The sequence below is a fragment of the Myxocyprinus asiaticus genome, chromosome 39 (genome assembly GCF_019703515.2).
Source record: "Myxocyprinus asiaticus isolate MX2 ecotype Aquarium Trade chromosome 39, UBuf_Myxa_2, whole genome shotgun sequence".
NCBI classification, from domain to species: Eukaryota; Metazoa; Chordata; class Actinopteri; order Cypriniformes; family Catostomidae; genus Myxocyprinus; species Myxocyprinus asiaticus.
In genome coordinates this window covers 23869982-23942070 of record NC_059382.1, presented here as the reverse complement: position 1 = coordinate 23942070, position 72089 = coordinate 23869982, and the positions used below count along the sequence as shown (strand labels likewise).

At 37.0% G+C, this 72089-nt stretch overlaps 2 protein-coding genes across 2 annotated transcripts; one reads left to right on the top strand and one right to left on the bottom strand.

Annotated features, from left to right (window-relative positions):
• Positions 1-36248: 36248 nt before the first annotated feature.
• Positions 36249-49935, bottom strand: LOC127430215 (A disintegrin and metalloproteinase with thrombospondin motifs 15). The gene is made up of 8 exons (XM_051679810.1): positions 48747-49935; positions 46469-46601; positions 45541-45708; positions 44970-45253; positions 43213-43390; positions 42944-43119; positions 40450-40625; positions 36249-38921 (listed from the first exon to the last, which is right to left on the bottom strand). The coding sequence occupies exons 1-8, from the start codon at positions 49701-49703 to the stop codon at positions 38150-38152; spliced, it is 2844 nt and encodes a 947-aa protein (XP_051535770.1). The 5' UTR covers positions 49704-49935; the 3' UTR covers positions 36249-38149.
• A 6783-nt stretch (positions 49936-56718) lies between these two features.
• On the top strand, positions 56719-70953 carry LOC127430220 (A disintegrin and metalloproteinase with thrombospondin motifs 8). The gene is made up of 9 exons (XM_051679819.1): positions 56719-57716; positions 59449-59688; positions 60385-60517; positions 60591-60758; positions 62874-63166; positions 63870-64056; positions 64149-64321; positions 67349-67524; positions 67632-70953. The coding sequence occupies exons 1-9, from the start codon at positions 57051-57053 to the stop codon at positions 68362-68364; spliced, it is 2769 nt and encodes a 922-aa protein (XP_051535779.1). The 5' UTR covers positions 56719-57050; the 3' UTR covers positions 68365-70953.
• The last annotated feature ends 1136 nt before the right edge of the window (positions 70954-72089 follow it).

Sequence of the window (72089 nt, the reverse complement as noted above, 5' to 3'; positions counted from 1 at the left end):
CGGCCTGAACTACGAGTCAGTAGTAAAGCAATAAGGCTTCACTAGTTTAGGCTGTACTCTTTATTGTATTGAATAACATATTGCAGGTATTCAGCTGTTATACATTACTACCTTTAAGTAGATTGTGCAAATCTGTTTTCAATTTTTTCCAAGGGGAGAATATATATTTTCCCTCAACACATGTTCTCATGACCATGCAGATGAAGCTAGTGTTCTGTATGCATAATCCAGGACAGTGGCTTTCTACTTTCAAAGTAATTACATTTTTTAAAAGTTTTTTTTTCACTCTTAACCATTGAAATGCTGAGGGTCCAAGTGTAATGCATGCTTTTTCAAAATTTTCAAGAAATTCAACCAGCACCATGTTCAGTCTAAATCAAAGTGTTAACATTTAAATGAGAAACGATGGTGACGTAAGAAAAAGGTCAAGGGAAAATTGAGAGTTGACCTGCGTGATGTCTCAAGAACATTGCTGTTCCACCATCTAAAGGCTTTTGTAATTATTGACCTTGGGGAGTCACGTGACTGTATTAGCATAGTTGTTTTGACAGCTTTTAAAACATCTGTGGTCACAGCATTTTTTGTGTGTGAGCCATGCTTACATTTCAAAAAAGGGAAAATCTTGTTGTACCAGTGCTAAATCTCTTACAGATGTTTAAAGATATGATCTTTGTGTGTACTAGCTGAGTACTAAAATAATTACTAGTTATTAGTTTGACATTTTATCTTTAGTATGTGATGTAAACAGTATTTTTGCATCTTCTTCAAGGAGTAACTCTTTACAATTTGTAACAACTTGGAAGATTTAATGGAAATGTATTTAATGGCAGCTCATTTAATGGCACAAACACAACCAAAAATGTATTGCTGAACACAATTTGCATGCTGCAATTCTCAATCTTGTGGATCAGTTCTGAGTGCTAGATTCTGGACCAGACTGATCTCACTGTAAATTCAGCAACAGTGGGTTGAAAGTTCTTCAACTAAAATCAGTCTGTGATTACTGAAATTCAAGCCACTGCCCCCAGTGGCCAATACTGGAAGTGTTGTTGAATTTATGGGAATTTGAGCTCCAGTTTCCATGTTAAATATCCACAGAGTGGCGCCAAAAGCAAGTAGCAAAGCAAAGTGTATTTGTAGTTTTTAAATGTTGTAATACAGTTAACAAGAATGCCGAACCCAAACCCCAACTCTAAACCTAACCGTCAGAGGAGGAAAAATTCAACCACCAAATTACACTCATCATTAATTATGAGAACACAATTACTTCCTGATTTTCATGGGACCAGATCCCTAGCTGCTGAGACTTTTTGCACAACAGGAAAAGGTAAACGTATTTTAATTGATGGAAGAATGTCTGATGGGAGATGCTGCATGTCAGTAACTTGGCAGAATGGGGTCGATTTCAGGGTACCTGCACGTTTGTTAGTAACATGTTGATTTTCAGTGTGATCATGTTGCCTGGAGGGAGCAGCAGACTATGTTGATCTGGCATACTTTAGTGGGGCAGCTCAACATCGGTTCACCACTACGATCCAAGTACCTGCATTGGCTCTTTAAAATGGCAAAGGTTTGCTCAACAACAGAGCATGTCTAGATATATGGTCAGTTATAACGCTCTTCTCCATCATTTGATCATCATTTTATAAATTACTTCTGAATAATAGAAAATCAATGCAAAATCTCTTTTTTGCACAGCACAAAGCTTTTCAACACATTTAATATTTGGTTAAACTGGATTGCAGGTTGTTAGGGAATTACACAAAAGCTTAAATGCAGCAAGCAGAAGTATGTACAGCTCTTTAGTAAATTTGCCTCTCAGAGCTAGTAACTTTGAGTTTTTGATCTGTTTAATTTATTCTGTTGTTATAATCATTTAAACTAACCAAAATCTCTTTGGCTTTATTCAGTAGGCTAAGTAAAAGATGACTGGACTGAGTTTAATTGAAGATTTCTTTTTTTTTTTTTGTTTCTCAGGATTGAGTCTGCACATGCAGAAAAGCTAGATGTTAAATGCTGTTGAATGCAGCAAAGGCGTGTAGCACCTCAACGTCATGAATAGCTAACAGCACTTCATTATGTCAAGAAAGGACATTGTGAGCAGTGAATGAATGAGTGCTTTCCAAGAAAGTTTAAAACATAGTTAAAGGAGTTTGCAAAATCACTCCCATGAGTGCCCAATGATGGATGAAAGACCTAAATGAAAACAGCAACCCTATTATTTTCAGCATTGCATGGACTGGTATGTCACTGGTCAATATGGGTCTTATAGCAACTTCAGTGCAGTTCTGAACTTGATTAATGAGTCAATCCTGTCATGTTGAGAAAGGTTTTGAAATACCACTTCAATATACAGTACGTGTATGTAAAAAACAGTCTTCCAAGCTCTCCCAGGAATCATTGGGAAACACCTGAGCACTACAGTGACCACATTTCCAACTGCAGCTGGTGTGGGAGTGTGGTGGTACAATGGTAATTGTTTATCGGGTATTTTATTTGTACCATTGCGATATTCTTTGCAAAACCAGTGTGAACTGTTTACTAAGTCACTTGGAAACAGAAACCAGATGAGGATGATAAATTTACTTAGTGTTTAGTTTTAGTTGTGTAGTATGTTATATGCTTCTGAGTTTAAACGTGCCTGTGCTGGTCTAAAGTGCAAGACTGATGTCAGTGATATGTTGCTCTTTATGGAATGTTTAGACTTTGAAGTTTGGTTCCACTTCACTAAACGTTTTGCCATTTAACATTAAAATTGAAGGCTCTGATGACAGTCTGTGTAATGAGCTATTATTCTACATGATGAGGACATCAAAACTGGAGCATTTCTCATGTCTTAAGATGATGTTTATGTATTAAATGAGACAATGGAACAATCAGTCCACAAATTGGTTATCTCAACACACTTCATTCTTCAACTCCATGCAGTGACTCGAATTGATAATGAGAATGATATCAAAGTGACCTTTAGGATTTTCAAAGTGGATGGGTTTCAAATTATTTACTCTTTCATCGGTTGGTGGTCCAGTATGCTCTAAACTCAATTAACCAGAGATTCAAAAAGAGAAAGCTAGGTTTGCAATTGTGGTGGAATAATAGATAATACAGTACATAGTACCATATATAACTACTACTACTACTACTAATAATAATAATAATAACTGAATGATCAGTACAGAATATTGGTAACATTCTTGTGTCACATTTCTGAACAGTGCCCATGTGCTTGCTGATGATGCAGAATCACATTTATATGCACGTTGGGAGTAATGACAGCATTACTATGATTTAATTCATATACAACATCATACATGATTCACTTTCATAGAACGGTTATGTAATGGATGTTCCATTGAGTCACTGCGCTGGCAGTAGAATGCATTAGTGACTTTTGTAATGGAAATCCCCATTTCAATCCAGAAGAAAATTTTCATATACAGTTCTTCATTCTGCTTAGCCATATACTCAGAATTATATAGGTCTATAATCCTATAACACTCTGCTTTGTGTAACCATAATTTAAAAATATATTAACTGCTTGGCTGAGTAATCTTTACATTTAATCATGTTACAATTTAAAAGCAGCAATTAAAAAGTGGGGTATGAATAGTGATTTCTGAAACCTTATAAAACCTTAAAACCTTGTGAAAAATCAGTGTGGATGTGTGGGGTCTGGGGTCATATGGACGTTAAAGTTCAGTTAACAACTTCAAAGACTTAAAAAAAGACTTAAACAGACCGCTTTACCTGGACAAATCATAAGTAGAAAAAACATTTGTGATAGCATCAGTGGGTCATCATTGCAGGAGCACTAGAGAATTGGCATGGTCTCTGTTATATATGAAAGTCATATACAGTGCCTGAACAACTGGTGCAAAATCTTAACGGCACATCCCCCAATTCGCTCAGTGCATACATTTGAGCTTAATCTAAGTTCACAGAATATGAGACTGAGCATTAGTAAAACTAAAGCCATTACAAAAAGAATAGAAAAGCAATGAACCTACAAGGTATAGTATATGATTTAGAAACTCGATAGCAAAAGAACATGCATAGTGCAACTGACCCTTCGCTAAGCTCCGCCCCCCTTGGTTACAGTTGCTCGCTCTGACAAGCTCTGCAGAACTCCCCATAAACTCCTCACAAACGGAATAGATAATATTTTTAGGTGGGCTGGTATAAAGAGTGACATTGTAATTCAGATTTATCTGAAGTTTTGTGTAAAAGAAATTGGTAAATTACTCCATAATTTGATTAAAAACTGTGGAGACTGTGACTCAGAATCAAGGCAAATGATTATTAGTCACTTGAAAAGAGGAAAAACACTGCGTGTATCCCCTCTGGGTAACTTGAGTCATTATTTCAAATGAACTGGCAACAACGGGTTTAAAAATCTTTTGATTATTTTGATAAAATCCTGCTTAAAAGTACTCAAACACACATTTGTCAGGATTTGTGAAGGGAAGAGGTGAGAGAGAGGATCCAAATGCAGAATTTAATAATAAACAAAGGAAGAGAGTACAACTATGAAGGTAGATATTCAAGGAAGAGGGAAACACAAACACTACATCAATATGCTGGCTAATAACGCACTAACATACAAACAAGAACTGACATGCGAGCAAAGAACAAGAGGGTATATATTGTATACACATGGGATAAAAACAAGGAGAGAAAGAACACCTGGGATACAATTAGGGCAAAGTACAGGAAGACAGACATAAGAGGAAGATACGAAACCTCAAACTAAGAGTTTTTTCAAAATAAGAGTCCTTGGGGAAAACATAAGAATAATGTGTCAACATTACTCCTATAGGCTGCTATTGGAAAATAGCAAACACATGTAGGAAACAGTATGTGTGAGCTAGGAATTAAATTAAACTGTCCTTATTCTACATCATTATTATGTAAGGAAATTTATTATGGAATTAGTCGCGTTCGACAACCATTATCAGAAAGATAAATGACAAATAACTAGATTATTTGTCTGAATAAAATTCTCCACCATTAAAATCGTAATACAACATCTCGTTGTATCTGCTCAAAATTTCTATTGTAAGGAATTAGCTTTAATAAGGGAATTATAATTAATTCACATTATTTTTTCATATTATTCTCATGGTTTATTGAAAATAATATTACACATATTTTAGGTAGAGCTTTGAAGTGAAATCTTTTAAAAACAGGGATGAGATTATTTATCAAAATATACCACAGTCAAATTATCTTTGAATACAGACAAACTTTATTGCTATTCTAAACATAAAACTAATCTAACAACATGAAACAGGTTGGTGAGTAGTGACAGAATGTGAAATAAATGATCAATACAGAGAAAATGAACTTTACGGAGTCTGTTGACAATGCCTTAAGAACCATTTATCCTTCTTTGAGTCTAAATCGATTTGCAGTCGGATTTCCCAAAGTATTCAACTAATACACCAGCACTTTGAGCAGAAGTCTGGAGATGTTCTTGCGTGTCATTGCGTTTCCTTGTGTTGCGTTTCCTTGTGTTGCTTGGTTCTTTGGTGTTTGAAGAAAGTTTGTTCCGTCGATGTCTTGGACTCTGTTATGATCACGGATAGTTATTGTCTGGATGGCTGATAAAGTGGGCCTTGAAATGAGGCCTTCTGCAAGGACAACTCGTGACTCCCGTTGAGTGTGTGAACCGTAGAGCAGAGAGTGAGAGGCTTCCTCGGGACTTTGTGTCCCGAGTTTTCCTTGGACTCTACATGGCACGGAGGATCTAGAAGAAGCAAGAGAGCTGAAGAGAGGTGACCAGGAGACCGTTGAGCTAGTTCCAAGAGGATTCCTAAGAGAGAAGTTCTAAGAGAAAGTTTTTCCTTGGTAGGAAAGTTTTGAACTGAAATTGGCCGCACCCCAAAGGTGTCCTGAGCCAATCAGAAGTGGCTTTTCAGAGTCACATGGTCGACTGATCTGTCCTTTTCAAAGTTGATTTACGATCCTTTGTGTGGAGGATTCTTACATATTCCCGCTCAAAATAATCATGAATCATTTAATCATTAACTTTTATATCTTGTAAACGGTGCAAGAGACACAACGTTAGTTGTCATCAACATTCTCTAAGTAAACATGTAAGCATTTACATACTAAATATGACATTCTTTCATGAATATTATATGTGTAAGTAACAAAACCTGAAAATCCCTGATTACAAATCATACCGGTTAATTCATTGGTTTTACAACATGGATAAAACATTACACGTTATGAGAAACCTGATTGTCAGGGTATATTATCAGGTTAAGCTTTGACTAGTTATCATTCTTAGTAGAATGAGATGAATAATACAAGATTAACGATTATACTTATTGATTTGTTAGTTAGAAATGATTACAAATCACTACACATATTTTAAAAGGTACATCAGGCTATAATCATTGATTTGTCAGTTATAAAAGTAATCACAGGTTATATAAAACATACATGATACATAAGATATATCTAAGGCAAATACTGGCGATTAATACAACTTATTGGCAGCAATTTTGAGACCATTGCCTATAAAACCATGAGAGTGGGATCCATGCAGTCTCTGCTGAGCTAAGAGAGAATGTCTTTGGAATGCGCAGATGGGGAGAAGAGGTGTTCCGGGGGAGAAACGAAATGTCACTGCTTTAGGTCTATGTTGATTTTGGGCCTTGGGACTGTCTTCACGAGTCTCCATTTCCTGATATGGCCACGGATTTATGCATTAAGGTCACAAGGTGTTACTTGGCCATTTGGTGTTACGGAGGGTTTAAGTTTGTGGAATAAAGAAGGGTCTTCTTTATTGGTCAGCTCTGTCATTACAAACCCTAGTTTGAGATTAAGCAGGCATGGGAGAGATGGTCTCCTTCAGCAATTTAGATGTGGTGTTGTGTTCATTTGATGGCTTCATTCATGGATAATCCTACATGAATGTTAGAGTAATGGCGGCATGGCAACAGTTGCTAAGACAGGATTGGTCAGAAGGTGGGGCTTGGCGAACAAATAATTTTCTTAATCTGTATTTTTTGTCTTGTTTTCTTACCCCATTTGTAAATATTTTTTCTTCTTTAAAAGTACACTCGGTGAGTACTGATGCTGACTACCACCCTGGAGTCACGAGTTCGAATCCAGGGAGTGCTGAGTGACTCCAGCCAGGTCTCCTAAGCAACCAAATTAGCCCGGTTGCTAGGGAGGGTAGAGTTACATGGGGTAACCTCCTCGTGGTTGCGATTAGAGGTTCTCGCTCTCATTGGGGCGCGTGGTAAGTTGTGCATGGATTGTGGAGAGTAGCCTCCACATGCTGGGAATCTCCGCGGTGTCATGCACAGCGAGCCACGTGATAAGATGCGTAGATTGACTGTCTCAGAATTGGAGGCAACTGGGACTTGTCCTCCGCCACCCGGATTGAGGTGTACCACGTCACTGCGCCAACACGAGGACCTACTAAGTAGTGGGAATTGGGCATTCCAAATTGGGAGAAAAGGGATTTAAAAAAAAGAAAGAAAAAAGTGCACTCATAGATTTTTTACATTTATTAACTTGGACTTATCCTGACACCAAGGGGCCTGGATACAGCATCATTTAAATGCAACAGTTTTCAGTTTCTGGCGCTATTGTAGAAATTCACTGTTCACATTCAGCCATGATTAATTTAATCCATGAGTGAAAGTATCCAGTAACAGAGCAGTTACTGAGATTAAGCAAGTGGTATACAGCTGGTCATGTGATCCAAACATGGCACCCCACATTAGGGGATCCTCCCCATGTAAAACAGCTTTTTAAAGGTTACTGATATGACCGGAGTCTTCTGATGCATTCCATTCAAGTCGGATGTGGGATATTCCTACTTGATATCTCCGATCTCTGACCATAAAGGCATTCCACTGCCTGATGCTTGGAAGATAATGTTTAAGGAAACAAAACTGCAATGCTTCTGTTAGCTTAGCAGGTGTTTTACTGTCAGCAGAGACGTCTCCTAGCAACCCAATTGCAAAACAATGTTGCAATGCTAGCATCTGTGAGACAGGTGTACGATTTTCAAAGAAATTGTGTAATTTACCATATTTTATACACCTGCTTCTGCAGGCATTTATTAAACAAACTTCAGTATCATGCAATTTAGTAACTTTGACTCATTGATCGATATTTAAAAAAAAAAAGTTAATGTTCATCACTTACTTTGTACATTTCCCTGGGTGCTGACATGTTTGTGTGATGTCACACACCTGCATCACTGTGAAATCGGAGTTGAAATTTTCTGCGTGAGTTTCAAAGTTGGAATTCCAACTTCAAGTGGCTTTACATTGCACTTTTCCTAGTAGGAAGTTGGACAATCTGACTTTCCGAGTTGAATGGAATGCAGCATTCATCTCATGTGAGTGCTCATGATTTTATACTAAGATTTCAAAATTACAATTCACTTTTAGTAGTAACACTTTTTTATTATTGCTAACGGGCAAAGGTGGAAACTACTCTCGTTACAGTACTTGAGTGCATTTTTCAAATTTTTCTACTTTTTTTTTTTTAAGTATAAATAAATAATAGTACTTTTACTTGAGTTGATTAATTGAGTTGTATAAGTATTCAACTTCGCTACAGATATTTTCCACCACAATTACGAAGTATAAAAAAATACATAATATTTCTGAATTTTTGGGAAGAAGAAAGTTATAAGCGCTAAATCTGTTTATAAACTAAAACACGCAGTGCGTGGCACGACGGAAGCCCGCAGGGCACAGCATCATGAGCACAGCAGCTTGCATAAACTGCCGCTGGTGTCCTCTCTTCTCTAGCTTCTTCAAGACTTTCTGCCCTGTCACTATGTAAGAACTGTAATACTGTGATTTTCTGCATATTTCATTTTATTCTGGAAAGGAACCATTCATCCAGGTACGAGGGAACTGTCTGAACACGTTTAACCACTGATTAAACTTAACATGTTTTTAAGGTAGGCAATGTTTTAACTGTGTCAAACATTAACACAGTGTAGTTTGACATATACTGTATGTGGGAATATCTTGCTTACTTGCTACTATATGTCTAAAACAAACTTTTAAATACCTTAGAAAGATACAATGCCAATAGTGTCAGAAATTAATGGGGACTCGGAGAAAAATGCCACCGAAATTTACAAAGATATCCCAGAAAATCAAAATATGGAAGCAAAAAAATGGCCATACAATGACCTCCTGTGTTTTATTAATAATATCTGATATAGTTACAATTACATACATCACAATATTCTTTTGACTTTTCACTGAACATTATTTTTTTCCCCGCCGTCCGGTTCCTTGCACCATCGCGCGCACAGAAGGGCTCTCTGCTTCTATCAATCCGCATCAGTTCGGTATTTTACTCCAGCGTTAAATTCCGTAAACATTCGCCCCTCTTGTTCAAAATAAACTGTCTTAGCGGGTAACACTCTCGCTCATAGTGCTGTACTGTACTTCCCTGCCCTGTGCTGCTGTTTATCTGTCTGAAAAGCCTCACCCGCTAGAGGCCAAAAGTGCGAAAGGGATGGATGTTACAGCATATAAAGAAGGTATGAGAAATCACAAAACATGTAACCAAATGCTACAATTTACTTAATAATATCTCAGTATGTTAAATAACCACAATGTTAATTAAGACTTTATTATTACAACTATAATACAATAATACATATACAGAACAAGCATTTTTAGTGTTTGAATCAATCATATCTCTCACTAAAGACTGTGTGAAATGTTTACTTTTGCCTTATTTTATTCAGCTGGCATGCAGAAGTTGATAACAGTTTGCTTAGTGTAGGGCTTTACTGGTTGTTTAGATCAGTGTTACTATCAGAAATAATTAATAATTATTTCTTTAGTTATTAATTAATATTTAAATTAATTAATTGAATCTAACTCATTAAAACCTCATATGGGGCTACAGTAAATGTAGTACGCTACGTTTAGGAGCGGGTTTGGTTATTAGCAATAATTAATAATTATCAAAGATAATTATTAATTATTAAAATCAATAGAACATTGATGAGAATCAATGCTAGCCTTTTCTAATCTTTAAATCAACAATTATCAAAGATAATCGTTAATTGTTAACATCAATGAAACATTAATTAAAATTAACACTAGCTTAATGATCATTCAAATTCAACAATCGTCAAAGATAATTATCAATTATCAAAAATCAATAGAATATTAATAAGGATTAACCTTGATGGGGCACCACCCTGGAATCAGGGACTAATAACCAGATAGTATAACAGTCTCAATATTAGATTGTTTTCTTAGGAAAATCGACATCCGAAGAATATTGATTTTCGGGAGAAAAACAATGAATGAAGGCTTGAATCCGAGCACTGACATCCCGTCAGCATGACACAGGTGTATGCAATAATGTCAATTAATAATTAATACAATGCAGTCAATAAATTTCCGACTTACAACTACAAACTAAACAGTGATATGATTAGATATGGAAACTAAAATAATCCTATAACACATAAGGTATGTGTGTGAGTGTGTGTGTAAGGAGGGACGCGCACAAAATGGTGGACGTGACTCTTGTGGAGAGTATGTCACGCGAGACTTCCAGCCAGGGAATATGGCCGCAAATGTGGGCGGATAGAAACCAGTCAGTGGTAGCTTAGGGACAAAGCTGAGCTTTATCACAAAGCTATCTACTAGCCAAAAATGTGCGCCAGAATGTTTGTGAGGGGTCACGTGTGTGTGTGGTTAGAACGAGAGAGAGAGAGAGAGAGAGAGAGAATAAAGTGACAGCCCCAAAGCCAGTTTCGCGATCGTGGGAGAGGAAGCAGCTGTTAGTTTATCACTCAGAGATGCGGTCTTTGATTCTTTAATGGATAAACTCAGTTTGCCGGTCTCACCCGCGATGGCGGAAATGCACAACAGTCCAATGTGGTTGGACCACAATACAGCAAATCAAATTTGTGATAATTAATACCCTGAGTATTAATAATGAGCGGACATGGCGGTCCGTAAACTGTACAAGCAAAAACCTTGGTACACAAGAATAACACACTATAATATTCTATCTCTGCCCAGACGTAAACCTCTTACTTGAATCGCATGCGGATGCAGGTGGAATGTGTGTTCATCTGTCCTTTAACTCAGACTCGGTTCCTCGAGGCTTGGGTGATGACGGGAGGCCGTTTCCTCGCTCTGTCGGCGAGCGGTACGGCTGCTGATTCTCGGCGGGCTGGCGGAGAAATCAGCAACGTCGACTTGATTGAAGATGGAAGAGAAATCTTTCATCTCTTCACTTCTGCAGCCAAACGGATGAAGATCCAGATTGCTCGGCGGTCTCCTTCGGATCCGTTAGAGTGTTCGGTTGAACACAGAGTAATCTCAACTCGTCCAGTGAGATAGAGATTGTATGGCCACGGTTTCAAGTCGGACGTTACTTCCTTGTGCAACGAGAATGCACCTGAGAGCAGCGATGAGCTGCGTCTACCCACGGCGAGCAAAGTTGCTGGAAGCAAAAAAAAAAGTTCTGTCGTGTGCCTCATCCAATAGGAGTTGAGAGTTCGATCCTTTAGTGAGCAAGGCTTCATAGGATTTGTAGTCAGTTTTGGACTCCAAAACAGTTAATGATTTTGGCAGTATTTTTCATCAATTTAATGCATCCTTGGTGAAAGGAAGCATCAATTTCTTTCAAGATTAAAAATGTCTTTGTGTTCTAAAAATGGAAGCATATATACTATATATAATATAATTTTCATAAATTAACTTGTAACGTAATTACTTGTTTACTCTTACTTGAGTCATAATATATCTTCATAATATATCTACTTGTACTCAAATGAATTATTTCTTCAGTAGCAGTACATTTACTTAAATAAAAAAAAATCAGTACTCTTTCCACCACTGCTAATAGGCGTAAAAAAGTAAACCTAATTCATGATATATTCTCTGAAAACAACTCAATTACACAGCGAAACTTGGTTTCTCAAGTGAATTTATCTTGTTTTAAGAATGTTTAGAGATTTTAATGGACAGTAGCATAAAAACAGTGTAATAAGCCTGAGAGAGGAAAAGTTTCACTAATCTCTAGTGAAAGTGTTAAAAAAGAATGATCTTACACTCTGTAAAATTAAACAATTTTGTTCCTGCTTAATAACGCAATTTAAGTTTCCTCACATGTTGCTGCAGTCTTCTGGAATGTATGTCACCAAGATGGATTACAGCAAGTCATGCATGAATATGTCATGTATGCCATTTCATTTCAGGACTTGTGAAAATAATATGGTCAGAGAACTGGAATTTCCATAACAAGCCAGTTAAAAGCACATCAAACAAAAATCAAAGGAACTTTTTGGCAATGAAGTCTAAAAGGCAATGAAGCCTAACCAGACAGTTGTTGTTGCAGAATTATATCTATTTAAGTCATTTAATGTTTTCTTCCATAATTGTTTTTTTTTTTTTTTTTTTGGTGATGTTTGAACATGAACATCTCTTTATGTTTATAGATAGACACATACTATATTTTCTATGTATAAATTAATGTATTTGTTTGAAATTATATTATCAGCAAATTTAAGGCACTGTTTGAACAATATGTTCAGTGCAAAAAATGTGTATTGTTTATGTGCATTATAAATGCTTAGAAATTAAAATATGTCAGATATGTGAGCAGTTTTTTTATTGCTTAAATGTTAATAATTTTTACACCATACTATGAGATCTACACATCCATATGGTAGGCAAAGTAAGGATTTGTATGTAAAAGTAAGACTCTGTGCTTTTGTAGTTTGCTGTTGTGACTACATGAATTTGACAACATTTGCATTTCTAGTTGCATCAACTTGATTTTATGTGATATAGACAAATATTAAATATTTTACTAGTTATCCATAATCCCTCCTACTGTGCTGCTTGTGCACATGGGAATGAGAGGGAGTTCTGTCTAGTGCTGTACGACTTCACCCATTCTGTATGATTACTATCAGAGAGAAAGTGAAAAGTGCTCTCATGTCAGAATTGAATAAAGGAATATTTAGTTGTTGTTTAGCCTATAGTTTAAGAGATTTTTTTAAAGTCAGAAATAAATCTAACAGATTAGACTGAACATATGGACCATTGAAGGAATAGAAAATTTGCTCATCATTTATACTCACCCTCATGCCATCCCAGATGTGTATGACTTTCTTTCTTCTGCTGAACACAAATGAAGATTAAAAAATATATACCTCAGTGAAAATATCACTAATGGTCCATTCAATGCAAGTGAATGGTGACCAGAACTCAGAAGGTCCAAAAAGCACATAAAGGCAGCATAAAAGTTATCCATATGATTCTAGTAGTTAAATCCATGTGGTGATAATCCATAATAGGTTTGGTTGAGAAACAGATCAATATTGAAGTCCCCATTTTTTTTTTTTTTTTTTACTATAAATTGTCCTCCCTGCCCATTAAGTGGTGATATGCATGAAGAATGTGAATAACCAAAACCAAAAGATGAAGAACTCATAGAAGAGAAGAGAGTGCTTAGGAGGACTTGTGAAAGTGACATCTATAGTAGCCTGAAAATGGAATTACATTTTGATCTGTCTCCCACCCACACTTATCATATTGCTTCTGAAGACATGGATTTAACCAATGGAGTCTTGAATTACATTTATGTTGCCTTTATGTGCTTTTTGGAGATTCAAAGGTCTGGTCACCATTCACTGGGCATTAAATGGATCAACAGAGCTGAAATAATTTCTAAAAAACAAAGTGATCAGCAGAAGAAAATCATATCTGGAATGTATAAATGGGGTGAGTAAATTATTTGTGAGATAATTTAGTGAGTAATTTTTTTTACGTTGGTGTTCAGCAGAAGAAAGAAACACATCTGGGATGGCATGAGGGTGAGTATAAATGATGAGCGAATTTTCATTTTTGAGTGAACTATTCCTTTAACAAAGCTTTTAATTTCATCATGCACAACAATTGCCTATTATCATTTCATATTGTTGGAATACAATTACTGGCGAATAATGGTAGTTTTCTAACAGCAGATATGTCGTTTCCAAAGAAATGAATCCACATAATCATGTAAATGTATAGATGTGACTTCAGCTTCTTCAATTTCAAATTTTTTTATGGTCACTTTGTCACATCTATCTATCCTAAGCCTGATAACTTATATAACTTGAATTACTCTTACATGAGATCAAATTAAAGTTGACTAAGTTGTCACAGCATTATCTAAAGGGCTGTTTAAATGTTGGAATAAGTGTTGACTTTTCTTTTTTGTTACTCATAGAAACCACACAAAGATGCACACTACCTGAGGGCAGTCAAATAATACCTTCGTAAATATTGCTTGAGACTTAAAAGATTATGGCCTGACAGAGATTGTCAGTCATATAGACAAATTGTCCTCAGGTCTCATGGTGGACAGATCAGAATGCTGTCTTGATTTTTCAGGCTTTCAAAGTTCTGTTGTCACTGAGTTCTTCCGAGTGCTGTGTTGAAGTCAAAGTTTGGCCTTCCTAGCCTGTTGGGCCTTGCTTCAGTTGAGTTCAGGGTCCTTTGTGTTTACTGAACACAGAGGTATTCTGAGCATGGGCTGGCAAAAGAATCAATCTCTCAGTCAGGAAATCAGCAGCTCTTTGACTGTTTAGAATTACTTGAGACTCAAAAAATGCTTTCCTCCTTTCTTTACCTAGACGAGAATGGCAGAAAATGCCAGATTCTGTGGAACAAAGAACAGCAGGTTGAAATAATATGATAGCTTAGAGAAATAGCCCTCTCTAAACTGCACAAAGACACTGTGTGGCACTTATGAATGAGTCTCAGTTTTTTGGAATGCAGAATTGTGGTTCTATCATAAAATTAGCCCAAACGAACTGTAAAGTTGTCGCAATCAGGCTTGCATTCTCCAATTTGATAGTGTAGTTGTAGCTAGCAGCTGTTAACCATAAATGTTAATACTTTCACTCTCCCATGGGGGTCATGATCTTAACAGTCAGTATTTGGTAGTGAGGTAATTGAGAATCAATGTTTTGGCTTTCACAGTCTAATCAGCTCCATGTGGTGTTAAAGACATGTCATATGTTGGATTAAATCCAAACATAAAGGCACATTTTCTTGTCCTTTCAGTCGTGGTCATATATAATGTGTGCAAGCAAGTAAATGTGTGAGGAATGACCACTGAAATCTCGAATTCCCTAAATAGTTGCGCCATTTTAGTGCATGATATATCAGAGCAAAGCTCTGCGTCTTTTTCATGAAAAATATATTTTAAATCACATTTTATTCTCAAATGTTTTCTAGCACAATTATTGCACTATATCAACCTGAGGAAATGTAACTGAATTTTATTAAGTAGTGATGTTTGTATACATTGTCTATTGATCCATGGCAGCAGTATTTGATCAAACAATGATCAAATGATGGACAAGATCTTTATAACCATGGCGTATATCCAGATGTGCAGTGTAATCAAGTGCACTTTCAGCTTTTAAAGAGTTGATTCAGGTGTCTGGGTCACAGTGGTGGAACAATGCTGTACAGATCGTGGTAGTCGAGTGCATCCATTACAATAAAGCACTCAGAACTGTCAGGCAAGATTGGGAATTGTGCTGTGCAAACTGTGTTCAGCACAGATGTTTTGTCCGTGTTTGTGCCGTTACCTGATTTGCATAATTACTTTACTGAATTGCATGTTTAAACAACGCAGACAGCATGTGCAATTAAACAATGCTATCACTGGGTGCAGTTAATTCCTAGTAAATTACCCCCTCAGAAATATTTATTCAATCTTTTAGTAAATGTTAGGATGTTTTGAACCTGTGTGTCACAGACCTAAGCTAGTCACATGCTCTTCTGCACTTTTGGCTTTTACTCAACATCTTGTATATATTAAATACTTAAGTAGATCTGGTCCCCAGTGCGATTTGTTTAGTCCTTTTATCCAAATGTAATTTATTTGTTACTCTGCACAGGAAGACAGCTGCGTAAGATAGCAAGTCTAGGCGCTAGTTTAATCAATAACGTTGCTAAATACAGGACAGAATATGAGGCCTGCGACTACTTTAAACTCAAAAGGTCTGGTGAACCTGATCATTTAGGGCATTTAAGGGGACTTGTATGAACTATGCTTTATGAAAAGTATAGCGGTATAACTAACAGTTGTTAACATGTAACAAGTTCCAGTCCATACTGCCAAGGTTAATTACAATAACATTAGCGAAACAGAACTTTTTTTTTTGTTTTTTGCAGTATTTATATTTTTTTAGTATTTCATAATAATCAATTATTCTGCATGCACTACTACTGTATATCTTGTCACACTATTAGTAGAAACTAACATGCCTTTTAAAGGAATAGTTAATCCAATAATGACAATTCTGTCATCATTTACTCACCATCGACTTTTGAAGTCCATTTCAGAGCTATTGTATGGCTTTTGTGTGGCTTAAGAAGACTTGGAATATAGTGCACAAAAAAAGAAATAAATCATACTGGATATCATATATCAGTGGTCATATAATCTGATATCATCACTTTTATCCTGTCTTTATGGTGTTTGACAGACCCTGTCCACACTCACTTTCATTATATGTAAAAGAGCAGCCTGGATTTTCTTAAAAAAATAATAAAATAAAATAAAATAAAATGCAACTTTTGTTGTTCACCAAATAAAATAAAATAAAAAATAAAAATAAAAAAGGGGGGGCCTGGGTAGCTCAGCGAGTAAAGATGCTGACTACCACCCCTGGAGTTGTGAGTCCGAATCTAGGGCATGCTGAGTGACACTAGCCAGGTCTCCTAAGCAACCAAATTGGCCCAGTTGGTAGGGAGGGTAGAGTCACATGGGGTAACCTCCTGGTGGTTGCTATAATGTGTGGTTCTCGCTCTTAGTGGGGCGCATGGTAAGTTGTGCGTGGATGCCGCGGAGAATAGCGTGAAGCCTCCACATGTGCTACATCTCTACGGTAACGCGCTCAACAAGCCACATGATAAGATGCGTGGATTGACGGTCTCAGACGCAGAGGCAACTGAGATTCGTCCTCCACCACCTGGACTGAGTCATTACATCACCACGAGGACTTAGAGTGCATTGGGAACTGGGCATTCTAAATTGGGGAGAAAAGGGGAGAAATAAAATAAAATAAAAAAATGTAAAATAAAAATGGTTTTAAAGGTGAGTCAGTAAATAATGACAGAATTTTCATTTTTGGCTAAACTATTCCTTTAATGCACAGGTACAGCTTTCATAAGTCAGGTCATGATGGTATTTCATTTTACAATGAGTGCTATGTTTTTGGTGTCTTTTGTTTCAAATTTAATGTGCAGTAAGGGTCTCTGGGGCTTCACTCTTCACATTGAAGTGTAACCAAACCACAGAACACACACAAAGTGATTGAAAAGAGAAGACGACTCAGAATAAGTATTTACAATAACTGTGAGCAAAGCACCATGGTTACATACTAGGAAAAGTGGCTTATTGTCTCAGCTCTGAGCAGGTGTTTCCTTTGCTACTCAGGACTAAATGGTTTGTATGACACATCTTACATTCTATTATTGGTAGTATAAGGCTGGCACCAGAATGTCTACAATCAAAAGGCGCCATTTCCGGTTAAAGTCAAAGAACTCTGCGAGAATCAACGCCATAGAACTCTCTCACAAAAGCTGAAATCTACACCTGAATATCACCACAGTGTGATAAATTGCAAATCACCTTGCTGCCCCCCCTTCTCTCTCCCCCTTCTCCCCTTCATCAGCTCTGGACCAACACAAAAGACACAAGATTTATATGTAAAAATATAACAAATACCATGAAAACAAAGAATGCAACTGTATGTGTTTGATATCATTTAAGAGGTCTCTGTGCGACTGGTATAGTGGTCTCTTTCCCATGTTGATAAAACTAATGGTAACAAAGTTATAAGGTCTTTGCCAAATACTGCATAATTCTGGAGGTGTCTCCCCCTCCTTGACCTACAATTGAAATTATCTCCTGTATGTTAACAAGGTTAAACCCCAGGAAGTCAAGAACCCATTCACCCCCAAATTCTCATTGTTCAAAGGATAATACCATTTGGTACACAATGTTTATTCTGTCTGGATATTTAAGGAAAGTTGGCATGAAGTTCTGGGAATCTGTATACAGATCTCCCATGCTGTACCGCTGCATGTAGTTTTGTCAGGTATGTTTCTTTGACTCGTCTTTTATTTTTAGTAATGCTTGTTTATTCTGATCATGTGAAATTGGCTTTGATTTGAATTTCTGCAACAATGTTTTATATCCTACCTGACAAATAAATTGTTATTATTTGATTTATTCTGAATTCCTCTGAAATCATTACTGGAGCTTTAATATAAGATGAAGCCATTTAAAGACTCTCAGTTTGAATTTAAACCACTCAGGACAACCAGGTAGGACAACCACCTAGGACAACCAGGTAGGACAACCACCTAGGATTGCCGGTTAGGATTTGAATTTCAATAGACCAGGGTAGACCATACTGGAGCTTTAATATAGGAGAAACCACTCAGGACAACCGGGTAGGAGAAAGCCATTTAAAGACTCTGTCACTGCTCACCGCCCGTCTTAGCAAGTTGTATGTACGTGACTAAGCGGCAATATCGTCTGGTTATGAGAAAAGCCAAACCAGACGATATTAGTTAACCCTACAACCACTGACTAAGAACGGAACTGGCTATCCATTTTCGGGAGGTTTACGTAATTTAATAACGGCCGGCGTAAGTCTCCAAAGATCAAAAGGACAATGAATAGAAGAGGATTTACAGTAATCTATAACCTAAAAATGTTAAATTAAAAGAATGATCAGAAATTAATTAGAGCTTAAATATAAATTAGAGGTCAACTTAAAATTGGAGTCAGATTAATATAAAATTGGAGTCAGATAAAATGAATAATGGAATTAAATGTGTGAATTAACAATAATTGATTTACTTCAGCGCTCAGAAAAGACAGAACAATGCAGAGACCTTCAAGGGCAATTTATTGAAGTTCCACTCCGGAACGGATAGAAAATTATCCATATCCTTTTCTTTTTTTACAGTAGGCTAAAGGATTATCCATATTATTGACAGTCTTTAAAATATTGAGGGACAGCGTACATGACTTTTCTGACCAATGCGCATGGAAGACAAATGGAAAAAAATATTAAGTTCATTTCTTGGTATGCCATGATGCCTTTAGAATTTACATGTAGTAAAAGTGGTTCATATTATTTGTTTTGAAATACTGCATATGCCACTAAATACACACGGAATCAGGCAAACATTGTTTTTAAAAGCCACAGGCAATTTAAGCTAAAGCTAGTTATTTTTTTTACTTCACTTGCCACTCAACTAAGAAAATCCTCTTTTATCTTCCTAGGAGTTCTTAGTACAATACATTATAATTGGCTTCTCAAGTACTCTCCTGACTGAATTCAAATGCTGTCTTTTGGTCATCACAAAGAGTTCTAATTAGCTGACTTCAGCAAGCAGCAACAGTTTCTTGAGTGGTTGGAGTGTGAGTGGTTTCAATTCACATGAAGCATTTGAGGTGTGCAGTGGCCAGGTGATCTGCTATGTGACAATCTAAGTGACAATGAAGTGCTTTGATTTGACTTATAACTGTAATTGAGTGTGTATCTTTTGGTGTCAAAAATATCTTAATATTCTTTATAGTCATTTTTTGTGCTTCTCATATTTGTTTGCCTCTCTGCATCCAATTATCTACAGCCAGGGATCTCTGCAGATCAGGAAAACAGAGGGGCTTGAAAGTCTGAGGCCGTTCACACCAAACAAATTTTTGAGTCCCTCTGCACTCATTTTTAAATTGTTTTTCCATGTTAACATACACTAGATGGACAAATTTGACAGCTGCACCACATTTTCCCCCCCAGAACTTTAGCTTGAACATCTCGAGGCGCCTGCATTCCATTTCATTTGTCGTGCTGCACCTATCTTTTTTTTTTTTTTTTTTTTTTTTGCAAGAATGCGTTCGGCCTCACTGGAAAGATTTCTTGCTTTGGTCAAGAACTTCTGAGCCACCCATAGTGAGAATAGTGAAAGTTGGATTAAAGGTATCTGAGTATTGCAATAGTAACTTATGCAAGTTTAAAAAAATAGTAATTTTGAGTAGTTTTTGCTTTTGGTTGTGACCCAATCAACTTTTTGTACTTTAGTCATCCATTGTAACCCCGCGAGGACTGGGGATGCAAGACGAAGATTTCTGTTCTGTGGAACTCACACTTTCATACAGTGACATACAGCTGGTTTTCAATGAGTCACCAGAGGGCTTAGTTATTCAGCATGTCATTAATGTAATCAATGACTCTGAATACATTATTTATGAAGGCTTGAAAGACAGAGGGTTTTGCTAAACCATTCGGTATGACTAAATAATAGTATTAAGTACTAGTAGTATTTTAGTCTCTTGTCATTGCTCTAAAGAATGCCTAGTGATACATTAATTAAAGGAATAGTTCACCCAAAAATTTCTGAAAATTCTATTATTATAATTTGTGCACCCTCATGTCGTTCCAAACCTGAATGACTTTCTTTCTTATGCAGAACACAAAAGGAGAAATTTTACTTAAGCCCTCTGTATTTTTAATACAATGGCACTGGACAGTGCCTCATTTTAAAGCCTACAAAAAGGACTTAAAACTATTCTGAAGGCATACAATAGGTTTTGGTAAAATAAAAAAATAAAAAAAAAATAAAAAATAACTTTTAGGTTAATATCATGATATCTATGATTAAAATATTTCCTTTTGTGTTTTGCATCAGAAAGATAGTCATAAGGATTTAGATCAACATAAGGGTAAATAATGACAAAACTGGGTGAACTATTCCTTTAATCCAATTAACGTTTGCACATAAATTAGAAAAATATTACAGAATATCGGTCAAGCAACAGTATAGACTCTAATGTCTAAAAGCTCTTAGCAAAACCTTTGTTGTTGAGTTGGGAATGTTCCAACTGCTTGTGCATTAAAGTCCTCTGGGATGCACCAGCAAGAATTACCTCCAGCCAGTGTTCTAAACATAATCCAAAAGAAAATAATTTGATTAGCCTGTGTCTGAAAATTCACAGATGTATCAATAATAAAATATCCATTAAGAAATAGCATTTACTTGAGCATTCCAAGTTTCCACCTCCAACAGATTCTCTGGCCTTTAATTCAGAAAATCTGATTCTCAAAGGAAAACTGTAAAATTATATTTACACATTTATAAAAGAGCACATTTCCACATCCATGTTATTAATCCATTTGCTTAAAGACAAAAATTGATTTTTTCACTTTTATGCCTCATTATTAAACAACCATTGAACTGTTGTTTGGAAACTGACCCAAATTTGTATAAGAAATAGCTTGAACCTGTTTTATTGGTTTATATTTTGTTGCCTGCTCCTTTAAAAATTCTTCACTGTGTTTGCTGTATTTTCGTTAAATTGCTCATGATGCCTACTCCAGAAAATATATCTGGTCTTCTCAAGAGGAAAGTCTGATATAAAATGCTCAGTTGTCTCTTTAGAAAATCTGATTGAAATAGAAAATTGGAATAGGCAGCACAGATGGATTTTCCACAGAAAGATTTGTGCTTCTCTTGAAGTGATTAGCCTTTTATCAGTGTTGATGCATTAGGAGCAGCTGAATTCTGTAGTTTCAGACTTTGAAAGGCAATGTAATGTGAAGGGTTGCAGGCTGCAGTCATATTGCAGAAGTAAGCTATAGGCTACAATGAGCCATTTACCTCACTCTCCCTGCACAAAGTGTTTATATTGAGGCTGAACTTTCATTTCGGTACTTAAGGAAAAACACATACATTTAGTTTTAACTGTGTAAGATTGTTTGTCTTGTCATAGATACAGCAGAGCAGTATTAAATGGAGGGTCAAAAGTACAGTACATGAATGAATGCATAAAGTCCTGTCCTGTTTCCCCCCCCCTCCATTTCTATATCGTTTTAAACTTAAAGGGATAGTACATTAAAAAATGACAATTTTGTCATCACTTGTCATCACATGCTGTTTCAAACCTTTGTGACATTCTTTCATCCAGACTGATCACACTGTATATTCTGCAACTGTAGGTCGAAAGTTCTGCTGCTGAAACCGGTCTGTGCTTACCAAAATTCAACCACTGCCTCCAGTGGCTGAAGCTGAAAGTGTTGTTGACCGTCTCTATGTGAAATGTCCACAGAGTGGCACCAAAAGTAAGTTGTATTTTTAGTTGTAAATGATGTAATACAGTCAACAGGAATGCATATAAAAAAAATTAACCCTTATCCAATCATCATTCTTGTGATCTTAATCACGTCATTGGGGAGCACTTGCATCTGTTGGAGGATGTTGCCAGAAGATCTGGCATGGCCACTGAAGTCCATTCCTTGATGTTTTTCTTGGTCTTCCACATCTTTGACTCCCTTCCAATGTTCATTGAAGAATTGTCTTTGGAAGGACGTGGCCAAACCATGCCAGCTTTCATCTCTACACAGTGGCCAGAAGTTTTTCTTGCGGGCTGACCAGAGTGTTTACTTTGTTCCGCACATATTCATTGGTCTTCCCCTCAGGGTATGAGATATGGAGTAGCTTTCTCAGGCACTTGTTCTCAAAAGCCTGGATTGTCTTTTTGGTGTCTGCCAGGAGAGTCCATGTCTCACAACCATAAAGCAGGATGGAGACAACAAGTGACTAGTAGGGTAGTCTTGGCACTTTTTCATGTTCCCTTTCTTTGGAAATGGGATGATGTGGGACTGAGTCCACTCCTTGAGACACTCTTTGGTTTCCCATATCGTTCGACACAACTCAGTAATTGCATTGGTTGTCGCTGCACCTCCAGATTTTATGAGCTCAGCTAGAATGTTGTCTACTCTTGGTGACTTTCCTGATTTCAAGGTGCGAATGGCCTCTTCGACCTCTTCCTTGAGCACAGATGGACTTTCGTCGTCTCTGGCAGGGGCCTGGATGGTTTGGAGTAGACTTACATCTGGGTGGTGTTAGATGTAAAGTTCAGCGTAGTACTCTGTCCACCTATTTAGGACAGCTTCATTTTCATTTAGGAGGTTCCCACTGCTGTCTTCTGTGACTGCTGAGCTGAGCTGGTTGGTTTTGGTAAACACCTTTAGGGTTTTGTAGGCTGTCAGTAGTGTAAAATTTGTATTTTAGAGGGAAAATAATTGTTCCATGACCACTGTGGACTGATGGGTTGAAACAGCTGAGAGATGTGTGGTGACAGCTTGTGGTCTTCATGTTTAGTCCTAAAGGCTCTCATGAATGGATAGGGACCATTGGGGTGACTAATTATCATATTACTGAGCATGGGTGGCCAGGTCTCAAGTTGGCTTTACTTGTGCTTTACGATTACATGCCGAACTGTTGGACTGGAGCTCTAGTCTAAACACAACATGTTTTGATTCAAAGGCTTTAATTTGTTTAGTATAGTATAATCCTTGTGCTTTCTTGCACTGTTGTAAACACTACATTATATTTGTGATTCACAACTGATCTGTCACGGAAACAAACAACTGGTTAGGGGCAGAAGTTGAGACTTGTGATGTAAGGATGTCAAGGGAACAAATTTTAACTAGATAAATTAACTACATGGTGGCTTGTAAATGTAAACAACATCATTTTAACTGTTTTGAAAGTCAACATGTCTAAAGATTGTCATTTTGTCATGTTATGGGAATGTTAAAGATGTGTACTGAATATGGGCTGGGAGTCAACTCACAGTCAGCACGTTTACATGCACTTTGTTCGATTTCAGTTGGACTAAAGCAATAATTCATCTTTTTAAAATGTCATGTAAATGCTAAAGCCCTTATCACACCGCCAGTGACTTTATCGCCTGATGCCACTAGTCTCTGCATTGTGAAGTCACTAGTGGGTGTTCCTACTGCTGTTGCTTTAATGTAATTGGTGGACTGCACTTCTGGCCATATCTTTTGAAAATCATTAGACGTACTGCCGGTAAACAAATATATCATTCTAATTTGACAAGGAATCGTCTCTTGCCTCAAAAAATAACATTCTGCAGGGGAGAGTGTTTTTATATAACTTTGCTTATACATACACAGTTTATATACAGTATGTGTTTGTATATAACCTCCTTAAATAAACTTGCATCATATCATTAACAAGATGAATAATCTATCAATCTACACTACCGGTCAAAAGTTTTGAAACACTTGACTGAAATGTTTCTCATGATCTTAAAAATCTTTTGATCTGAAGGCGTATGCTTAAATGTTTGAAATTAGTTTTCTAGACAAAAATATAATTGTGCCAACATATTAATTTATTTCATTATAAAACTAAAATTTAGTTGAAAAAAACAAACATTTATGACTTGGACCTAATAATAAAGAAAAGCAGCCAATAAGTGCCCATCATAGATGGGAACTCCTTCAATACTGTTTAAAAAGCATCCTAGGGTGATACCTCAAGAAGTTGGTTGAGAAAATGTCAAGAGTACATGTCTGCAAATTCTAGGCAAAGGGTGACTACTCTGAAAATGCTAAAATATAACACAGTTTTGATTTATTTTGGATTTTGTTTAGTCACAACATAATTCCCATAGTTCCATCTATGTTATTCCATAGTTTTGATGACTTTACTATTATTCTAAAATGTGAAAAAAACTTTAATAAAGAATGAGTAAGTGTTTCAAAACTTTTGACTGGTAGTGTATATTAATCAAACTCACTCAGAATACAAACATTATCTAACACGGTTTACCATGCATCATTGTTTTATTATATCCATGCATTACAGACAAATAATACTGAACAGTAAAATCCCTCTCCACATTACAGTATAACTTCTCCTCTGTCTTGCCTGCACTTCACACCAGTATGTCACTGCAGATGGATGATGTGTGCTCCGCTGTCTTCACTCTCACTGGTAGTCCCTCACGAATTTTGCTCGCCACATGTTGCCGGAAATCACTCTGCTCTAACTGAAAATGAATGACATCCTGTCGCTTTGTTGCTGTGTGTTGCTGGCAGTGTGGACGGGGTGTAACAGATGTAGATAATGCGATTGTAGCTCGGCTTCGTCCAGCATCTATACACGTTAATCCCATAAGTGGCATAAGAAAACAGCGTTCTTGTTTAAATGACGTTTCAGAACACCGCTTTCTGATAAAACCCTGGAATAAACCGTTTTCTTAAGTGCATGTAAACATGGTCAATGTCTTCTGAAGCGATCCAGTTGGTTTTGGGTGAGAACAGACCAAAATATAAATCCTTTTTCACTGTACATCTTGCCATTGCAGTCTCTAGGCAGGATCATTATTTCAAGCTTGATTACACTTCCTTGTGCTTGGCTCAGAGCACTAGATGGTGCTATAGGAAATGTAATTGAACTTTATCATGATCTCCAAGGAGACTGCTGTCAAGATGCACAGTGAAAAAGGAGTTACATTTTGGTCTGTTCTCATCGAAAACCAACAAGTTTGCTTCAGAATTAATTGATTTAACCACTGGAGTTTGATGGATTATACTTATAATGACTTGATTGATCTGCTTTTTGGAGCTTCAAAGGCCTGGCCACCATTCAGCTTCGAATAGACCTACAGAGCTGAAATATTCTTCTAAAAATCTTTGCTTGTGTTTTGTAGAAGAAAGAAAGTCATACACATCTTAGATGGCATGAGAGTGAGTAAATGATAAGAGAATTTTCATTTTTGGGTGAACTATGCCTTTAAACAAATATGTAAGCTCCAGTTTTCTTGTGAAATGTCCACAAATTGGTGGCAATAGCGAGTTGTAAAGTAAATTGTTTATAGTTGCAAATGATGTAATACAGTCAACAGGAATGCATATTTTAACCATAAAACACATTTTAACCACACACCCTAACCCAAACCCCAACCCTACATCTAACCGTTAGTTGAGTAAAATTCATTTTAGAGCGAAAATACTCCCCAATCACACTCACCATTATTAATGTGAACACAATGACTTCCTGGTTCCCACAGGACAACAACCCATGTCTCTGAGGTTGCCCGAGTAAAACATGTCTGATGGGAGAAGCCGCTTGTCAGTAATTCGACAGAATGGGGTCGTTTTCAGGGATACAAACATTCGGTAGCAAAATGTCGATTTTCTGTGTGATCATGTTGGAAAGACAGAGATGACATGCAACATGTATTTAACAGTTCCTTTGCTGACGTCCTTCCTGGAAATATTCGATTACGCATTGCGTCATGTATACTTTGACAATGGACATACAGATTAAAACTAGCTTGACAATGCAAAAAACCTGCTGTTGCTTGATTATAACTGTGCATGTATAAGTACTGAGGGATTGTAATGTGTACTAGGGCATACTTGAACACTTCCAGGAGTGTGCCTGGAAAGGTATTGGAATTTGGTGAGAGTACAATGGAAGTCTATTAAATTTTTTAAATAAATGTTCATGTCTACCCAACATAAACATGAAAGTGATGAATAAAGCTGTTTAACTCATACTTTGACCTTGAGAATACTGGAGTATTTAGTCTTTTTTAAGGAAGCTTTGAAAAGCTAGGCTATACAAAGGTTTAGCTTTCGAAATGTTCTCATGCCAACTGGGCTGTCTAACATTTCTGTTTTATGTCTGACATATAACACTTAATAGGTTTTGTACTAACATTATGATACACTGCCAAAAACATTGCCTTGGTGAAGTCCTCTCTGAAGCCACACACACCTTCTCAAACACATGCCATATTGGTTCCTTTGGTGTGGACGGCTCAAGCATCTTAAATTTGACTGCTCTCATGAGGCACTGAATAATAATGTGTTGCCTCCATCAAAAAACCCTAGTACAGAACAGACCCACAGAATGTTGTGCAAGAGCTCTGAACTGAGCCGGAAATATCTCAAGGCCTTAGTACATGCACTAACTCATACTGAATACTGACAGACCAATGACTGAGAAGGCTGACAAAACAGTGAAGGCTTTTACAAAACATACCTGACACAGATGTAATCAACCAAGATGTTGAGAGGAATAGTTCACCCAAAATGAAAATTCTGTCATTATTTACTCACCCTCATGTCATTCCGAAGCCATACAACTTATTATTTTATGCTGAACACATTCCTTGAACCTCACAAAACCTGGGCAGATTAACTCAATGAGAAATTGCACTATAACAAATACACTATTTGTTTGGAATCCTAAAAATGTGCTTCATGTAGTAACTAATTTGACTAGTTTTATTTTAGTCAAAACTATTATTTAAAATGACTAAATCAACCTGACTACATTAGGTTCATGGCTGTAACCAACTATTAGGTCACCAATGTCTGGACCTCTGTAAAATGTTCATATTCAAAAATACATTTTGAAGCTACAGTACTGAACAACACGTGACTGCAATTTAAAAAATTGCTTTAGGTCAGTTAATATCAGATAACTTCACGATACAGTGCAGCGCATTGAATCTTTAGTTCAATATTTATTCAAAAAGTTTTAATATCATTAATTGGCTGTATTACTGTATTACAGAAGCAGCAAATACATGGCGCTGTCATGTGGCACCTGTTACGTCCTTCAGTGCTGGTCGGGATGGACTAGTCACAGTCATTTATTATTACTGGATGGATGAGGAGTTTAAGAAATTATTGTACAGATAAAGCTGCAGCGGGATTCCATCCACAGGTACGAATCATTGCAATTATCGTTTTTAAATAAAAAGTACTATTTAGTGTGAAAATGTCTCCAATTAGATATGAAAACATCCTGAGATTTGAATGCAGATCAGTGGAAGATTTAGTTTTCTGAGCCGTCAAGCACCCCCTAGAGGAAGAAAGTTTTGTGTTTCAAAGAAAATAGTTTCACAATTTTGGTTAGTCGTATGACTTTAGAAAACATGGAAAATAGCACATGAAAAAAACCCTCATATCTTCTATAAGAAAACTCCATATCTTCATGCCCAGGGGCACTAAGGGGTCTTAATCTGGCCTTGATGATTCATCATGACATTACCTGAAGCGTTCAAAAACAGTAGCACACTACACTAGTACACCATCTGTAGTACAGACTACAGTATTTGAATTGAATCACTGTATAGCAGGAAAATGTAATCTGTTTCTAATTATTGTGATGCGTCACACCCAACATTGCTCAGTAGCAGTTCTGTTTGTGCTTTGCAGTGACACTGAATGGATGTAAAAAAAAATTTAACCACAAAATCCAAGGGCAGTGAAAGTAACATAAGCTCTTAGCCAGTATAATATTTCGAAAAATGTTAAGCCTATGAGCAATAAATAAATAAATAAATAATTTAAAGACATATCATTATCGATTTGTTTCTTATACCAACCTATCGATTTGCTTCAGAAGCCATTAATTGATCAACTGAATTACTTTTATGCTGCCTAAATATGCCTTGTGAATTGTCAAATAGCCAGCAGCCTGATGGTACTTACATTATAAGGACCTACAGAGCTTCAACATTTTTCTAAAAATCTTAATTTGTGTTCATCAGAAGAAAGACAGTCATACACATCTGGGATGGCATCAGGGTAAGTGAATAATGTGAGAATTTTCATTTTTGGGTGAACTATTCCTTTAAACTCGCATAACATTACAAATAAAAAGATGATGGAATTGTGGCAATCTAATAACATCCATCCATCCTTTTTTATTTTTTTATTTATTACAGCGATGTGGCCCACAACACCTTCTTTTCTGCATCTGGCCCACATTTAAAAAAGGTTGGACATGCCTGCTTTAAAGGAACAGTTCACCCCAAATTGAAAAACAAACACAAAAGGGGAATTTTTAAAAAGTCTTCACTGGGTTTAATTGCCATAAAATGAAAAGGGTGCTGCACTAGGGGTGTAAACTTGCAAATCGTAGATAAGAAGTTATAAACGATCCAGCCAATGATACTGGAACTTTTAAATGTAATTACCTCGATTACTTTAGACAGACAGTTATTAGGTGTGCACTTATCTTGTTGAGGAGATTTATTAGAATATTGAAATGGACATTTGAAAAAAAAAAGTTAAACAGCTTCAGCCGGCATCATCATTTCAACAGTAAGATGCGGCTGCTTCAGGTGTGTGTAGTTACTGTATAACTTATTGATTGCATTGTCAAATGGGGCTAACTATTTGTTGCTTAACAGCCCTGTAACTGTTAAGTGACAATTATAGATTTCTTCATAATATTATTGTAGCTGGTGGGTTATGAATATACACACAGGACACAAAACTATTTTTGGAGGGTTTAGAAAAATCTAAATCAGTGGTTGATGGGGCCGTATATATATATATATATAATAAAGAAAATACAAAATGAAATACAAAAATGAAAAAGGTGATGAAATGCAAAAATTAAATATGGTACAACGAAATACGGTAAGGCTAATGTAAAAGAAAATACAAATAGGGCATTAGCCTACCCATATGCTTCAGCATACATCACCTTAATACATGCTTATATAATTCACTGCATTTTATGCATTTAAATACTTGCTTAAATTACTCAAAGCATTTTATACATTTCTAACCAGGCTTTAAGGACACATTTAACAGTTTAAACAATAAAATTCTCATTACACATATTTTCACATATAACACATATTACTCTTATTCCCTAAACTGGAAAATACTCTAGGCTATAATCATTAAATAAGATATGATTAATTCTAAATTTACATACCCAGTCCTTGCATGTATTTAAAACGTGGTCAAACTCCACAAATGCAATCCATATGTATCCTTCAAAAATAACCCATAACAAACATTCAATTTTAACATATGACTCTTCTGGACACATATTTAATGCAGTTTATTAGCATTTTGTGTAAAATTTTATATTTACCCAAATAATTCTCAAACGATGAACAAAACCGGGGGCTCTCTTGCACAACGTATGTTCTTATGTCTCTAACACGAGCAAGTGCCGGAAAGCAGGTGTCGCAAACCTCCGGTGTCACAAAACTCCAGTTTTTAAACGGGCCATGTCCAATTTATGACTAGAGTTAAATTACATGAAATTTCTTCACTTGGCTACATTATTTTCATTTTTGTGTCATTTTTAAAAGAAATAGTTTCTCTAGTAAGGAAGAAAAGTTTCTGACTAACTTTGTACAGCAGGGACAGGTACAGCTCCTATTTACTTGAATGGGAAAAGACCAAATTTCCACGACCGTAGGTCAAGATTACATTTAAATAACATATTTTAAATCAGCAATAAAATCTGACACCCATGGTATCGAAATAACAATAAAAAAATGCTGTTTTGTCAGGGTGGTCTTACAGCTAGCTAATACCCATGCACATTCTCGAGTAAACTGACATGTCTCTAAAAGGTGATTGGCTCTTTTAGCTGTAAGATGGGAATTCCATTCAGTTGCCATGTTTTTTGTTATGATTTTTCCCATTCATATGTACATGAGTGACCCATCTTATCCTTATTACATCTCTGATTACCCCCAGAAAAGTAGTTTGTAAGAGTTAGATCAGGTAGAAATAGTTCCCTAAGGTAACAACTGCATGTTTTCACTTTTACCTGCTTAAATATGAGAAATTACATTTGTCATTTTGCATTAGTTTAATACGAGAAAAAAACGTTACAAATAAGAGAGATATAATGACTTCAACATTAAAAAAGGTTTGGTATACTAATAGCCAATAAATAAAGAACAACCTACAGTTTTTATTACCACACATATAACATTTTATATATACAAATCGTCCAATTTCATTACGCCCATCCAGTAATGGCAGTGTAAGCCCAGATCTTTGTTCAGTACTTACCTTTACACTGCACCCTTATCTGAACTCTGTGTCTGTGCAGCATGCAGAGAGAGGAGGGCAATCACCCCCTTGTCAACTTGCCATGAAAACACCACAAATTAAGATTAAACCCATGCTGTTCTCCCCTGTGTGATTAAATCACACTAACAGAAACAAGCCAGTGGTCCAGCTGTGGAAATGCAGGAACTTTATGCCTTGTAAAACAATTGTTCCACTGATTAGCTGGTATTAAATGTATGGGTCATTCATTATGTAATTTTGCATCTAATTTAATGCACTTGTGAGTTACCTTATTTTAATGAAGAACTACTGCTTTCAGCTTCATAAAAGCCAAGCATCAGTAAAGACAGTCCAGTGGATCAAAGCTTTGGCATTGATTGTGGATTCTTGGCATCCATTGGTTCCATCTCCTTAAGATAACAAAAGGCAGTTTTGTTGTGGAAAGGCATGCAAAAGTTGAAATTGTGCAAAGATGGCCTGGCAAGAGAAGCAGTGGTGCTTCACATCTTCAAATCAATGTGGAAAGAGAAGCACAACATGACATTTCTACCTGTAACCTAATATGCCTGGAACATGGTGTAAAAGACGCATGGAATTGAATATTTTTATGATACATTCTGGCCTTTTTTTTAAAGGAACAATTCACCCCAAAATGAAAACTCTCTTATCATTTACTCCCCCTCATGCCATCCTGGATATGTATGACTTTCTTTTTCCCGCTAACCACAAACAAAGATTTATAGAAAATCCTCCTACGCATGTTCATGAAAGGCTTTCTTTTGTTTTTGTTGATTTGCATTCTTCGTTCATGACACCACCTACTGGGCTGTAATGCAAATATGATGTACAAATATGAGGGTAAATGATGAGATCTTTTTCATTTTTGGGTGAACAATTCCTTTAAGCTTTAAAGTGAGACACTATTAACTGCTGTTGTACTGAAAAGATGGCCCACGATATTCATTAAAACATCTCCTTTTGTGTTCCATATAAGAAAGAAAGTCATATAGGTTTAGAACAAAATAAAGGTGAGTAAATGATGACAGAAATGTAATATTGTGGGTGATCGAAGTGTAACTGGCATCATCTAAAATTTGTCTGCTACTCCAAAGAGGAACCGGCTTCTAACATTTTTGTTTTAGGAACAGCCCATAGAAACAAAGAGAAACAGTCATTTTGCAAATGGATGCTTCCTTCTGCGTTGAAGAAAACAAGGGGAAGAGAATGTCAGATGATTCTATATAAAGGTTATGCCAGTTTATTACATCAGAACGCCTTTCATCCTGTTCTGTGGTCTAAGGTGGGGTCTCCAATAGGCTGCCTCACTGTTTCCACTTCAACATTAAACATATCAATAATTACCTGTTTATTCCTTCCTCAACCTCAGCAGTACATTTTGCTACATGTTGCAGGTGCCCATCCGCCCATTGGGTAAATGGTTATAGCTGCACAATATCACAAAACAGAATATGTGGCTATTTCAATGTGTTGATCATCAGGGAGTGCCCATGATGTCACCAGTTCCAGTTCACTGTCCCTGATGTCTCTTAGGTTTCAAACACGTTAAACACGATCCCTTAAATCCCTTATTTTTATGTGCATCATACCTTTTCACCATAGCAACTTATAGCTGCAGGAAAATCCCCAGTTATACCCATAATAAAGAGGGCGTTGGTGTTTTTGCCATTTTTCTCTCTCCAAACAAGTACTTGCCATTCCTTCAAAGAATAAGAAGCACTTTAAGAATATCCATGATTTGCAAATTATGACTGAAATATAGAAATTATTTAGCTTTTATTAATTTAGCTTTAACATTGTTCTAGAAGCATTTAAAATATGACAGTTTTGTATGGATTTATAAAAGCCAACTGTACAATAACAAACATGCATAATAATATTCTTAATTCAAACAGTCAAAACATGTCAAAATTACTTTCAAAAACCCCAGATGATATGCCGTTGAGCTTTAAATAAATAATAGTTTTTAAAGGGCTAATTCATTAAGTGAATCGATAGTGGACTTGATGTTTCCTCTTTCCAAGATGCTGAAATGAATGAAGCTTCAGCCACATATTTATATATATATTACTTATACAGCAGTAAGTTCTAGTCCTCTAGTCTAGTTCAATTCTGATTGGACAAACAGCGTTCAAAAAGTGCTGATACTGTATATGGCTGGGACACTTTGATATACAGCTGGGACACTATTTGTATCACTCTGGTGGGTATTTTGGTTTCATTCACTGATTCGTTCAGTGACTGTTTCTGGAGATTGCATATTTACTCCAGTAGGTGGCGACAAAGGAGTGTCTTTTATGTTATGAGTGAGTCACTGAATCATTGACTCACTTGATTTGTAAAAAGAGTTGTTCACCACCAAAACAATGGAAGATCAAAAATTATTAATTCATAAATTTTATTTGTTTATGAATGAAACCACATTAGTGTGAGAACAGTGCAGAAAGCGAGTTGTGCTTGATGCTTTGGCTTTTTTGGAACTATTTTCACTGGCAGAGAAGGAATGCACCAGCTAACTGAGCAATTTTTGTCTGGAATGTAAGTTAATCAATAATATTTACTTGTTTGCTGCATTGCTGTATAAAAGCAATATCACACTTGCAATCATGCTGTTGTTCCATATATCAGCATATGCTGATATTCAGACCAACGGTACTCTTGCTTGGACCATATTGCTTAAATAAGAACTTTTCATTATAAAAAAATCATTTTTCGATTACTTAACATCCCAAACAGATGAATACTTAATAAACTAATATGTTTTCTAAGAAACTATTGCTAGCAGTGGCTTAACTGGCAACTTCAAGTAATCTCTAGAATTAGAACTTCATCCCTGGATCATCTTAGGTTTGATATCGTGCCGATTTCTTTGCAAACTTTTACGTGATGAACAGTTCAGAAGCTCATTATGTTCGACCCCTATAACAAAAGGTCCTGTTCATTTTCTCAAACTCTCAAATGACCTTGGAAAAGCTGTGTCTCAAATGACATAGATTGAAAGCAGGTCCCTGAAACAGGCAAGTAAAGCCAAAGAAAATCTAGATGTGGCCTCTTGGTTCACAAAGCTTTTCTTCTCTCTTTGGGCTTAACTTATGGCTGTCTTCATGTTTGGCTTTTTATTTCAAAGACTTAATGGCTAACAATGGGTTAAAAGCTTAAAATGAGGCTACGCCATCCACTAGTACTGACTGAATGAATGGAGATATGAGATGAGTTGGGGTTTCATTTAGTTAATCACAAATAAAATGGTTAATTCAAGGATATTTTAGCTATTTGTAGGCCTAAATACACAAAAGGTATTTCAAATTCTCCATCTTGAAGCATTAACCTCAGCAGTGCTTGTATTATAGATTTTCATGGGTGTTCTCAAAGTTCAACTGCAGGCGAGGTCAATCCTGTGGAACAATAGATCCATAGCAGCTAAGAGTTTTAATATTATGGAGCTGCACAAACTGTGTGCACTGTATGGATGGGAGACTGACTATTTTTACTGGAAGTCATTCAAACAAGTAAAAACATTTCAGGTTCATCCAATTAAAAAATAAATACATCAAGCATTTTCTGGATTAGTTAAGCTGTAGACAAATGCTTAACATCTTTTTGCAACATGGTTATAACAATGTGTGTGTGTGTGTGTGTGTGTGTGTGTGTGTGTGTGTGCATTGTGCAATGCTAAAAAAAAAAAAAACTGTACTTTCTTTCTTTGTAGGTGTTGAACACAATCCCTATTATATGTTAGACCTGAAATGTGAAGCTAAAGTTTCATTGCCAAAAACATGTTTTATTGCAATTGTGCTGTATAAGTGCATCATCCTCATTATGTCAGAGCTGTGCATATTAGTAAATCTTGTGACTGAATGGAAACTCTTTTTCTCCTTTGCATCCTCTCAATTCTGATATTACTTTTGTCTTTAGTGGAAATATTCTTTATTTTTGGTATCTGGAATGACACCATATTCTCATCATTCCCAGAATAGACAGAAATCTTCACTCTCAGAGTTGTTAGATATTTAAGGTGTTAACTATACTTGCTTCCACATGGATTCAACAACTCAAGCAACAAATTTCACTTTCTATTTGACTTTGTAATAACAATATTTTTGTAATAATAGTACTACAGAAATCTGAAATAATATAAAGCAGAGTAGTATTTCTCTGTCTACTTTGTTTTATATGATTTCATTTAACCTAGGCTGGAGGAGGTATACTGTTGATTTTTTGGGGCTGTGATTTCAATGCCAGAGTAGAGCTTGCTGCTTCTAATGTGACCATCCTAGCAGGGGGGAATTTAATTTGTTATGAAATCACTGAGTTGGCAATAACTCAGTTGGAAATAGCTGACCACCACTGGCTAATTGACTGGAGATGTGTAGGGCTGGCAAAGAAAAATCAAACTCCCATTATCTGTCTGCTTGTAAATGCAGATATTTTATAGATTCCATGTTCTTTTAGGTAATATCTAAAAATAAAATCACCTATCCTATTAACAAATTTACTTAACCTCATGTTGTTCCAAACCCCTTTGACTTTCTTTCTTCAGGTGAACACAAAATTAGATCTGTTTTTCCATACAATGACTGGCGGACTTCTTTTTGTGTGTTCTGCAAAAGAAAGAAAATCATACAGGTTTGGAACAATACAAGGGTAAATATATAGTGACAGAATTTTCAAGTGAAACCGTCAAGTTTGAGATGATAAAAGTGAATATTTTACACATGCTTTGGTCCTTTTACTGAACATATGTTCTGTTTTTCGGTCACACTTTATATTAGGTGTCTTTAACTACTGAGTACTATTAAAATACGTACAATACAATGTATTCACTGTCATGTTGTTCTGCAAAATTCTCACAAGATCCACATTTGCTGCTATTGAGGTTGAGGTACGGGTAAGTTTAGGAGTAGGGTTAGGGTTGGGGTTAGGAGTTACAGTTAGGTTTAAGGGTTGGGTTAGGTTTATGGGTAAGGTTATCAGTGGAACTACAAATGAAATTATATGCAGGTTATATTATATATAAGTACAATGCAACAACATGTACAGTATGTACATAATAAGTACATTGTAACAAATGCTTAAGCACATAGTAAAGACAACTAATATAAAGAGGGACCTGTTTTTCTCTTGTTAAAAGTGTTTGAGCAGTAGCCCTAAAAACACATTATCTCACCTGTGGCTCAGCCTGATATGTGAAGCAAAGGAGATGGTTCAGCTCACTCCCACAATACGAGAGGATTTTCAGACCTGAGTCAGTTTTTTTGGGGGCTTTTTGGCTTTTTTCCCAGGAAAGACAGAACAGTTGTATCAACAGAATTCCAATGTCACTGAATGCCATGGAATCGTCCATGGCACTTCATCCGGCCTTTGGTGAAGAGATTAGCAAGTGTGACATGACAAAATGACTTGCGCCACTACACTTTTCAGCACAGTTTGAGGCTGTCTGTTAACATATACAGAACATGCGTACACATTTCCCCAGAACCCAGTTGTGCTATGAGATGCCTCGAAACAATTTATGTCATTTCTGTATTTATTTGTGCACAGTGATGAATGTATACATAGTATACGATGGATTCCAGTAGAAAACATAAGTGCCTTTTGCTGTATTAATATCAAAAAATGAAATAAGGAAGCACCTTTCAGATGAAATGAGTAAACAGCAACAATCGATCTTGTTTACATGGGTGGGTCATTTGCACAAGTTACAATAAATCTTCATATGTCTAGCAGAGAATAGATCTAATACACATACACTAAAACATTGTTAATTTTCTAGGAAGATGGTGATTTTACAGCTATCAAGTCATAGTGGACATAGTAGACAGACAAGACAATATAGCCTACTTTTTTCATGTTATTGAGGGGAATATTAAAGATCAAACGAAGAGGGGAAACTATCACTAACACTTTTAGATGTGGCAAAGAAATCACTTTTCTGCAATGACAGGCCATGGCCTGCTTTTATTACATTTTGTGAAGCCTTTCTGTACAATCATGTGCAGTATAAAGGCCATATCAACAAGAATATCAAGACAATCAAGAACATTTCTTATGGAATACTTACATACTGTATGCAAATAGCTAAACTGATTAAGTTGTATATTAACTATTTTTGTCCCTTTGTGTACAGCACATTTTCATCTAGCTTAATACTTCAGATTTAAACATTAACATTATTATTTTTATTAATGTAAATTTGACGTTTAGGATCTATCTTTTTTTGTGTGTGACCCTAAATTCTGCAAGTTGAACCTTCGACGATTTAGAACACTTTTAAAATTAATTAGCTAGTTCAGCTATATTAATACAAATTATTAATAGTGCATGGACCAAGTTGCCCTATTTTTTGCATATAACATGCATCAGGTCAAATTGTTCACATGTATTTAAGCAATATCTGAATACTAAAAACCCACATTTTTGCCACAATACCGCTATCTTCACTTCATCTACAAATCACATGCAGAGTTGCCGTTGTAACTGTCTGTTTTTTGACATGGCACTTTTACAAAAACATGTGTAACATTTTACAACTTTACATGGTCTGTGTTATTTGGCTGCTCTATTGTCCTTTTCGAGGTAGGCGATATGGAACTGTACCTTTCAACATAACATACAATAGTAAAACAGTTTGCACCCTTTCAAACTCATCCGTTATCATGATTTTTTGACATTATACGTATTGCAAAGGTCAGGCACACACACATGCACACACATATAGACACATATAAAAAAAGAGAGCCAACCTGGTCTCACAGAGTCACGTTACTATACCTACATTTTTTCAAAATAATTTTTACATGGTTCGTTGTACGTGTCGCAGCAGTTTCCCGGTGAAATGAACACTAGAGGTGCTAAAACAACAATGACTTCAGTTTCTCACACTATTTTATGACAACGAAACACTTTTGCTTTAGTGCATGACTTCTTAGGCAGTACATTTTAAAGTTTGCATTACACAACCAACTACATTTACAAGCTTTTTCAATTCAATCAAGTTGCTCGTTAGCTGAACTGAAATAGTGTTATGCTTGCAATGCAAAGGACCAGGGTATAAGTTCAGAAGAACTTAAAGTGTCGTAGAAACACCACAAAATAATGTGGTTGCTTTAGCAACTGTCTCACATTTCACAAATCTCACATTTGCTTTTAAAACACTATTGTTTAGGTTTAAGATTTAGGGTAGGGTTTTGTTGATTTAAAACTCAAAATAGCATTAACCCTAAAAACCTCATCTGTTTGGGAAAACATTTATCTTGCTTTAAGTGCCACACAGTGGACATTTCACCTACGAACTGCTGTAACACGTGTAATAAATCACGTAATGCCATTTTGCAAAAATGTTGCCACGGTCTTGTTATTTTCATGAGATCAGGCTGAAGAGATCACTTCTTTTACTCCAAAAGACTAAAATAGTCACTAGCAGGGCTTAACAGTGCAAAAGTCCAGTTCTTGTGGCTTTATTTTGCTCGAGCAGTGATCTCTGGGTAAAAGCAGCCCTGTCTGAGTTATGCAGCGCAGTGGACGTCTCTTAAAGCCTTTCCCACAGGTTTTAGAGCATGGGGACCATTCACCGGTGTTCCACATAGGGCAGGGGTCACCACACACCCGCATGAGACTGGGCTTTTGGGTGCTATCACAGTGTGTGGCTGTTTGTCCATCTGAGTCCAAACAATGTATTAGTCTGCTCTGGACCCCATTGCCACAGGTAACAGAGCACTTATCCCAGTCTGCCACTACCCATTTATAAGAAGGTGTCTGATAGGCTGGCTTCTTTAGTTCCACTTTATTGCCGTTCTCCAGCACACTGTTCTGTGCATGGTTCCTGTCCTCCTTCTTTGAGATCTTGTCCTCCTTATACCCCACAGTCAGGTAGAAGGTGTACCGCACACGAGGAGGTGTCATTTTACCCACTGACAACAATTCCACTGTTAGGGGCTCTTTAAGAGGTCTGGAGGCCTGCAGCATCTCCACAGATGTGCCGGTTCCACTGTAGCGCAGCATACTTCCCTTGACAATAATGTCTTTTTCTACAGCTGACACCACAAAATTTCCATTGAGGAGATACTTGCCATGGATGTTCTTTACTGCTAAATAGTTGTCATCGTTGACCAAACCACGGTAACCACGCTGCCTTACGTCCACGTTTGCGGCCCCAACAGGTAGAGTCACCACAAAGTTATACCCATGTCTAAAAAAATAAGATCAGAGTATTGCCTCAAATGATGTTAACCCTTTAGGCAAGTGGTTCTCAACTGGTGGGGCTGTTGCTGTTTAAACACTGCTAAATGCAAATAATAAAATGCAACTCACTGTGTAGTTTGAATGATTTCAAAATAAATAGACTTTTTAACTTTTAAAATGGAGGAAAATATGCTTACCAAATCTTTTGGTATTAATGTCATAGCCTGTGCATCAAATCAATGTGTATCTTGGTGCAAATTGATATGCCACTTAATAGGATAGCTAAAACTGATTTAACATTTGGCCCAATGTTTGTTCTATGTTTTAGACTGGTAAATCACACTTCTGCTGTTCTTTATACTTTAACAAAATTGTAAATATTGTGACACCAGCACCAAATGAAATTTCTTGTACCAGTACTTTTGTATTTGCTGAACAAGGGTCTGTTCATACCGGACATGTTTTCACCTCCGTCTGCACTGCTTTTTGATTGCCCAAATGTAAAAATGGGCTAGATGCATGTCTTTGACCTTTGTGCCACATTTCACTGTCTTTTTTAGCATCTTTGCAGGAGTGTTGCTTTTTTAGACAGCCATATCAGGTTAAAATCTTAGTTCACTCAAAAATGAAAATTCTCTCATCATTTACTCACCCTCATGCCATTCCAAATGTGAATGACTTTCTTTCTTCTGCAGAACACAAATGCAGATTTTCACAAGAATATCTCAGCTCTGTTGGTCCTTACAATGCAAGTGAATGGTGACCAGAACTCAGAAGGTCCAAAAATGATATAAAGGAGGCATACAAGTAATCCATATCTCCGACTCCAGTGGTTAAATCCATATCTTCTGAAGCAATATGATAGGTGTGGCAAAGAAACAGATCAATATTTAAGTCCTTTTTACTTTCAAACTGCACCTTTGACCAGCCCCAACCAGTAGGTGGCTGAATGTGAAAGTCACTTCTGCACCAGAAGGTGAAAGTGTAGATTTACTGTTAAAACGGACTCAAAAATCGATCTTTTTCTTAACCACACCTATCATATGACTTCAGAAGATATGGATTTAACCACTGGAGTCATGTGGATTACTTTAATGCTGCCTTTTGGGGCTTCAAGGTTCTGGTCACCATTCACTTGCACTGTGAAGGCCAACAGAGCAGAAATATTCTTTTACAAATCATACACATCTGGGATGGCATAAGGGTGATTAAATGATAAGAGAATTTTCATTTTTGCGTGAACTATCCCTTTAAAAAGAATGTCACCTTTTTTGACATTTGACATTTACAAAATTAGTTGTATACTGCCATGAACTGCACAGGCCCAGCAATGTGAAAAAATAATAATATGGCAATAGAGTTTAGAAATTTTAGGGTCCTTTCAGAACATATTATTGTGCTAAAAAACGTATTTGGTGCTGTTTCGGGTCTCCAATTTAATGTAAATTTTGGTTCCTGAAGCAAAACCAGTTGAGAACCACTGCTTTAGACTCTTTTTGACACTGTTAAAACATTCAAAAGGACAAAGGACTTACATGGGTTTTGAAAACATTCCAGAGACTTTCTTGCAGTTCTTGTTATCTCCGCCACAAACACCACACTTGTCAAACTTCATGTTGGAGCTCAGCTTGCCATCACAGCCAGCCTTGATGCACCTTCCTTGAACACAAACTGCTGAGGTATCGGGGGAACAAGGTGTTCCGTCCACCACCTTTCACAAAGATAATAACATTTAATTTCACTACTTGCACTACACAAATAGACACTGGCTTTTTAAGTATGGTACCTTAAAATAGATAAAGGTGTGAGTTTATGCAAGAATGAGGGGCAGCATTAAATCAGTGTCTTATATCTGTGTCTTATTCACTAATACCCTGCAATCCAACTTAATCAGGCACTAAATGAGCAGAAACAGCATTGCACATTTAAATTAAGTCAAGAGCCATTCTATTCTGTGCAAACATGCCTCCTTTTTATGTAAATTAGGCTATTATTAAAGACGTATATAAAAATGTGCTCGCTGATTACCACTCCTGGAGTCGTGAGTTCGAATCCAGGGTGTGCTGAGTGACTTCAGCCAGATATCCTAAGCAACCAAATTGGCTTGGTTGCTAGGGAGGATAGAGTCAAATGGGGTAACCTCTTCATGGTCACTATAATGTGGAGTGGTGGTGACGTAGTGGGCTAAAGCACATAACTGGTAATCAGAAGGTTGTTGGTTCAATCCCCACAGCCACCACCATCGTGTCCTTGAGCAAGGCACTTCACTCCAGGTTGCTCCAAGGGGATTGTCCCTGTAATAAGTGTGCTGTAAGTTGCTTTGGATAAAAGTGTCTGCTAAATGTAAATGTAATGTGGTTTGCTTTTGGTGGGGCACATTGTGAGTTGTGTGTGGATGCTGCGGAGAATATCGTGAAGCCTCCACACACGCTATGTCTCCGCTGTAACGTGCTCAACAAGCCACGTGATAAGATGCGCGGATTGACGGTCTCAGACACGGAGGCAACTGAGATTTGTCCTCCGCCACCCAGATTGAGGCGAGTCACTACGCCACCATGAGGACTTAGAGCGCATTGGGAATTGGGCATTCCAAATTGGGGAGAAAACAGGAGAAATTTTTTTTTTTTTTGCTATTTGCCTGCCGAAAAATAAAAAAACACATTGCACTATTAAAGGGATAGTTCACCCCAAAATGAAAATTCTCTCATCATTTACATAATTTACCCTCATGACATCCCAGATGTGAATGACTTTCTTTCTTCTGCTGAACACAAACTTCTTCTGCTCTGTTGGTACATTCAAGTCAACAGGGTCCAAAACTTTGAAGCTCCAAAAATCACATAAAGTTAGCCTGAAAGTAATCCATAAGACTCAAGTTGTTAAATCCATGTATTCAGTAGCGATATGATGGGTGTTGGTGAGAAACAGATCAATATTTTTACTATAAATTATTCTCCCTGCCCAATAGGTGGCGATATGCACAAAGAATGTAAATTGGCAAAAACAAAAGAAACTCTTAGAAGAGAGGAGTGCTTAAGAGGGCAGTTTGAAAGATTTATAGTCAAAAAGGACTTAATATTGATCTGTTTCTCACCCACAACCATCATAGTCATATAGATTACTTTTATGCTGACTTTATATGCTTTTTGAGCTTCAAAGTTTTGTTGACTTGAATTGTATGGACCTAAAAAGCTGAGATATTCTTCTAAAAATCTTTGTTTGTGTTCTTCAGAAGAAAGAAAGTCATAAACATCTGGGATGGCATGAGGGTGAGTAAATGATGAGAGAATTGTCATTTTTGGGTGAACTATTCCTTAACTTCTGCGGAAAGCAGGTGGTAAACAAAATGTTATTAAAAAGATACATTTTCTATTGATCATGGCAGTTGTAGTTCATCAAATCATTATCAAATAATAGAAAAGAACAATATAACGGGATATATCGAGATGTGCACTGTAGTCCAGTGCACTGTCTAAATTTTAAAGAACTGATTCAGGTTTCGCAACCACCACAGCTTAGCACTTAGAACCATCCCACAAGATCGGGAATTGTGCTAGGCAAATTATGTTCAGCATAATTTCTTTAGTGAATCGGGTGCTAAACAACACAGACAGTGCTTGTAAATAAGCAGCTCTATTTACAGCTTCAAATCATTCTTTGTGAATTCCCCCCTTTACAACTGAGGCAGAGTAAAGGGAAAAACAGAAATGGAGAGGCTCGTCTGTTTCTAGTTTTAAAAGGTTTAATAAAATGAGATGTGTAACCATTGTAAACTGGTACACTACAGCTCTATTAGTTACTGATACTGTGAGTGTTGCTCTCTTCCCATCACAGTCAATGTGACCTGCACTCCGTCACTCCACAAGACCATATCTGATAGATAAGCGGCCACCATTTTTACAGTTCTCTTCTTTTCTCTGCAAAAGGGATGTTATTACTTCTCCTGAGCAAATGAACCACTAATGTTAAAAGAACTTAGACTTCTGAGAAAGCTGAGCAATGTTTATACAGAAATATCAATATACTTACCTTTTGTGCAAGGACATAGAAGTATCCAGTGCCGTTGGCTCGGCAGATAAGCTTGCATCTGTCCTTAACAGAGACTCCAGAATATTTAGGAACCCATACCACAGAGGGGCTAAGTCTGTTCGTGTTGAGATTGAAGCCATTGAATGCCTCACACTGCTCCTCTCGAAAGCTCTTTCCTGCCAATGAATCAATGAAACAATCAATATCAAACTGGAATATTGACTAAACCATGTTATTACACATGACATAAAAAAATAGAGACAGTTTACCTGACTCTTTACAGGGCTCCAAGTTGCAGGAGCGATGCTTCACTCGCAATCCTTGGCAGTATTTGCCTCCATTTGCAGGGACAGGGTTGTTACAGTCTCTCTTAGCCAGCTGTACCCCTCCACCACATGTACGGGAACATGGACCATACAGACCCCACCGACCCCAATGGCCATCTACCTGCAAAAACAGTCCACATTGCTCAGAAACAATGACATCCCTGCTGAAAAGACAAATTTAGCTGGTAATGTGGATGCTAATCTACAGCATGGGTTACTGGTGTATTGGTGTCCCAACCAAGCTGCTTAACTAACTTAACCAGGTAGTCAAACAGCCTCTCAAGACAGACCATGCTGGTTGACCAGCTTCACTAACTAAAAGTGCATTTCCACAATCTGTCCGGTTCTGAGCATGGTACCTTATGGTTACAGTAGCATTTCCACTTCGGTTTGCATGGTTTGATATGGTTTGATTACAAACCAATCCTGGCCGTTCGTTAATGAGAACTGTTTGTCCCAGTGGTGGAAAAGTGCCATAAATGGATAGTTCACCCAAAAATGAAAATTCTTTCATTATTTACAGTACTCACCCTCATGATATCCCAGGTGTGTATGACTTTCTTTCTTCACCAGAACACATTTGAAGAAAAATAGAAAAATATCTCAGCTCAGTAGGTCCTTAAAATGCAAGTGAATGGAGATTTCTCTTTTGAAGCTCCAAAATCACAGACAGTCAGCATAAACACCATCCATACGACACCAGCTGTTAAATTAATGTTTTCTAAAGCAACACGATCGCATTTGGTGCGAAAAAATAAATACTGAATTACTTTTTTAACCCTAAATCATGCTTCTGGTGAGCAGCGGTACGCTAGTGTGACATAATCGCATTGGAATTTGAAAGGTGAGAAGTGACACACGTGCGTCACAGCCAGAAGAGCAGCACTGTTTACAAGTAAGAAGTAGAAATGCTGTACAGTAACTTGGTTGGTCTTGGTTTAGATCTGTATTGATCTGTTTTTTTACTCACAATGATGCATTTGTGTGCTCATCCTGGATGTCTCAACTGAGTGAAGAACATGTGATTACATCTGAATCCATGACAATGTGAATATGTTACAAGAGAGACCACTTGGACACCATCCTCTCGTGAAGTGTAGGATTATAGTTAAAAAGTACTTAAATATTGATATTTTTTCACACCAAAAGCAATCGTGTTGCTTTAGAAGACATTAATTTAACCACTGGAGTCATATGGATGATGTTTGTGCTAACTGTCTGTGATATTTGAGCTTCAAAGAGAAATCTCCATTCACTTGCATTTTAAGGACCTACTGAGCTGAGATATTTTTCTATTTTTCTTCAAATGTGTTCTGGTGAATAAAGAAAGTCATACACACCTGGGATATCATGAGGGTGAGTAAATAGTGAGACACATTTTCATTTTTGGGTGAACTATCCCTTTAAGTTTTACTGGTGAACAGTATGGCTATGCAACTAAAATGTGTTATTTTTGTTGGCTAAAATGATATGCCATTTTAGTCAGAGTAAAATTTACTAGAATGAATGTGATGTTTTTGCCAAAAGATAAATATTATGACTAAAATTAAAATCTATGTAAAAATTAACAGTGGCCATACATTTGCAAGTCCAGATGTAACTGGCATGTTATTCAACAACACAATACAAGTGCATCTGTCTGCAGTCAGACATCGTTGCTATGGAAAGAGATAAATTCTATAGTACCGGGGATCACTCACCTTGACTTTGGTGGCATTTTGCTTATCAGTACAAATCCCTCGGTAGCACAGCTTGTTGGTGCCACAGTTAGTACCATCGGCCCAAGGAAAGTGGCGAGTCTGGCACACCAGCTGTCCTTTAGCTTTTCCCGTGCACCACAGTTTGGAGCAGGCCTGCATGTAAGGACAGGGCTTAGATCCTGCACCGAAGGCCAGCTCGCATTGACGACTGAGTGAGTAGCTGATGCCTGGAGGGTCTTCTGGTAAAGCCAGCAGTTTTTGGGGCTGATCCAGCAAACAGTCACCTAGAAAAATACAAAAAGGAAAATTAGATACAAATATCTTTCTATTAAATATGAAGCATTTGTAAACATTCGATAAAAATATAAAAATCAAATCATCACAAGGGATTACAAACTCCCAACCAGTCACTGATTTTAATATTTCATGTATGCCTTTAATGTCAAGACTACTTGACTTAGGACTTATGTTGAATGTGTTGTAGCATTTGAGAAGCAGTGCCAGTGTAACTGTGGATGTCTTAAATATAATCATGTGTGACAGTTGGTTGCAACAGAGAAGCCAAACTTACCATGCCCAGAATCCAGGAAGTCAGTGATGATGGCAGCACTGCAGATGGACCAGGGACTGTGGTGGTCAATTTGGATCAGTGTGGGGGACATCATATGGTTGTCCTTTAACTTTCCAAATACCTCTTCACAAGCCTTTACATTGTCATGTGGCATACTGAAGACATGTCCTGGACAGGAGAAATAGCCAACCAAAGCCTTGTCAGTCTTTATCTGTTTTCAATTTGGTCTGTCTGTCTGTCTGTCTGTCTGTATCTGTCCGTCTGTCTGTCTGTCTGTCTATCTATCTATATGTCTGTCTGTCCGTCCAACTGTCCGTCAGGTCTCTTTTGGCAATGTGTAAGATGGTTTCAGCTGAGTGACTAACATACAAGTATGTCTAAGAATTTAATAGGCCTATACACACTATATAAGGTTAGTACTGATGGGCTCACCCCAGCAATTGCCATTCTTTCAACTTCTGAAAATGTTTTCCCATCTGTCTTTTGTTAAAACCTTGTTTTCACTGGGTTCGAGAGATGAGGAGAACTCTTGATTGTAGTTGTCATTGTTTTAGTGATTACTGTAATAATAAAGCCTTGACGGGACTTTTCTCCTGGAACTGCCGGCACTTACTGCAGGCTGAACAATAGTCATGTTTGAAGATCAAAGAACCAAAGAAAGAATTTCAGGAGTGAGAAGCCTTTGTCAAAATTCCATCATGGTAAATGATTAAACCTAATTACTCCACAAAAAGAGTTTTAGAGTGGGCACTGGCCAGAGAACTCAGTATCATGAGGTGAACCATGTTCAGGGACCTTCAGTTCACCTTTTACTTGGTTCACAGAGTCAATTGCAAGCATTTATAACCCTCTTGTTCAAGGCAACCATTGTTCAAGGTTGTTTACTAGCCTCTAATGAAAATTATTTTAAGCCAAACAGAGTTCTCACCTAATTCGTGTGCAGTTGTGAAGGCTGATGGGAGGCCATCATCTTCAATTACTGAACAGCTCCTTTTAGGATCACACATGGTGCCTACATCAGCCATACCAAGAGTGTCACACGTAGTGGCTCCACACAGGTCCTGTAAGAGACAATGATTATGGTATGAAACCAGTGATGATCTGAAAACATCTGAAACAATGTGACATAACAAGCATCAAGTGATTCTGGAATAGTTAATCACTTCTTTTAAGAATACAATGATGCCAGAGTGACATCAGCTAACTTTATTCCAGCCTGTGTAATCACAACATTACAGTAATCTCCAGACTTACTCTTTGACTTTTCCCAGTGATTAGGTATGATTCAAAGTGTGTGTGTCTGGACAGTCTTTTACCAATCTGTCAGATTGGAGTATTAGCTTACTGGCTATCCACATAATGAGAACCACAGAGCTGCACGGACCAGCAAGGGTGGTCAAATATGCCTGTAAACAGCTGTAGTTACAACACAGTTAAGTGGACAGATGGAACTATAGAGCGAGAACATCACAGTGCAGCCAACTGGTGCCTTTAGGGATAACATTTGGGAAGAGTGAATACATTGCAAGATTTTTCTTTACATAGATGGTTCAACTTTCTCATGCAGTCATACATTTGAGGAGTAGTGCCATTTTAGAGAAATTGTGCATGAGAATTAAATATATATATATATATATATATTCCTGAAATTATTAATCAGCAAAAACGTTCTCAAAATATATTTTAAAAAATACACTGAACAAAGGTTAAAGGGATAGTTAACCCATAAATGAAAATTATCTCGTCATTTACTCACCCTCATGTCATGCCATTCCAGATGTGAATGACTTTCTTTCTTCTGCAGAACACAAAGATTTGTAGATTTAGGTCCATTCAATTTAAGTGAATTTAGACCAGAACTTTGAAGCTCCAAAAAGCTCATAAAGGCAACATAAATGTAATCCATATGACTCCAGTGGTTAAATCCATGTCTTCAAAGTGATATGATAGTTGTGAGTGAGAAACAGATCAGTATTTAAGTCCTTTTATTCCTATAAATCTCCACTTTCCCTTTCACATACTACTTCTTTTGTTTTTGGTGGTTCACATTCTTGTACATATCACCACCTACTGGGCAGGGAGGATAATTTATATTAAAAAAGGACTTAAATATTGATCTGTTTCTCACCCACATCTATATAATTTCAGAAGACATGGATTTAACCACTGGAGTCATATGGATTGCTTTCTGCTGCTTTTATGTGTTTTTTTGAAGCTTCAAATTTCTGGCCAACATTCACTTGCACTGAATGGACCAACTGAGCTGAAGTATTTTCCTAAACATCTTTGTGTTCTGCAGATAGAGAAAGTCATAGGCATCTGGTATGGCATGAGGATGAGTAAACGATGAGATCATTTTCATTTTTGGGTGAACTACCCCTTTAAATTAAAAGTTGTGCTCCATGTGGTAACATCAAAATTAATTGGGAATTATTCAAGTAAGAAATATTATTTAACATCACTGAATCAGCCTTATAATACATTAGGTTACACCAACAAAACTATTTTCAAGGGTTAGATCAATAGCTCTTTGCGGTAACAACTTGAGGTTTCCACCTTTTACAGTGTGGCTTATAATATTTATACAAGAATTAAAAGCACGAGGTTAATGCAGTAAAAATGACAGGTGCCGTTGCACTGCAGATACCACTCTAATGACGACTGACTTGGATCACTCCGTGTGCTCGAGTCAGTATTACTTTCAGTGTTTTGGCAGGAACACGTAGCGTGTACTCTCAACTTTCATGTGATGTAATGGTGCACTTATAAGTTTACATTGGCATCAAAGGGTAATGAAGCAAATTAAATGTTCTTTTAGAGGCACTCCCTTGCCATTTCATATGTCCTTTTTTTATTTCTTTTTTTAACTATTTTCTTTCTTGGTGTATCATGTTAGTAATAGCTAAATCTCTGAAAATGTTTTGCTGAGAAAATGCGCAATTGCGCACCAAACCCGCCTACGACACCAACACTGTAAAACGTAGTGACATGCAATTGTTATCTTAAGCAGCTATGTCTACCTGATCTAACCCTTAAAATTAGTTTTGTTTGTGTAACCTTATGTATTAAGGTTGATTCATTCATATTACAGTAAATTATTTTTGGACTTAAATAAACCAGTTAATTTAGATGTTGGCACATAAAACACAATTTTCCCCCCAATATAAGAAGAGAGTCATGTCGGATATGTGAGCATCTCTTCTTACCTGTTTTGTAAACAAAATAGCTGTGTCCCAGTACTCTGGATGTTTGTCGTTGTTCTTATTGAGCTTCTTCTGCCAGGTGCAGAAATTGCGCAGGGTTAGCGCCGCGTTACTGGATACTTTAGGTCCTTTCTCAGCCTCATTAATCACCATAAACTTCACAACCACTATACTGATGGAGTTCAAGATACTGGGGTGTTTGTACAGCTTTGCAGTGACAGACATAAGTGTCAAAAGATAATGCTTGAGGTCGTCACCGTGGAATTTTGCCATAGACTCATCGGCAACAACCAGGACCTCGACGTATCTTGGTATAGAGGCGAACCTTTTCGATCTGCTTATGCTTTTCAACAAAGTTTCTGTCAAGTTCCTTTTATGTCCCTTTAATTGTCTGTACTTTTCTAATGACCCCACAACGCCCTGGTTTGAAGCAGATGCAACTCCGCACCGAGATGTTGAGTTTGCAGTGAATGGACTGTGAATGTGTCTTGTCCTGCGGATGATGTGCGTTTTTCCAGCATCATCTGAAGTCAGTCCTGGAGTTGCATTGCTCGACCTGCGTTCGAGAAGGTATTCCATCCCATTGTAAGAAAACGCTCCTCGGACACCTCGACAGAGACTGAGGGCTGCGAATGAATTCGTGTCTGTATTAACATCACCGGAGTAAAAGCACCGTCTAAAATCAGATCCTACAGATGAAGTGTCATACTGAAATATGCCATCAGGAGCAAGAAAACTGGAGTCAGGCAGAAGATTAAGATAAAATTCCTGATTAAAAGCGCGTAATCTGTAAACAACACGTTCTTTGCTCAGTTTGCCACTCATTTTGATGAGGTGACTTGGGAAATGTTCACTGTCAAGTAGCACAGGTTCACAAAAGTCACTTTCCACACAGAGGTATGTTTTCGTTAAAAACAGCATTTGTAAGAGAGCAAAGCAAAAAACGTGGAAAACCGACATCGTTGTTGGTGGTGATTAAATATCCCTCAAAGTGTCACTCACACCGTGATGCTCTCGATCACGGTTCTGTAAATCCGTCATGAGGATTAAGGATTGCCACAATAGTCCATCACCATGCTATTTGATGCTTTGAAAACGCTCTCCGTTTTATTCTTCATGTATGCGTCATATGTAAACATTGCAGATTGTTATGAGAGTTCTGAGCAGGTTCAGATGAGAGCTCATGGTTCATGTCCATGAACACCGCAGACACTTCTGGCTCTCTAAATACGAGCATCACTAACCCACGCGCGCGCTCTTCAGAGGTTACCTCCCACTCTTTAGAAATGTGCAAGTATCATTTGAAGAGATGCGTGGAATATTCGGCAAATGATTTTGAGGGAAACAAGATGAACAGGCCTTTTTATTCGTAATTATTTGTTTCATCCTCAAATCTGAACAACCAGTGCGTTTTAGGCCAACTGTAAGTTTGGACCCAATTGCACGTACATAACAGGGCTAAAATAATAATAATAATAAAAAAAGGTTTTTAATAACTGTCCACTAAGTGAAAGGGTAGTATTTGGGGTAACAAGCCACCCCTGTTGCAGGGGCTAATTGCCCCCATTAAACACATTGTTTTTCTTAAGTGGGACGAATAGATTTGTTATGGAAAGTATTTAAAGTGGGCTCACAGTGACTCATCTAACCACAACGGAGATTCATTTGTTATAGAATACTTGAGATGTTATGTAATTATAAATGTGATTGAAATTAACAGCTAATGGTGCACACTTTTCTGAAGTGGATATTTCGAAAAAGCATTATCTTAATTTGTTACTCAAAAAAGCATCTTGCTGTCTCAAAAGTATTTGCCTATGTTGAAAATTACTTCATATTTGTAATTTTCACAAATACTCATGGTCATTCCTGCTTAAAAAAATATTTAGCTTCTAGTTTTTGCACTCTTAGAGAGGAAGGGTAATGAACCAGTTTGCTCAAATGGTTCATTTCCAAGAATCGTTAAAAAAAAAAAAAAAAAAAAAAAGACTCATTGACTCATGTGATGTGAGTCATCATATAGAAATAGAATAAGAAGTGTATTATATTCTGAAGAATTATAACAGGTGTCAGCATTACAATTTTAATGTCAGATATAAATAAATCAATGCTAAAGTGCATTGCACAACTAAAGTTGTGAAACAACAATACAATATTAATAAACAATTAACTACTTTTTTCATTAATTAAAATTATTAATTATTTATTAATTGTTAATTAATTACCATATTATTATTATTATTATTATTATTATTATTATTATTATTATTTCGAAGAGCTAAACCTTAAAGCACATTGTATGTATTCTTTATTTATATGACTGACACGTGTGGACCACACACCTAAGTGTTTCACTCATCATTATACTTGTGTACATGATGAAATGGCAATAAAGTGAATTGATGTGAAGTGGTGACCATTTTTTTATTGAAAGAAACCACAGGGGCTGTCCTAGGGTCAGTGCATATTTGGGGCCAATTAGCTCAGACCTCTGTGGATACGTAAGGGACCATCCTTTCATGAAAAATTGGGATATGACAAATTTTTTATAAAAAATGAAATGTTACATCGGTGAGGAGTCATTTAAATAAAGTACATATTTAAATCTTAAAAAGAGGCCTCACTATGTTGTCTCAGCCTCAGATATTCTCAAGCATCCAAAGTTGCATGCTTTTAACACTATGTACTTTAAAATGTGATTTTAAAATATGCTCAAGGGGGACCCTCGGAAACATTCAGGACATTACTAAAAACATTTGGGTCTTAAGCCCTGCAAGCCCACCTCTAGCACTGCCCATGCTGTGGAATACTAATGAGCTATACGGAGTTCTAAAATATTGCAATTTTCCTGACCCTGTCCAGCTGTTCCTCTTCTCCATGCTTCCACGGTCTTGGAAGTTGTGACCAAACTCATTTTTCACCACACTTTTTACAAGCATACTGTTCATATTCTGCTCATTTCTGCATTCCCTTTAATGGTGCTTTCTTGCCTGCTGCCTTACTCGGTTGCCTATATATAACTCTGAACACCTCTAACTTTGATGATGCAGCTAACCAGGATGGACCCAAAAAGATATTTTGGCCCAAAAGTTAAAAAACATATAAACTACATGTACATGTTCTAATTTGACTGCATCACTCCTGTTTTTGTTAAAATGTTGTCAAATCTAACAGAATCAATAGATATCAATAAGATTTATCTTTGATTTATCCATAATTTGCACACCTACAGAGTATTTTCTTTCTTTTTACAGTAAATTAGTTCATTTAATCGTGTTCATGATGACCAACAACCCAAAGGAGGAACATAAATATTGAAAAGATTCATCGATTGCAGGCAAAGAAACAAACTAATTGATGTCATTGTCTTCCTGAGTGACATCTTGAAGAACAATCTGGTCTGGACAGGGTTGAGTAAAGGAATGAATTCATTTAACCACCACCCATTGCTGTAAAGGCACACTCTTGGTTTGACACTGAGCTCAAAGTACATGGTAAGTCACACAATATGTGCAAGTGAATAGTGTGTGTTGGTGTATTGGTGAGAAAATAAAATCAGGATGTATGCATGACCAAGAAGCTTCAGGCCATGCTGGTTTGTGTACTTCTGCTACTGGATGCTGCAGCATCCTTCATATTGTCCTCAACCCCCCTCTTGTCAGCTGCTCCTGTCTCCTGAGTTCCACACATGCAGTGGTGACAGGGCCTTGCAAGCTGTTTAGAAGCAGCACATGCAGTGGATGACTGTAGATGATGACACCAGCTGACTGTGAACTGCTGAATGTTTGCCAGATGACCCACGTGTAGAGCATTGCAGCTACACTGCCCTTGCATACAGTGAAACATCAGTAACATTTGATAGTGATGCTACGGAGGAGCCTCTCTGGATCTGGTCCATCACTTTGCTGCCGCACATCTTTCTTGACGTTGCTCCTCTTGCAGACCTGCATGTCATATAAATTCTGTATATTCTTGCTCTTGTGGAGTTCACTTCATGCTGTACAGTATACCAATGGAACCTCTCTCTTTTTGTGTGTTGTTATGTGTTTTTCTTTCTTTTCTACATTAAGATCACTGTTCACTGTTTTAGCTCACCTTCTTGGTGGAGTGCAATGTCAGCAAATGCAGTTAAGTTACTGCAGTTACTTCTCTCTCACCTCTCTGCTATTGGTGTTTCTGGTACTGTCCTTACCTGGTTTACCTACTACCTCTCTGATCATCAGCACTATGTATCCATCAAACAGTCAAAGTACCCCGCTCTTCCAGTTTCCCAAGGTGTTCCTCAGGGTTCTGTCCTTGGCCCTTTACTGTTCATTATTTACACGCTCCCACTTGACCAAATTATTCGGAAGCATGATCTTAACTTCCACTGCTATGCTGACGATACACAACTTTATGTCAGCTCCAAACACACTGTCCCTCTACTCCCCACTTCCTTAACAGCAACACAACATTCTAGAAATCAGGGACTGGATGACTCATAACTACCTCAAACTTAATACTGATAAAACAGACATCCTACTTGTAGGTACCAATAAATTTACCAGTACATACTACAATCTATCTTTTGATATTGATGGAGTTATGGCCCATTATTATTATTATTATTATTATTATTATAAGTAATAGTAGTAGTAAAGGAATGCTAATGCATTTCTTATATATAAAAAAAACAATAATGGAATATTAAATGTAGTGCAAGACAAACTAATGATCAGTATAAATTTAGCAGAGTGGACTGTTTGCAAAATATTTATAGGATACTAATATGTACATTTTGTATTGTACTTTTGATGTGTCTACTCCCTGTGACTGAATTTGAACAAAAATACTAGGCGAGATTTTTTAGCTTGAATGAGCAATTGCCAGTAATCTTTATTTTTTTAAATACAACTTTTCCAGAATGTCTCTATTTATCATAACAGTGGTTCTATATATAGCAAGTATATCGCAAGCCCTTTTTACATTTAATCATATGCAGGATATGAATTATAGGTATGTACAATTACATTTTTTCTAGTAAAAAATACTATTTATATATATTAATATATATTTTTTCTGTAAAAATTCAACATGTTAGATTTGGTATTTCAGATATCTGGAAATGGCTTTAGATATCAATAAATTGAAGAGTAATTGATATCTAAAAAGTCTTTCTTACTAGTTACCATTATAATATATATATCTAAAATAAAATATGAATATGATATGATACATTTTTAGTAGTTGAAATACAGTTGTTGATATTAGTAATGGACATTTGCACTATAGTAACAATGTAAATATTGATGTCAGAAATGACCATTTTTACTAGTAAACACATAGCTGATATAAGAAATTAATTATAGATACACTGGAGGCCAAAAGTTTGGAATAATGTACAGATTTTGCTGTTTCGGAAGGAAATTGGTATTTTAATTCACCAAAGTGGCATTCAACTGATCACAAAGTATAGTCTGAACATTACTGATGTGAAAAACAGCACCATCACTATTTGAAAAACGTCATTTTTGATCAAATCTGGACATTCCCCATTTCCAGCAGCCATCACTCCAACACCTTATCCTTGAATAATCATGCTAAATTGCTAATTTGGTACAAGAAAATCACTTGCCAATATATCAAACAGCTGAAAGCTACTTGGTTAATTAAATCAAGCTTAACATTGTCTTTGTGTTTGTTTTTGTGTTGCCACAGTATGCAATAGACTGGCATGTCTTAAGGTCAATATTAGGTCAAAAATGGCAAAAAAAGAAACAGCTTTCTCTAGAAACTCGTCAGTCAGTCATGAAGGCTATACAATGCTTGAAATTACCAAAAAACTTCATACAAGGTGTACACTACAGTCTTCAAAGGACAACTGGCTCTAACAAGGACAGAAAGAGATGTGGAAGGCCAGATGTACAACTAAACAAGAGGATAAGTACATCAGAGTCTCTAGTTTGAGAAATAGACGCCTCACATGTCCTCAGCTGACAGCTTCATTGAATTCTACCCGCTCAACACCAGTTTCATGCACAACAGTAAAGAGAAGACTCAGGGGTGCAGGCCTTATGGGAAGAATTGCAAAGAAAAAGCCACATTTGAAACAGAAAAGCAAAAAGAAAAGGTTAGAGTTGGCAAAGAAACACAGACATTGGACAACAGATAATTGGAAAAGAGTGTTATGGATCTTTACCCCATTGAGCTTTTGTGGGATCAGCTAGACTGTAAGGTGCGTGAGAAGTGCCTGACAAGACAGCCACATCTATGGCAAGTGCTACAGGAAGCGTGGGGTGAAATGTCACCTGAGTATCTGGACAAACTGACAGCTAGAATGCCAAGGATCTGCAAAGCTGTCATTGTTGCACGTGGAGGATTTTTTTTTTTTTTTTTTTTTGATGAGAACACTTTGAAGTAGTTCTGAACATTTTTTATCAAATTGTAATAGTAATTGTTCACATTATTAATGTCCTGAGTATACATTGTGATTAGTTGAATGCCACTTTGGTGAATAAAAGTACTAAGTTCTTTCCATAAGAGCAAAATCTGTACATTATTCCAAACTTTTGGCTGCCAGTGTGTGTTTTGCGTTCTGAACAGGAGTGAATGACAGATCAGTGTGAAATTCTGCCAGTGAAAATGCAGTTACAGACATCAAAATTTATGTTTTTTACTAGTTAAAATTTAAGAATGGGTTTTTTCCATGTGTATTACCATCATTTTTTTATTATTATTATTATTTCAAGAATTAACTGCAAACGTAATTACTGATAGCCTATCAAGAATTGGCATTAACTTGTGAAAATGGCACATATCCTGTACAAAATTAAATATCAAAAGGGCTTGCGATACAAGAATCATGGCATTTCTGCTTATTTCAACCTCATCAAGATCAACGTCGCTCTCTGGTGTCTGACAGAGCAAATACACTCTGAATGAAAAAAGGAATGAGCGTGTTTACCTCCATATATATTATCTTACTGACACCTCGTGGGAATAAGAGAAAATGTCCCTTCTCTACATAGTCTGATCCTAAAGTCAACAACGATGACTATCATTGTTTTTATTTTTAATGCATTGCAAATGAGTTATCAATCAGTATAGCTGACGCTTCATCCAAAGCGACATACAGTGCATATATTACAGGGACTTCCCCACAAGGGCATCCAAAGATTTAGTGTCTTGCTCAAAGGAACAATAACTCATGAAGAATTCATAGAACAGCCAGTATTTCAGTAAGTTACTGGCACAGAAGTTAAACTACTAAACTTCACTTCTCTATAGCTATTAACCGATGTAGATGAGGTATCTTTTGGTGCCAGTTTATTTGCAGTGGTAACGTTTTCAATTAGAAGCCCCAAACAACTCAGGGCTCAACAATGAGGATATAGACCCGGGGCCAGTTTGAAAGAGTTTCGGGCCAGTTGACAGAGCTTGGCAGATCGGTCCAGTGCTGCGTTGTCACTAAATGCTACATACGTTGATCTTGTAAATAGGGTTTTAAGTCAATTTAAAATGCTGGATTTCTGTGGAATGTTGAACATTGTTGTTGCGAATTCTGCAGATTTTTTCATATGCCATTGTTTCCCAGCAAAAGCAGTTTATTGTTAAGGAAATGTAACATGTAATGCAAGATACAAATACTATTCCTGGCACATATAAATACAAAAATACATTGCAATTTATTTATTTATTTTTGGAGGAGCCAGTTAAAATACTGTCTTCGCAGTTTTCAATATTGAGCCCCGTTACTTTTAAGATCTTTGAGGAACATACTAGAAAAGCGACACCTTGAAACTAGCAATATACAAGACTAAAATGAACTCCTCAGTTGACAAACTGTTGCTGTTTAAGAAGGGGCGTGCTCTTAGTTTTCATCGGACAAACCCAATCCAGAGGTTTTTCACGAGCGCACAATGGGAGGAGAGAGAGCAACAGCGCTGGATATCAAAAATAAACCTCTCTCATTTCTCAGAAAGAATAAATACCAGCGCCACATTCCCGAGACAGTCTTAACTTAAGTCAGACTTAAGAGCGCACACACATTTGACTCTGATTTACCTTTAACTCTATTTGTATTAGACACAGGGATATCGATAAATAGGCTAATCACTTATTCATTTTCGGAATTGACGGAAGCTAATAGACATGTGCTGTATAATTGTAAAAGTCTGTCATCTTCAAACTTTTCAGACAAAGACGACCCGTGCTTCAGCCCAGTGTTCGAGACTTTGACTTAATTTATTGCCGCATTATAACTGTAGATAGGCAGATACACCATTAGGCCTACCTTAATTCATTATTTTATTTGAGAAATAGCAACAAATGAATAAAATGTGGCCATATTTAGTCATTTCTAGCTTAATTTTTTGCCTCTTCACGGACACTCTTTCTCACTCATTTAAGACGGAGGAAATAATACCTGTGCGGTTGACTGGACGGCCCGGTGGACGAGTGGCAAAGAGGAGCGAAGAACAGCCGAGCTTCAGACTCATGGCTTTCGGCAAGAATTTCACACTTAATTTGACACCGGACAGCACGTTCATATCTCCAAAACTCAAGGTTTATCGTATCAAAGCCAAACACTCCGCGACAGAGTCCTTGAATCAGACTGAAGAAGAGGATGGGACGGAATTACTGAAAGGCTGTTTTTACACCGGGGCTGTTGACTCCAAAGAGGACTCTATCGTCTCTGTCAGCTTATGTCGTGGGATTTTAGGATCATTTATTACAGATGGTAAAGAATATATGATCGAACCGAAACTTTTCAGCTTGAGGAAACACGGAACATTCACCGAAGAGGTGCATATCATTAAAAGAAGACATTTTACCAAGTCCCCGCCGTCTGATCTCAGAGAAGATGAAAATGATCAAGATTTGATGAGGCAGATGTCACCCAGGCGTAGACGGTTTGTCTCGACATCCAGGTTTATTGAGACTTTAGTGGTCGCTGACGCTTCCCTGACACATTTTTATGGAGATGAGATCAAGGTAAGGGATGTCTTGGGTAGATATAAAACAGTTTGGAGTCAGGATACACATTGCAGCACATTTTGACAGCTGAATAAGATCAAATATGCTTCCTATAGAGGAAAATTTAGGGACTTGTCTTAGAACAGTTTCATCACGGGCTTTACAAAAGGGAATGTGTAATATTTAGGGAATGTGTGGCTAGACATAGCAAATTTGTTCTTCAATCCTCAAATAATGGCCCATTAAAGAGATAGTTTACCCCAAACTGAAAATTTTGTCATCATTTACGGACCCTCATGTTGTTTCAAACCTGTATGACTTTCTTTTTTCTCTTCTTCTTCTACCTTTTTTTTTTTTTTTTTTTTTTTGGTGGAACACAAAAAGCAGTTTGCCTCAGTCACCATTCACTTTGAAGGAATATTCCGGGTTCAATACAAGTTGAATCAACAGCAATTTTGACATAATGTTGAGTACCACAAAAAAATTATTTAGACTTGTCTCTCCTTTACTTACATAAAAACACACAAAAACGATCATTTGAACAACTTTACAGCTCAAATAATACACAGGTTTTAACAGAAGAATCTCCAAAAATGGGCCCCATTCACTTCCATTGCAAGTGCCTCCCAGCTGTAACCTCAATTTTGCCTTTTTTTTAATTTATTTAATTTACAACATTTGGTTTAGTAAATTATGACAGAACTGTAATTTTTGGGTGAATAATCCCTTTAAATGTTTTAATTACTAATTAACATTATAGGCTTTAACACACCCATCTAAATGCTGTAACAGATATATAGTCATATATAAAATAAAACCATGAGAGGTATTTCATGTACTCCGAGGGACATGTCAAAATGTACATAACATAGGTTACAGTAAAAGAATGAGTCTCAATTCATTGGAACTTTATTGATCTTCACACCCACATATGGCCTACCACCCCCTCCAAATTCTTCTTCATCGAGTCATCAAAAAGAAATGATTGGAAAAGGCAGAAGTGTGAATAAATGGACCGTCTGGATAGGGATCATGAGGCAGATAGCAATCCAGATGTTGCTGCCGGGATCCAAACCTCCTAATTTGCTGTAATGGAAACACAATTCCTTATAAAGAAAATCACATCAGCGTGGACCACCAGTGGCTGGCGTTCCAACTGTGTTGTCAGCGCAGTGCAATAAACAGACTAGTCTCTGGCTGTATTGGCAGAAAATTATTCCCATTTACAGACCGTTGAACCAGGTTAAATATTTTATTGCATTCAGTTATTATAAGATTGCAGCTAAACAAGTAATCTAAAATCCATTGTTTTGAAGGTATTCACTTTTTAACATACACTGTGTACGGGAGTGCATTAAAGGAATAGTTCACCCAAAAAATGAAAATTCTCTCATAATTTACTCACCCTCATGCTATTGCATTCGAGCTTCAACGTTCTGGCCATCATTCACTTGCATTGTATGGACCTACAGAGCTGAGATATTTTTCTAAAAATCTTTGTGTTCTACAGAAGAAAGAAAGTCATACACAGCTGAGATGGCATGAAGGTTATTAAATTATGAGAATTTTCATTTTTGGGCAAACTATTACTTTAAATGTGGTAACAGTTTGTTACTGTAATATGCAATAGTATGTAGGATGAAAGCCATTTCTTTCCAGCACTTCTGAGGTGCCATGGTGTCATGCATTTACACTTAACATTCTGCTTCACATTTGCCAAACTGAGCTACTGGTGATTTTCTCTATTAAGCACTACATGCTGACCTTGATGTCAGTGGCTGCTCAGATTTACAAACACCCCAGCATTAAGAACTCCATCAACATAGTGCTTGTGAAGATGCTGATCGTAGAGGATGAGGAGGTTGGGCCATCCATCTCCAGCAATGGAGGCGTTGCTCTGCGCAACTTCTGTGCCTGGCAACAGCTCTTCAACCCGCTCAACCACAGGCATCCTGAGCACTATGATACTGCAATCCTTTTTACTAGAGAGGTAAGCAATAAGTATTTATTTCAGGGTCACATTGTTTGGGTGGGTCAAAATAGTGAGGCAATATCCATTTATGGGTCCTATTTTAATCTCCATGATGAAACAGAATACCTTGAGAATCCGGAAGTTAGCTGAATTTAGAATAGCTACAAGTAAAGTTTGCATTGGTTATAATTCTCTAAAAATGGAAAAGCAGTTTTGCATGTGCATCCATTTTCCACGGCTTAGCCTGAGTTTGACCTGTTTGTCTAAAGCAGACAGAGCATTCTGAAACTGTAGCCTAGGCTGAAAATAGAAGCACTTTGCATTGGCTTACTACAGACAGCAGCTCCTCTGAAAGGTGCGCACATGTGAGACTGACTCTGGCTGTGCCAAGGCCAGATGTGTCTTGAATCATGTGTGTTTTGTGGTCCTGTCTTCTGCTTTGGAAACATTTGTCTCAGTCTCGGATCACTGGGCGTAGGGATGGAAAAGACTCAAGGCATGTTTTTGAGATACATTTCAGACGCCACACAGTTACAGTTTCTCACTTCATAGGTCTGCTGTCAGCCAAAACTATTCATTTGCTTTTATGATGGAAACACTGGCAAATATGTTTTTCGGTCTTGCTATTAACCAGAGACCTTGAAATTTCTGGGGCAGCAATTAGAATTTATTTGAGAAATGTTTTTTTTTTTTTAATCCTAAACTGCCTTTCAGGACATCTGTGGACATCAGAGCTGTGACACGTTGGGTGTAGCTGATGTTGGGACCATGTGTGATACTAAAAGGAGCTGTTCTGTTATTGAAGACAATGGTCTTCAGGCTGCTTTCACAACCGCCCACGAACTAGGTGTGTATATGGTCTGATAAACATTGAACTGGCCCTTCTTGAACTATCAATAGTGAGAGTTTTCCTCTTTCAGGCCATGTTCTGAGTATGCCCCATGATGACACTAAGAACTGTGAGCAGCTTTTTGGACATCTAGGAGAGGACCATATCATGGCCCCTGTATTCAGTCAGTTCAATAAGACTTCTCCTTGGTCTCCATGCAGTGCTTTCTACGTCACACAGTTTTTCAACAATGGACATGGTATGTACACATTTCTTCTTTATAAAGAATTCATCCTTATTGGTTTAATCCTCTCTCACTTGTTATGGCTCATGGTATATTTTTCATGACAACTTTAATAAATTGGTTAAGGTATCAGTGTATTTATACTGGCTACCGCCATGTAATGTCAGTACAATTAAGGAACTGATTCCAGTAAATTCCATTAAAAAGTAGCTTAAAGGTAAATCTGAATTTCTGCACCACTAGCGCCACCAAACGGAACTGTAAAAATAATTCCAGGAAACCTCCTGTCTTCCATTGGTTGAATAAACAGACAGTCCTGCCCCAAACTCACGCCACTGGTCAAGCCAGTGTGGCTGTGTCGGGCTGAACAGGCCGATCAAACAAACAGAGGCATGTTTATTCCACCACAGTGTTACACTTTTAGGTGAAATCAACTGACAAATAGCTTACATTAGGCATAGTCCCACCAAGTCCGAATTTTCGGTGCAAATATTCGTTGCAAACAAGCTTTTGAAAAGCATAAATACATTCCTATAACGCTATTCACACCGGGTCGGACAGATCATCCGCTGACAATCCGATTGTTTTTTTATGGAGAGCAATCCAATTTCTTATCTTCAGACTGTGATGAAAATTTACCATCCAATGAGATAAGTGCTCTTAGTCATGTGTCTTGAACTGCTGCAGCTACAGATCCAGCGTGTTGGTGGCGCCAATGCACCAAAAGTTACTTAGCAAACCGACATTAACAACTCAATCTCATGAAAATTCGTACATATTTTACGAGTTGGCTATTTCGTATGATTTCGTACTATTTAGTTAATATAAATTAGTACGATTTCATCACGTGCAAATGCCCGGATGTGTAAGTGCGAGTTCCACGCGCGAGTTGTCAAGGATATGCTTATTAATATTATGCCCTTACCCAAACCTCTTATCTAAACCTAACCGATCAGTAGAGTGTGTAAACATAACAGGAAGCTGTTATGTGTGACAGAAGCAAGTAATTGTCGCGTATTAGATGAAAACGATGTCCACCGACGTCATTGGCTGTAGTGAAGGTCGTATGAATTCATACGAGTGCAGTCATACGATATCATACGAATTAGCCAAATTGAGAAAAGTCTTACGAATCCTTACGATTTCGCTGTGAGAGTGTGTTGGACATTAAACATCTAAATAACAACTAGGAATGGGGGTTGAACATGGATGTGGAGCTGCTCTTTTCTCTGGTATCTGAGCAAAAGGAATAATTTGATAAATGCCACGGTGGCAACAAAAATGCGGAAAGGAGTTATTATGGCAAGGAATTGCAGAAAAAAATCTGAATCATTGGTGAGTTTTTTTTAAATGTATTTAATTTGAAGTAGTCTTGTGATTATGAAATTGTTAGCATGCTTTTTACTAACGTTTTCATTAAGTGGAGGACATGAAATGAAAATAAAGAAACTTATATTGTACTGGAAATAAATTGCTTATAATTAAGAGACACCTATTTTTAGGGAGTGAATTTGATTTTCATATAGCCGAGGAAAAAATTGTTTCGGTCTTGGTGTGAATAGACCTTTTGTCAGCAGTTCATCTCACAAATTCTTCTCAGATTTGGTGTGAACAGACCTTTATAGTTGACTCTAAATATTAAGCTGAGATATGAGAAAGAAAACATTGAAAAAATCATATACATCCGCTTTAACTTATGTATTGATTGTATGGAGTTCCCCTTTCTTTTTTTTTTTTTTTTTTGAGTAATTTACTACTACATCTGCATCACCATTTGCTTCATAGTTTTTCAGTTCCTTTCCTTTGAGTCACAAAGAAAGCATTCCTGTCGCTTCATTGCAACTCATAAAAAATAAATATAACAAATGTTTTCTTTCCACCGGGCCATGTCTCTGTAGTATTGGTCTCGCACATTTCCATTTTTAACTGCTGCATCGTTTGAAGTGGGCAGTGGCCTATGTTCACCACGTGCATTTTTGCTCACTCGTGTTTCTCCTTGCAACTTCTCCAGATGTGCATTCCTGCAGGTCTCCCTAAATGTCAGCTCCAGGACCCGAATGTTCCTCCTGTTACACAATCCTTTGATTTCTTGATTTACTACTCTCTAACTCTTCCTCTGGATAATAACAGGAGACTGCTTACTGGACACCCCTGAGAAGATTGTGGCCTTGCCCACTGAGCTGCCAGGCATAACTTACAGCCTGGACCGCCAATGCCAACAGATATTTGGAGAGGAGTATTCACATTGTACCAACACTTCAGCCAGTGAGGTGTGCAGACAACTTTGGTGCCAGGAGGAAGGCCAGTCCATGTGTACAACTAGAAATGGAAGTCTACCTTGGGCAGACGGCACAAGCTGTGCCCCTAACATGACCTGTCTGGACGGTGTATGCATGTCCTCTGAAGAAGTCATTAAACCTAAGGTACTTGAAGTTTCATCTTTCAAACAACCCTAAGTGTAACATAACTTGGATTGTTGATCTGTTTTTCATTATATTAGTACAAGGGTTACAAAACATTATTAAAGGTTATGTGTGTAATTTTGTTAAAATATTTCTTAATATGCTTAATATGCAGAGACAACCATAAGCCATTTCTAGGATGATTTCCTCGAAAAGTGTAAGAGCTGAGGCTCTGTGGTGATATCAGAAAACTGCTCTGTTTGTTTGAGCATCCCATCCAGCAACATTGGCTCAAACAACGATTTGAGTTTGGACGGGACTATCTGTTTTTCCCGACCAATGATAGATGGGGCGAGTGTTCTAGAAACCTGTTTGAAAACAATCCCTTATTTAAAATTCACTTTGGTGACACTAGTGCTGCAGAAATTACACACTTCACCTTTAAAGTACTCTAAATTAAAAATAATCTACCGTATGAAGAATTTAAATTTTAACCATCTGAGCTTGATCATATCTGTCCAGCTTAGTCAACAGAAGTTATCAAGTTTCACCATAATGTTGATAGTTTGCAGAATAGATATCTAGAATTCTAGAATTAATCTAGAAAACTGTCCTTGTCCTGGTAGCACACAAAGGATATGATCTCATTGCTGACTTGCATCTTATACAGAGAAACTAGGATGTTAGTTTGGTTATGAAAGTTATGGTTTGGACTCTGCGCCAGTTGGCTGTGGATGGAGGCTGGGGAGAGTGGGGACAATGGCAACCGTGTTCCAGATCATGTGGAGGGGGAGTGATGTTCTCCTACAGAGAGTGCACACAGCCATCACCTCAGAATGGTGGAAAATACTGTCTGGGCCAGAGAGTGAAGTACCAGTCCTGCAACAAACAGGCCTGTGAGAACAACCAAGGTACAATTAATTGTTTTCTTCAGTTTCAGCTGCCACTGTTATGTGACTACCATTGAGTCATTATTCTAGTGAGGAATTCTTTGATTTTGCAGGAAAAACTTTTAGAGAGGAACAGTGTGAGAAGTACAACAATCCCAATCACTTTGATGTTCATGGAAATGTGAAGCAGTGGATACCAAAATATGCTGGAGTATCACTGCGGGACAGGTGTAAACTCTTTTGCAGAGCAAGAGGCAGCAGTGAATTCAGAGTTTTTGAAGCTAAAGTAAGTCTAGATTATTTTTTAAATGTGTAGAGTGCAACGGTCTGGATCCGGAAGTAAAAATCCCATTCATTTTCCCCATAGGCAAATTGATTTTTTAACGCTTACTTAGAAACCTTAAAAAGGTTAGTTCACCCAAAAATGACAGTCAGCTTAAATGTCATCCATCCGAGTCCAGCTGTTTAATTAATGTCTTCTAAAGCGACAAGATCAATTTTGGTGTGAAAAAGATCAATATGTAAGTACTTTTTAACTCTAAATCATCGCTTTGTATCAGTACGCGCGTGTGACGTAATCACGTTGGCATGTGAGATACTGAGAACTAAGGCATGTGCGACACACCAGGAATAGCAATGCTGTTTACAACAGAGTAGGAGGAACACTGTACAGAAGCTTCGTTAGTTTTGGTTTAGATCTGAATTTGTATCTGTTTCCTTACTAATAAAAGTTTGTTTGTGTGCTTATCCTGGATGTTTCATCTGAGAGGAGAACGCAAGTTTACATCCACCAAGTGATGGATTATACAACCCCAATTCTGAAAAAGTTGGGACAGTATGAAAAATGCTAATAACAACAAAAAAGGAGTGATTTGTAAATTATATTCACCCTTTGCTATATTGAAAGCACAACAACTACACATAATATGATGTTTTTTTTTTTTTAAATGTACAGTAATTTCAAATCAGAAGATTTCAACACACTCCAAAAAAGTTGAGACAGTTGAAGTTTAAGACTAATAACAATTTGACGAGTTGAAATAACAAGGCGATGTGAAACAGGAAATGTTAAACAGGTGAGGCAATTGTGTCATAGTACTGTATACTGTATAAGGAGCCTCCAAAAACAGCCTAGTCCTTCAAGAGCAAGGATCATTCAAGTCTTGTCAATTTGCCAACAGATGCTTCAGCAAATAATCCAGCACTTTGAGAACAATGTTCCCCAAAGACAAATTGGAAGGATTTTGGGCATTTCACCCTCTACAATGCACAATATAGTTAAAAGATTCGAGGAATCTGGTCAAATCTCAGTGCGTGAAGGGTCAAACGAAAACCACTTATGAATGCACGTGATCTCTGATCCCTCAGACATCACTGTCTTAAAAAACATCATTCATCTGTAATGGATATCATGAATATGAGCTTGGGATAACTTTAGTAAACCTTTGTTAGTCAACACCACTCGCCGCTGCATCCACATCAGGGTTGCCAACTCTCATGCATTTGGCATGAGACACACGCTTTCAGGCGCTGTATCATGCTCTCACTCTACCCAAGTAAATCTCATGCCAAATAACAAGAAAACTTTATTCCATATAAAATAAATAAAACATAGCAACAAATCTTCCATTTGGATTTTTCCATCAGCACGAGACTTGAATTTTCGGGCTGCCGAAGCAAATTTACCACTGCAACGCACATCAGCATGCCCCAGAGACTGCATAACCAGAGCTTTGAAGTAGGGCGGAGTGCACGACTCAACACGCATTTGATATCTCGGCATGCGGACACCACAAAAGTAATGCACTTAATAGGAATTCTACAGAGAATCATCTAATTTAAATAGCTGGGGAAGAAGTAAAACATCTCAAACTGTTAGATAGCCCCGACATTATGTACAGCACTGATAAGATAAAGAGGAGACAACACCATGCATCAACATCAATAAGGCTTTTTAAAATGCACATCATCACCCTTACTAAAATGTATCGTGTTTATTTTGTAGAAAGAGAGTGACAGAAAAGTTATTTGTTCATATTAAATCTATTAGGAGGAATCCGTTTAACTTTTATTTTAAGTATGTACATGTGTTTAGGCTATTCTTTTTTTTTTTTTTTTTTTTTATAACAAATACAGGTTTTTTTGGTTTAAAAAAATAAATAATAATTTGTGTGCTAAGACTAGCTACATTGACTTAACTAAAGTCATGATGAGGAGCCATCCATTGTGGTTTTGGCCCTATTATTAGGATACCAATGACAGTTTAACAGTGGAAGAACTATAAGAGGCTGAACATTCATAAGGGCAAATTGTAGAATGATGGGGTTTAAAATCTGGACCTCCATGAATTTTGGACAAATTATAGACAAAGTTTTCCTCCTGATTAACAAACTGGCCCTGTTTACCTTTAGATATTTCAAGATATAACTTGCTATAAATTATTAAGAGCCTGATTAAGTGTTATTAGAAGAAATGGTGATGTTTCACTGTGGTAAACACGCGACTGTCCCAACTTTTTTGGAGCGTGTTGCAATCATCTTATTTGAAATTACTGTACATAAAAAAAAAAAATAAAAATAAAAATAAAAAAAATAAATAAACATATATATATATATATATATATATATATATAAATGAAATTCATAGGGTAAAATCTATGATTTTTGGAGCTTCAAAAGTCTGATCACCATCCATTTGCATTTTAAGGACCTACTAAGCTAAGATATTTTTCTATTTTTCTTCAAATGTGTTCTTGTGAAGAAAGAAAATCATACACACCTGATAATGAGGGTGAGTAAATGATGAGAGAATTTTCATTTTTGGGTGAACTATCCCTTTAAGGACAGGCCAATTTAAATTTTTGTTGAATCCATCAGTCTGTGTTATTTGAACTTAAATTAAAAAAAAAAAAAATCATGTTGAACAGTGGAAAAAACACACTATCCATGAATCGAGGGGAAACGATCCACTAATAGGAGTCGCAGCAAAAAAAACAAAAAAACAATTGCACTAAGTGCTATGCAGCAACCACCCACCCTCATGATGAACTGCAAATGACACAATCGAGTCGGTCTCGATACACTCTCAATTTATATATATTTTTTTAATAACTGTATTTTTTTTTTGCATAACTTTTAACTTAATAGTTTTATATTTTTCCATTGTTTTTAATTCAGTTGTCATTCACAATTATTCATGGTATTGTAATTCATGCCCTAATGAAAGAGTTCAGCACACTCTTATTTTCTAGCCTGTTTTTTTTTTTTTTTTTTTTTTGACCCTTTCCGTAAATATGAGCATTGTTCAAACCTAGGTAATTGATGGGACCCCATGTGGACCAGATACCACATCATTCTGTGTGCAAGGCCAGTGTATCAAAGCTGGTTGTGACCTGGAGATCGATTCTAGTAAAAAGCTGGACAAATGTGGCTTGTGTGGAGGGAATGGCTTGAGCTGCAGGATGATATCTGGCTCATTCAACAAAGTTGTGTAAGGATATTTAAAATGTAAAAATTTTAAATTGCACTTTACGTTCAATGTCTTATAAAAGTTTATGGTGTTACTGTAACAAAATGAAATTAATTCCCTTTCTTTAGCCAAGGATATAGGGATATTGTGACGATTCCAAGTGGAGCCACCAACATTAACATCAAACAGCAGAGTCATGGAAGTATACCACATGATGGGCATTACTTGGCTGTCCGAAGAGAAAATGGCGACTATATCTTAAATGGCAACTTCTCAGTATCCACAGTGGAGCAGTATATTCCAGTGCATGGGGCTGTGCTTAAGTACAGTGGCTCGTCCACCACACTAGAGCGAATCCAGATCTTTCGCCATCTCCAAGAACCAATCACAATACAGCTGCTTTCCACAGCTGGAGAAACCCTCCCACCAAAGGTCAAATACACATTCTACATTCCCAAAACCATGTCATTCAGCAAACCCAAAGACAAAAAGATTTATGGTAAATTGATTCATCCATTTGGGGTGCCAGAGTGGGTCACTGGGGAGTGGTCTGAATGCTCCAAAACCTGTGGATCAGGATGGTCCAGAAGAAACGTTGAATGCAAAGATAATGCTGGCTTTTATTCAAACCACTGCAATAAAGATCTCAGACCTTCTGATATCAGGGCCTGTGCAGACCTGCCATGTCCCATATGGCAATCAGGACCTTGGTCTTCATGCTCACAAACTTGTGGCCATGGGGAACGTCACCGCAGGATTTTCTGCATTGATTACTCTGGGAAGTCTGTGAAACCAGAAAAATGCGATCCTGCAAAAAAACCAGAACCATTACCTGAAAAGTGTTTCTACCAAGAGTGTTGAAGAACATCATGTGTAGACTTTCAGGGAGAATTTGCAGATTATTCAGATCATTTTGACAATGCTTCATGTTGGAGAAGGATAATATTCACAGTAGCTTCAAAAGGAAAAAATGGTTGAGCTGTACTGAGTGAAATTGGTCATGAATTATTAATGAACTGATCACTTTGTTTCCTAAATGTGTGTATTTATAACCACTATTGAAGGTTTTCCAATGGAGATCTACCTCAGCAAGAAATATTTTATTGCCATTTCCCTAGTTTCCTGTCTCCTACTAATCATGTTTTTTTTTTTTTTTTCAGAGTGTGACTCTTTTACAAAAACTATCAGCTTCATTCCAAATAATTTATTTCTACTATGTTTAATAATTAATGATTCAGGTCAATACATAATACTCATGTTAGCTAAATCGTTAACATTCCTCTCTGTTGGATGAGGACAGAATTTGTTTAGTTTCAAATTCCTAGATTTGTAGAAGATTTGTACATTTAAATGTACAGAAAAATAATGTAATGTAATGACCATCTAAACAATACAAAAGGAATTAATTTCAACCTGGATTAGCAAAATTGCAGAACTTCTACATCTTATTGAGAGCTATCACTCACAAAATTAATTAATTAAATAAATAAATAAAAACAAGAGAAATCAGAGAAATGAATAATGAGAAACTAGGAAACTTTCGAGGTGCTACTTGTTTCTTTAATGTAGTTATTTGTGATTGGGCCAGTAATTTTGTAGCGCATGACACAGTAGTGTTGTATACTAAATAGCTTCTTGTTCTGTTTTTAAATTCACAACTCAACGGTTTTCAACCTGTGAGTAAGCTACTTGTCATTGAATTGCGCCCACCAATGACAGGTAGCTTATTCACAGGTTGAAAACCATTGAGTTGACTCGAGTCTTTTGAATCAATTCAAAAACGAGATTCGTTCTGTCACCATTACTGCAGATTACATTTTATGCCAGTGTATAGCGACAAATGATCGTTTTATGTGTTAAGAGCAGTGAGGCATTGAATCATTGAATTGTTAAATTTGATTTGTTAAAACACAGAGTCATCCATGACCGAAACAATGAAAGTGAACAATGATTTTTTCATACTTAGAAGATTCATTCAAAAACACAGACTCGTTCAAGAAACTAAACAATTGAAGTGTTTTAGGCATACACCTAAGTAAAGCAAGAAAAGAGAAAGACTGGAAAAAACAACAAACATATAATGAACAGTAGGTTAGGTAAAACACGTTTTCACGTGCATCATGCTAAAAACACACACAGTGTGCTATATGTCCCGAGGTGCCTGCAAATGACAGTGTAATACCTGACCTATAATACAGACCCAACATTCAAAGATAAGCCGGTTTAATTTATCCGACCGCTGTAAAGAGGTTGACAAACCAAAAACTAACAATCACCAGCCATAGCACAGTGCAAAGCCACATTTTCCATACCTGCATCAAAAGCAAGGACCGCTCACGTTTGTTTATTGACAGTGGAGGATGTTTTACGACTGTGTCGTACTGAGCCACGTATTGGGATGATGTGCTCTCAGAACAGGCAAAATTTTATCTATATCTGCGAACAGCGTAGATAAGCTTAATTATATTATTTAAATAGTGAGTCAAGTAGTATGTTGACGGTGTTGGTGAGCCCACTTCTTTCTCAGTGGATTTTGGGTTGAGATGGGGATGGTGGGGGGCTTGAGCTTATGTTCGAAAAGGTTGAAAATCCTTGCTCTAACTTGATCACCTTGGCTTGCATTTTTCAGGAGCTTATTTTTCTCACAAACATCAAGAATATTTAATTAAAGCATTGTCGTATAAATAGATTAAACCTTTCTTTTTTAATACACATTGAAATCTGTGTCAGAGGTAAACAGTGGTTGAGTCTGCTAATTTACAGAACATTGATAAGTTAAATTCCTGTAGGACCTTATACTTTTGGAATGTTTAAGTTCACAAATAAAAGGTTTGTGCCCATGCAGAGGGTTTTATGCAATTTACTAGTCACTATGGCTGTTCTTTATAAACACTGTTTACTTCAAAAGTACACAAACAAATAGTTGTGGAATGCTCTAAAAATTTCTCAAGGGAAAAAAACAAGGAATTTCTCTGTAAACAATCAATTGAGACCTTGCAGGGTTTTCCTGCTCTTTTCTCTGCTTCATAGATGTAGCTTGTCTAATAACGTTAGAGCTGATTTGTCTGCTGAGGTTTTGATAAAGCAGTGTAAATGTAATAATGTTATTGAGCAAAACCAGTACAGCATGAAACCAGGTTGGATCAATCATCACAGATAATGCTTTAAAAATGCTCCAGCAACTGTTACAATTATTGTACATGAATATTAATATGGTATTGATCATTCCAGTTGTGTACATTTCGTATATCAGTCATATTACAAATTCAGCTAAATGTATTATCCCTTCAGTGAAGGACAGTGCATAGTTACTCTATAACATCATTGTAAAGCTATTTATTTTTGTGAAGTTTTTGTTGTCTAAAATAGATACAAACTAAACAAAGTTTTGAGATGCTGCTTTCTTTTCATTTTACAAGTCAATGAAATGTCTGAAAATAAAAATTCATAAATATACCAAAAGTGTCTTTTTGGATGGATGAATTGTATTTAATGAATAGTATAACCAATAGTATAGTGCATTAATTAAAATTAATTTTAATATGAATAACAGTTAAATTTACATTACATTTTCATTTATTCATTTTGTTTTAATCCAAATGAGAATCATTGATCAACGGGAGACAACAATACTATACCAAATATCAACTGAGTACTATAAAAGTACAATGCTATAGGGCAGAATACTTAGTGCAGAACATCATGAATCACAGCTTTGAATTTGATATGGGCGACTACCAACAAGTATGTTTACCTTCCCTTGTGGTTCGACTGGAAGCACATTGTGTAAGCAGCATTGAGACATGGGATCAGATCCCTCGCTTGCATAATCTCTGACGAGCACAATTTCGAGGTTGTATATTCCCATTAACGTTACATTTTTACTCCACATGCCCATATGTCCAACAACACTTACCAAGGGCCTGTATCAGGAGCTGGGCAGGCAGCATACTGTAATCAAACATGTAGGTTCTGTTGTTTCTGTTATTATAAAGTACCATACTGCATGACAATGGACAGTTGTTGGAAGTTCAGCTGGTTTTCAAAAACTAACTTAAAGGCTTACCTGGCTGGCTTGTAGTGTTGTCAGTGTTAATTTAAGCTTAGATGCACGATGATGTGTTTGATTGATGGGCTGATTTGGATGAAGTAGAGTTTTGTCCTTGCAAGTTTGAGCTGGAGGTGGAGCTCCTTCATCCAGCCCAAGATAACAGGTAGATTGGCAGAGATCGATGTAAAGATTATATTTTTGCAAATCATAGCCACACCTTTGTTTGCTCTTCAGCATTGTACAGGTTATTTAGACCTTTACTGTATTATTTAAATGGATATTATGATTTATGACCACTACAAGTACCTCTGAAAAACCTCACTCCCAAACAAACCTCTTATTGGTCATGCATCTACAAACACTAGCACTGTGGCCCTACCTTGCTGCTGGAAGTTGCGAGAGAGATATTTTTGGCATAGCACTCAAACAGTAACAACAGTTCCAAGCTTACGTTTTAGCACTGCTTTAATCAGACAGGATTTTATTGGTGCAACATAGCCACAGAGTATTTTCCCTTATTTTTTTGAGAGGTAAC

Coding starts and splice junctions, on each gene's coding strand:
- LOC127430215 (XM_051679810.1), bottom strand. CDS start 49,703: ATGTCGGTTTTCCACGTTTTTTGCTTTGCTCTCTTACAAATGCTGTTT. Junction 45,709..46,468: donor CACAACTGCACACGAATTAG/GTGAGAACTCTG, acceptor TCTCCTGTCCAG/GACATGTCTTCAGTATGCCA. Junction 38,922..40,449: donor GGAATGTTTTCAAAACCCAT/GTAAGTCCTTTG, acceptor TTATTTTTTTAG/ACATGGGTATAACTTTGTGG.
- LOC127430220 (XM_051679819.1), top strand. CDS start 57,051: ATGAATAAAATGTGGCCATATTTAGTCATTTCTAGCTTAATTTTTTGC. Junction 59,689..60,384: donor CAATCCTTTTTACTAGAGAG/GTAAGCAATAAG, acceptor ACTGCCTTTCAG/GACATCTGTGGACATCAGAG. Junction 64,322..67,348: donor TCAGAGTTTTTGAAGCTAAA/GTAAGTCTAGAT, acceptor GTTCAAACCTAG/GTAATTGATGGGACCCCATG.